The sequence below is a fragment of the Pholis gunnellus genome (assembly GCF_910591455.1).
Source record: "Pholis gunnellus genome assembly, chromosome: 2".
Lineage (NCBI taxonomy): Eukaryota > Metazoa > Chordata > Actinopteri > Perciformes > Pholidae > Pholis > Pholis gunnellus.
In genome coordinates this window covers 11,060,362-11,123,295 of record NC_136536.1, presented here as the reverse complement: position 1 = coordinate 11,123,295, position 62,934 = coordinate 11,060,362, and the positions used below count along the sequence as shown (strand labels likewise).

At 40.0% G+C, this 62,934-nt stretch overlaps 5 protein-coding genes across 6 annotated transcripts; 1 reads left to right on the top strand and 4 right to left on the bottom strand.

The window, feature by feature from the left end:
* Positions 1-3,405: 3,405 nt before the first annotated feature.
* On the bottom strand, positions 3,406-4,916 carry LOC306706315 (tubulin alpha chain-like; the record flags this gene model as incomplete). Its single annotated transcript, XM_079173342.1, has 3 exons — positions 4,781-4,916; positions 4,549-4,697; positions 3,406-4,383 (listed from the first exon to the last, which is right to left on the bottom strand). Exons 1-3 carry the CDS (start codon positions 4,899-4,901, stop codon positions 3,406-3,408), a joined length of 1,248 nt encoding a protein of 415 aa, XP_079029468.1. The 5' UTR covers positions 4,902-4,916.
* A 2,560-nt stretch (positions 4,917-7,476) lies between these two features.
* On the bottom strand, positions 7,477-11,756 carry rps21 (ribosomal protein S21; the record flags this gene model as incomplete). 2 transcript variants are annotated; one of them, XM_079179498.1, is made up of 6 exons in its annotated part: positions 11,724-11,756; positions 11,208-11,290; positions 10,478-10,541; positions 9,149-9,220; positions 8,131-8,186; positions 7,477-7,607 (listed from the first exon to the last, which is right to left on the bottom strand). In XM_079179498.1, exons 2-6 carry the CDS (start codon positions 11,255-11,257, stop codon positions 7,598-7,600), a joined length of 252 nt encoding a protein of 83 aa, XP_079035624.1. In that variant the 5' UTR covers positions 11,258-11,290; positions 11,724-11,756. The 2 variants fall into 2 exon arrangements, with proteins under 2 accessions (XP_079035624.1, XP_079035625.1); XM_079179499.1 differs by lacking the exon at positions 7,477-7,607 and having other exon boundaries at positions 8,127-8,186.
* A 12,811-nt stretch (positions 11,757-24,567) lies between these two features.
* Positions 24,568-37,619, bottom strand: LOC306705030 (cryptochrome-1-like). The gene is made up of 15 exons (XM_079171671.1): positions 37,479-37,619; positions 35,912-36,075; positions 32,099-32,207; positions 31,756-31,898; positions 31,406-31,590; positions 31,044-31,132; positions 30,592-30,732; positions 29,872-30,183; positions 29,152-29,303; positions 28,436-28,638; positions 28,129-28,230; positions 27,867-27,992; positions 27,163-27,243; positions 26,752-26,876; positions 24,568-26,222 (listed from the first exon to the last, which is right to left on the bottom strand). Exons 2-15 carry the CDS (start codon positions 36,067-36,069, stop codon positions 26,214-26,216), a joined length of 1,935 nt encoding a protein of 644 aa, XP_079027797.1. The 5' UTR covers positions 36,070-36,075; positions 37,479-37,619; the 3' UTR covers positions 24,568-26,213.
* Positions 37,620-42,014: 4,395 nt separating this feature from the next.
* Positions 42,015-45,096, bottom strand: LOC306703743 (ras-related protein Rab-7L1-like). The gene is made up of 5 exons (XM_079169806.1): positions 44,976-45,096; positions 44,174-44,245; positions 43,914-44,095; positions 43,191-43,312; positions 42,015-42,311 (listed from the first exon to the last, which is right to left on the bottom strand). Exons 1-5 carry the CDS (start codon positions 45,091-45,093, stop codon positions 42,191-42,193), a joined length of 615 nt encoding a protein of 204 aa, XP_079025932.1. The 5' UTR covers positions 45,094-45,096; the 3' UTR covers positions 42,015-42,190.
* A 3,322-nt stretch (positions 45,097-48,418) lies between these two features.
* On the top strand, positions 48,419-51,193 carry tmem81 (transmembrane protein 81; the record flags this gene model as incomplete). Its single annotated transcript, XM_079176012.1, has 5 exons — positions 48,419-48,640; positions 49,049-49,194; positions 49,737-49,852; positions 50,661-50,854; positions 51,032-51,193. 5 exons carry the CDS (start codon positions 48,419-48,421, stop codon positions 51,191-51,193), a joined length of 840 nt encoding a protein of 279 aa, XP_079032138.1.
* Positions 51,194-62,934: the final 11,741 nt, after the last annotated feature.

Below are 62,934 nucleotides of genomic sequence, written 5' to 3'. Positions count from 1 at the left end.
TTTTAAAACAAAATCTTTCTTCCCCTCCAAACACACACACACACACACACACACACACACACACACACACACACACACACACACACACACACACACACACACACACACACACACACACACACACACACACACACACACACACACACACACACACACACACACACACACACACACACACACACACACACACACACCAGTGCATCTTGTCAAGTGTTCTTCTCAAGCCAGACAGGTTTGAGGCAGCTAACAGTTAGTAATTTGTCCATAACCAGGAAGTGATGCAATTAAAAGGCTAAACTGCAGAGCACACTCACTGTTGTCTGTAATTTCACCCAAGAAAGAAGGGAGAAAGAGAGACTGCTGAGGAAGGGAGAGCTGGTTACCTATTAACTATTGTTGCAAGCATTGCATTGTAGAGACATCAGTTTCTTTCGGCTGGACGTGAAGATTTCTCGGCCACATTTCAGTATACGTGAACTTGAGATGGTAAGAGCACTTCACAACACTGGACCTTTGAGTGGTTTTTAATTGACGCAAATGGGTTGTGAAGCAAATATTCCTCACATGAATTGTTCCACAGTCCAACCAGGCCGTCTGGGGAAAAAAAGAGAGAGAAAGAGAGCGATAGAAGAGGAGAGTTGATGAAGACGATGATGACAAACTCACCTGTGGGAAAAAAGAGAGAGAGAAAATGTGTGGGAACAAAGCAGTAAAGCAGCAGTTGATGATACCTGTCATTGAGGCTGCGTGAGGTTAAAGACGCCCTAAAACCGCTCTCACACACCACTGGACCATCACACTGTATTTAGCCTAAATAACCACTGTAACTTCCCCATGCCTTGCCCTGTTATTCAAACTTTGACCTCTATTTCATCTGCTCACTCATTCCTTGAAAGCCAGATGGTGGAGAGTCAGGCCGGAGGTAACGTGCCCCTCCTGCAAAAACATACTTGCAACAGGTCTAACATCGGTATTGTTGTGATAAAGTTTCCAGCACATCAGTCGCTATGAGGATGCAACATGTTCAATTTTGCAAAGATTGCATTCACTTTTAATGGAAATCAGCAGCATTAAGTCAGATTAAATCAGATTTGTGTTACTGTAGAGATGCCTGACATCCCCTTTCTTCTCTCCTGGCGGATCACCTCCAACATTTTTCTGGAGACGCTCCAGGCTAAAACACTTTAGTCAATTTGAAGAGTTTGTGCTATTCTGCCTCCATGACATGTCTTCTTTCAGACTAGTGGAAAGAAAAGCATCCAAAACATACATTAAGGTGTTTATTTCGCTACACTTTGTCCTTTAGGGCAGAAAAGTGATGAATAACCACTTAAAAATGCATTATTACTATTACATTATTACTATTACAATAGAGAGCTGTATTGATATTTTGGCTAATTAGCAAAGTGTCTCCTGTCTACAAAAGATATCAGTATCTGACACTACATGTCAGCGTCTCAATATAAATCATGTACACTTTTGAGACTCTTGACAGCGACTTCAGATGGGTCAGATTTGAAATGTTTGGATGTATTCTTCCTACTGTAATAGTATGCAATGGCTTCAAATATTTTCATTTGGTCTGAAAAATGAGCAGACATTTGAGACACAGTCACAGAGAAGATCAAGTTAGCATACAACTACGCTAACTAACTTTTGTCAACAAGTAGCAGACTTTTCAAGTCAGTCTGCTGTTAAAACTGCAAACGTGTAATAAATGTAAAACAAATGGCTACCTGTAGACAGTAGTACAAAATACAGCCACACATGTAAATCCTGACACATGCTTTGCAAGAAATGTTGGTAAAAAATATGCACAGCAAAATATATTTTTCAGTATTCAGTTCTTATATTTCATTGTAAGTATTGTATTTTATTATGATCACCTTTTTAGTTTTTTTATGTCTAGGTCTTGGATTCTCACTTTTTCTTTTAATACATTTTGTAGCAGCATTGTTGGAGGGAGCGTGAGAACAAGAATTTCCCTGCAAACTACTGATCCACTGTATCCGTTTTACATTTCCTTGTAACAGAGTATTTCTACACTGTGGCTAGTTTTATTTAAGTTTAAGAGTACTTCTTCCACCCCTGGTACTTTGAGTCTTTATTTACTACAGTGTAAAAAATCCAACAACTAAAAGTCATGGATTCAAAATTCTAACTAAGTACTAACTTACGAATAAAATGAATAAAAGTGCTCCTTCTAGAGAAAAAAATGGCCGATGTGACTGATAAATATACATTACCTAATACTGATACATCTGGTCGCGGTGGAACTAGTTTGTACTCAACACCAATGCTGAAATAGCAACTACCCGACACACACATCTTTGCAGTATACTGAAAGTAAACAAAAACTAACTAATACAAAACAGAAATTTCAAAAATAAAATAAAAACAAATTTAAAAACTACTATAACCGTGCTAGAAAGTTAACGCAATACAAAAACTTCAAATGATGTTTGGTGTTGTAAATGGTGCAAGTCTAGTAAATATATGTATGTCCTATAAGTACATTTACATATCCTGCATTTGTATGGAAAGGTGCTTTGTTGGAAGAGCATATTGATGAGTATTATAATATATAAAATCCCAGATTTGATTTGAGGGGGATATTTTTTTTTACTGATGCTGATTTTACAGAGAAACGACGGATTCATTACTTTAATGTTGAGAACCCCCAAAACAGATGTGTAGCTGGTTTTCCCCATTTAATACAAATCCTCAAACTCCTCTTTCTTTTGCGCCACCATTATGAAACTACTGTATGAAGTAAATTAAAAATATAGCCTCAACAAATGGGGACCTCTGCTGGTGGTAGAGGGCACAACACTTTATAAAGTCAAACCACCAGGTGCTATATTCATTTCTTGGATGTCAAATGTAAGAAACTCTTTAGAGTGGCTAACACAAAGCAATGTTTTTCTATCAAAGTTAAAAGAAATGAGACATGATCTAACAAGAAACAACATTGTCAAAAAACGAACGAGGCATCTTTTCCCCCTAAAATGTACCTCAAGTAGATAAAACATCGGTGACTGCCCCCATATGACTAAAGTGGAGTGGAGCGAGATCATTTCTTGCTTTTCAGTACAATCAATTTAGCTCTTCTAAGTGACATCAAAAAGTTCACTCATGTTAAACGTTTAACTCTGGCTTAGAATATAATGTTAGCAGAGTAACTGTTCCAATAGAAACTGTACAAACCAGTTTAATGCTGCCCAAGACGACAGCATGCTTTAAGGAGACAACTGCAGAAACTAAAAAAAAAGCTGCACTGCTCCATTAAAAAAAACCTGTTCAACCGTTCTTCTGTCTTGTGGACGGGGTGTATCAAAGACATCAAACAATAGTGCAGTTACTGAACAAAATTTATTTTTGAAGTGAATCAGAGTACAGATCAGTTTAAAACTCTCCATCATCATCCTCCTCCTCTCCTACACTATCGGCTCCAACCTCCTCGTAATCCTTCTCCAGAGCCGCCATGTCCTCCCTGGCCTCAGAGAACTCTCCCTCCTCCATACCCTCACCCACATACCAGTGCACAAACGCACGCTTAGCGTACATCAGATCAAACTTGTGGTCGAGCCGAGCCCAGGCCTCTGCAATAGCGGTGGTGTTGCTCAGCATGCACACGGCCCTCTGGACCTTGGCCAGGTCTCCACCGGGAACTACAGTGGGCGGCTGGTAGTTGATGCCGACCTTGAAACCAGTGGGGCACCAGTCCACGAACTGGATGGAGCGCTTGGTTTTGATGGCGGCAATGGCAGCATTCACATCTTTGGGCACCACATCACCACGGTACAAAAGGCAGCAAGCCATGTATTTGCCGCGGCGAGGGTCACATTTCACCAGCTGATTGGCCGGCTCGAAGCAGGAGTTGGTGATTTCGGACACCGTTAGCTGCTCATGGTAAGCCTTCTCAGCGGAGATGACGGGGGCGTAGGTGGCCAGAGGGAAGTGGATGCGGGGATATGGCACCAAGTTGGTCTGGAACTCTGTCAGATCAACGTTGAGGGCGCCATCGAAACGAAGGGACGCAGTGATGGAGGACACAATCTGACTGATCAGCCTGTTCAGGTTGGTGTAGGAGGGACGCTCGATATCGAGGTTCCTGCGGCAGATGTCGTAGATAGCCTCGTTATCCACCATGAAGGCACAGTCGGAGTGCTCCAGGGTGGTGTGAGTGGTGAGGATGGCGTTGTACGGCTCTACCACAGCGGTGGACACCTGGGGAGCTGGGTAGATGGAGAACTCCAGCTTGGACTTCTTGCCGTAGTCGACAGACAGACGTTCCATCAGCAGGGAGGTGAAACCGGAGCCGGTGCCACCTCCGAAGCTGTGGAAAACCAGGAAGCCCTGAAGGCCGGTGCACCTTTCAGACTGAGGGCAGAGGAAGAGACACTGATCACATATAGGAGATGCAGTAAAACAAAATGGAGGTAAATTGTAATTTAGCTGTAATCTTTGAACCAGGGTACAAGTACACGTCGCCAAAGTGTTCCAGCCTGATCAGGAAGGAACTTCTCCTGCTCTGAATTTACCCACCAGTTTGCGGATCCTGTCCAGCACGAGTTCAATGATCTCTTTGCCGACGGTGTAGTGTCCACGGGCGTAGTTGTTGGCAGCATCCTCCTTGCCAGTGATCATCTGCTCAGGGTGGAACAGCTGACGGTAGGCCCCGGAGCGCACCTCATCTGAATAGACCGGTTCAAATAAGAAATCACTTGAGGGTTTGATTTTATGAAATAAAAGAGGGATCTGTATTTAATGAGTTTACCGATGACGGTGGGCTCCAGGTCGACAAAAACCGCTCTGGGGACGTGCTTTCCAGCTCCGGTCTCACTGAAGAAGGTGTTGAAGGAATCGTCTGCTCCTCCCGTGGTCTTGCCACTGGGCATCCGTCCGTCCGGCTGGATGCCGTGCTCCAGGCAGTAGAGCTCCCAGCAGGCATTGCCAATCTGGACACCAGCCTGACCGACGTGCACCGAGATACACTCACGCTGGAGGGGAACGATCAATTTGTAACGTTTTACCATTAAATATTGCCAGACATCTATCTATGTTTTAACCATGATGCACTATGCTTCAGATCATCCCCACATGTTAAAGGCAGCTAAAGTCCAGAGGGGGGAGGGGGGAAGAAATAAAAGGACTCTTTGTAAAGTACCAGATAACACAACATCATGACCAAGTCACCTGACGCATGCTGCCCATCTATTTATAGTCTTAACATGAATCAGCTTATTCAGACGAACAGATAGTTGATTATCCATGAGTAAAATCATATGAAATTACATAGAATATCTCTGGAGGGACCAGACAGAGCTGTGGTCATATATTTCGTACGCACACGGTTTTCAAACCGTGAAAAGATTACAGATTAAGTGTCTGATTTATTAATTATTTTAGGAAAAAAACCTTTCAAATAGGTGGTAAAAATTGAAAAAAAGAGGCTAAAACACTACACACAATAGACAAGAAAACAGTTCTTACAACAGTTAACTTATGCCGATAAATAGTTAGATTAAATTTGTGATAAATGGGCTTTGAGCCTGGTTAAATAATAATAAAGAAAACTTCCCATTGTTCCATACTCACCATGTTTCCTGAAGCTAAAGGCGTGAAACAAGGATGACGAGACTGATTTAACTCTCACAGCTGCGCTTCAAGGAGTGCTGTGTGAGAGGCGAACAGGGAGCCCAGCTAAGTGAAGCTCTTTATAGTGCCCAAGATGGAATAAGCAGCTGAAGCCAATTGGTTGAGTCACAAGAGCTTCTTTCCTATTGGTTAAACGAAAGCACTGATCCTCATCACAAGTGGTAATGGCCATGACAGTGTCAGTTGTTTTCCTTATTGAACTCTCAAGTTTATACAAATAAGAGAAGCAGAACATACCAGAAACATACGACTATCCATTGAATATCTATCATTCTGAAGATGTGGTTTCTATATAATTAAGTCTATATTAACGCTATGCTATTAAAGAAAGTGGGCATTTATCTACATTTAGTCCTACAGTCAAAATGTTACCAAAAGTACAAAATGTAAAAGTACTCATTATTCAGAATGTCATATTAATGAATTAGAATTATTTATAAATTAACATTACTTAAGTGTACTTGGGTAAATGTCCTCATTAACTTTCCACCACACATGTGCTGTTCACTCAATTTCTAAAGAAAGAGAGCATCAGTTGAACAAGTTTCATTTTATGACTATTTACAGGAAACGTGAAGTCCAGAGTTTTCTTTTCGGCTTGCTGTCTTTTTAGAAGTGTAAAACAAGTTTTCTGATTTTGAAGGAAACTTCCATTTCTTGTGACACGCTGCCCATGCTGCAATAAATCACAGTAATGATGGGGTCCTGGTTCATAACTGTATATCATCCTTCAGTACCTGTAAGGAAACATTACCTCAGATCTCACCAGCTAGTCAAAGGATTGAGACTTAAGCCTCCCCAACAAAGGCCAAGTTTCATGCTACCATTCATACCCATTTCTAGTGTGTGATGCCCAACAAATTAATGTGTCACTCATATTCTAACCACTGAGCTGGTTTATCTTCAGTACCTCGTTACAATAAAAGCCTTAAGGAAATAGCTGCGTAACCTCCAGTAATGCTGTTTGGGGTTTGTGCTTTCATGTAATAATGAGCATTACGTTTCAGTCGGCTGTAATGTTTAAAAACGTGCTTAAGTGTTTATTCACAAGACACCTTTGGCTTCATTTCAACTTCCTTTGTCGACTTTTCACTTTTATCATTGGGACAATTTACTACGAGTATGTTTTAGCTCTATTGGTCATTGTGTCGGTCCACAAAGATTTCCAGACCTTTGGTGAACAGTTGTCACCTTAGGAGGCATAGAGCTCGAGTGTGTGGCGGTTAGAGTAGCCTGGAACATAATACGGTTAATTCACATACCATGGCCACACTCCTGAACTGTTAGTAGTGCCAACAAGTTATGTTAATATTGCATACTACTAACTCAACATCTTTAGGCTTACTGGAAACTTAAATTCACTCAACTTAACCAATGAACATGTATCAAGATTAACTCTTTAATAAACCATCGGCCATGTTGCTTTGCGGTCACTACTGACTTCAGACCAGGTGAGACCGCTCCACACCGCGCTGTTAATACATCTGTAAGACAATTAGCTTGAAGTACTATTTTAAAGCCATATATATATATATATATATATATATATATATATAAAAACCTGTAGCATATCTATGGCCATATAGTCAACGTTACAGGCCGATCACATTTGTCGAACAGAAGCACGTGGAAAACGACAGCCATAGTGCTTTCATCCTCCTGCTGTGAAAGTTTTGACTATACATTGTCTATTAGTACTATTATTAAACCAAAACTATTAATCTAAAGAGAAGAGTCCACTGGCTCCACGAGTCAGAACATCCCTTTAAAGATCGATACTAAAACGTAGAAAAAGACAGTTGCCTGACACACATGTAAGGAACACATAACCGGTTTACGGCTTTTATTTCTTGTTGAGAAATTACAACGGCAACAAAAGTTGTTTTTTTCCCCCCATTTTATTTTTTACAAAGTCTCCACTGCTGCAGCGTCACACTTAGAGGATCCTGTGAAACAAAAAGATACAAATATTTGTTAGTTGTTGAATTCAAAATTGCCAAACGATAGATTTTAACACAAACTTCCTGTCTGGATCTGCTTAAGACACGAAGATGCACACTTTTGCAAATAACATCCATTAAATGTTTAAATTCAGAAGCAGTTTGAAATGATCAAATAAAGAGCAATTGCATTTCTTTTGTCTCGGCAGCAGCATTCATGATCTAATCCACGTTTCCAATGTGAAAGTTTATTTTGAGTATTTTCTCCAATCACATGGTGCATTTGTCTCCGACAAAGAGGAACAACTTCTGCTTTGTGAGAGAAACAAGCTTCAAACATAATTCATGTGTGATTATAGTGCAGCATCACAGAAAAGCCTGCAATACACTGGTCAGGTCTATAAAAACACTCAGTTATGAACTATTATACTATACAGATAACCAAAACTATGTCGGTCATCCTGATTCATATCTATATAAAAAAACGGTAACTCTGCCACATTTACGACACGTGAGAACAGGTTCTTACTTTGAGACAATAGAGTCATTCTTTGCCAGCCTCAGGATGGAGTCGTCAGACTCACCCTGCAGGACGAAAGAAAATATGTTCAGACAAAAGATTTCAGCATTTATAAGATTATTTTATGGCAGAGGCAGGTTTCCACAGTCAAAACACATTCAAACACCTTCGTCTCTTGTCTAATTCTTAATAAAGGATGAAAAACTATCCCACAAATAAGTCTGTACTACAAACTACCCAGCAGCTGATTTCTACAAATGTAAATCCGTGTTCAGTGCTTCCTACAGGATTTCTTAAAGACTGCTGGGTGGATCTTTCACCATTTAGGTCGGTCCAGGGTCATGATACCCCGTCAGAACATTCTGTAGATTTTAAAAAAGGTAAATGCTTCAATCTGGTCCACTTTGAGAACAAACCTGAAGCTATAAGAAGAACTCTGTGCTCTCAACAATTTGGTTCTCTTGTTTTATCAGTGGTGGAATGTAACAAAGTACAATTAGGCTACTCAAGGTACAATTTTGAAATACTTGTACTTATATATTTCAATTTTATGTAACTTTATACTTCTACTCCACAGGGAAATATTGTTTTCTACTTCACTACATGTATTAGACAAGCAGTTAGCCTGCTAGCTACTTTGCAGATTGTGAATACAGAATATAAATTAACTAATAAACTATGATGTAATAAATAGAATAAAGTAGTTTAAATGAGCTCCACCGTTACCCGCTGGAACATTAGAGTGATGAACACATTAATGGACTGCCAGTCTAGGTAATTAATGGGAAACACTGGAGTTAAATTTAACACTAATTCAATTTGAATGTCCAGAAAAAAACAGTGCTACGGAAGTAGTAACTGACAAAAAGTAAAGAAACAGAAATGAGTTGAGAGCAAAAACATTGCATTGTACAAAGTGACAAACAGACGAGCTCAATCCTCTCCTAAAACACTTTAACTGAGGACTGACAAGCAAACACGTGACAGCGGAGACAATACAAAGCAGCAGATTGAGCGGAGGACTCACCATTCTGCGGATGGCTCCACAGATCGCGTAGGTCTTGAACTGACCGTTGAAGCGACCGGTCACTTTGTCAACCTGCAGAGGAGACAGAACGGTGGATCAGAACATGTGAAGTCCAAACCAGCCACTGCACTTGACGTAAACATTGTTTTCCTAACTTTGTAAAACAAACGCATACATTTACTGAAATTGTTAATTATTAAAAGAATAAATCAAAAATTGGCTTCACATTTGGTGTGAACACATTAGTCTGGAGCCTTTTTGTCAATCGTAGCTCTTAAAAAGAAAAGTGGAATCAGCCAAAACGAATCAGAGCAGCTCTAGTAAATGCATTTTCTCTTCTTTTTCAGGCATCCACTTTCTTTCTACTCCATCTTATGAAAACCAACTGACCAGGCACTTGCTGTGTAATTCATCACTGAACATAAATTCTGTGTTTTAAGTTATATCATTGCTGCGTGGTATTTTTGTGTACTTCTCAAAACAATTCAAAAAGGTAGACGAACTATGTTACCACCCAACACTAATGTAATGTACGCAAAACTGTATGCAGGCTTGATCTTTATCGCGGTGGATTTCATGTGAAGCAAGTTTCAAGTGTCTGCTAACTGACTTTGATATCACATGAAAATAAAACAAATCCAGTCATCGTCTGTAACGTTAAGCCCCTCTTGCAGTGAGGCAACAGGGCTAGCCGCTGCACAAAGGTGTAGTTGGTAGCAATGTTGTTCCACTAATGTTAAAGTACAACAAGCAACACTGACTGATCGCGACAATAAGAGCATTTAGTCCCGGACAACATTTAAAGTGACAGCCAGAAAGGATAACATTCTATTAATTGATGTCAAAACTGTTCCAGTCGTTCTGTCGTCTCCTCTGTATCGACCCAGTTTGATAAATTAAATTGTCCTGCTTCACGTTATGTTACAGCACCGGTTTCTCCCATAACCATTGAACCTCACTCCCATCATGGCTCTGTGGTTTACTCATGTGGCCAACTTCATGCAAATATTTACCACCGACACTGAGCCTAGTGTTTGAACTTTGTGTATATTTGTAGAACAGACAGTACAGCACGTGTCACAAAGCCTCATTGAGAGTAGCAAGCTGATAAAATTCACAAATACTCCGACCGTATTAGAGTTGAAGCATACAAATGCCATCTATGTAGACAAAGGTATTCTTTGGGTCTTGATACCTCATCTTTAGTATATTATTAAATATAACTGATATTGACCATAAACAGCATGTTTAATAGTGGTTCAACCAGGACACACTAATCTTAGTTTCATGCTTTCTATTACATACGACAGGATGAACTTTAAGACGTACCTCAGCGATGTTGATCTGGACGGAGGCATGGTCCTTCGCTCCGATGATTCTGTTGCTAGCAGAGCTGCAAAACACGCATGAAATATGTAAATGTATTGTTCATCTAAATGAAATCTCATCATTCACGCAGATACTCTGCATAACAAAGCTTTCAGCTGACCATCAATGAAACAATTTATCATGTTCCTAACAAAATATTTTCTACTACAGACCAGTCCCCAGAAATATTGAATCCAGTATTATCTTCCAATTACCCTACGACAGTGGTGACTGTAACTAGGTACACGTACCCAAATACGGCTATTACTAAATTTGCTATTTTCTTAAAATACATGTTATGCTTCTCCTCACAATTTAACAGCTTTTTGGTTATTTTTCAAATTGTTATGTTTTGAATCCCATATTCTATAAGATAATGATTTCATAGAATATGAAGCATTGATGAATATTAAACTACCCAATATTCTATAAAGGAGTAAAACATTGGCACAACCTCAATCTGCAAACGCAACTCACATTAACCCAGAAACACTGAAGGGGAACAGTCAATACTGTACAATCAACACGTTTTAAAGAAAGTACTACTACATGTTATATAATTGTACTGGGGTAAGGTTTGGGACTTTTACTTGTGAGTGGAGTATTTTTACAGTGCAGCATCAGTACTTCCACGTAAATAAAGGAGCTAATACTTATGCTAATACTTAGCACACAGCAACAAGGCACTCACCATTTACGTGGGACGTAGAGGTCCACAAATTCACCAGAGTCGTTCTGCATGTTTACAGGTCGTACAGGTGGTCGCCTAAAAATCTGAGAGAAATGTGATAAAAAAACGAAATCAGAATTAGGCATTATGTTTAGTTCGTGCGCTAACTAGCTAACGTTACAGTCTGCTAACACTCCGAGAGGCTTAATGTTTTACAGGTCGCTTGTTCCCAAAGCTACATAAATATATATATATCACCGTATTAACAAAAACAATGAGTACATTTATTTTAATGCGAGTCTTCAGAGAAACCAGCAATTACAGTTAGCACTGTTAGCATGCGGCCGCGTGTGGCTGCTCACACACTCGGGAAACGTCTGAGATTTACACACAACTTCTGACATAAACACCATCCACGGGTCATCTACCACTACACAGCCACGTTCACTTTGACATATCGCACAGAAAATTGCGGCTATATGGGGATAGAAGACGTATTTTAACCGTTTTGAAGACGACAGCTCAACAGACACTCACCGTATACGATAAATGGCCGACAGGAAAGGAAGAGCTGCCAATCCGGAAGAAGAAATATCTCACTCGAGATGTTGCTGTTGCCACCTGCTGGCTAGATGCTGGTACTACACACAATCTACACCAGATGGCCAAAAGTAGGTAGACACCCTGCTTATATACTTTTAAATAGGGGCTGTTTTATGGTTTGGGTATGTATTTGTGTATATTTCTTTATTTGAACAGGGACAATGTACTCTTTATATTTATATATATATATTTGCAACAATGTCCCTGGGGATATAGTTTTAACATATCTTATATTCAGGTCCCAGTTTTGTGTAGAGGAACCTAAACTGCCACCTGCAATTTCAATAATCAATCAATTATTTGTTGCCGTTAAAGAAACAAATCATAAAATACAAAAAAATACAATGTAATTCAAACATGTGAAAAGGTGATTCAATTCACATGTCCCACTAAATATATTGTGTTCCTTATTTTGTCTTTAAATGAAGAATCATTAAATGGCTGACAGAAAGTATTTTATACAGTATAGGTGAGAGTAACAAAATAAAAGGCAGAGCTCATTTCTCAGGTAGTTTGATTCAGTTATAAATATTGAATTCAATGTTTCAAGCTTGCTTCCTTGTCTGGATGGGTGGAGTAAAACATCACCTCCGTTACCAACATGTGCACGCATATTTTTGATGATCTCGGGTATAAAAGGGTCAATACCAGCCTCCGCTCATCTCGTTTTAGGCTTTCCAACAGATGTTGAACCGGGCAGCAGGGATTTGATCTCATTCAGAGCATTAGTGAGGTCCAACACTGATGTTGAGTGATCACATCTGGCTCCCAGTCGACGTTTCAGTTCATCCCAAAGGCGTTGGATGGTGAGGTCAGATCTCTGTGCAGGCCAGTCAAGTTTTTCCATACGAAACTGGGAAGACCATTTCTTTATGGACCTGGTTTTGTGCATTGAAATATTGAAACAGATGTGGGCCTCCCCAAATGGTTGCTACAAAGCTAGGAACACATTATTGTCTTAAATCATTGTATTCTGTAGCAGGATTTCTCTTCTTTAGAAAGAAAGAGGCAGAGCCCAGACAATGGAAATCAGCCCCAGTACTCAAACAAACGTGACCAGATATGCTTAGCTACTGTATATGGTGTACTTTTAGCACAGATGGTCTAGTGTTTCCAAGTGACTGATACAAAAAGTCCACATTTTGCTTATACTTGAATTTCACAATGTTTATTTAGGGTACAGTCACCTCAACCATGGTAGCATTATATAATGCACATTGTGTAAAAGAATAGTTTTCACATTTGTATTGAACACAAATATTCTGAAAGTACCAAGTTTTTGTTATTGAACATTACATGATACGTAATAAAAGTGTGATAAACGTATGCTGCACACACAGCTGTAAGATGTACCACATCTTACAAAACATGTAGGGTTATTTCTCCACAAAATCGGATTCCCCTGATAACATCTACGACACCGCCAACAACACATCAACTCATGATGTTTCATCTAATACAATTTCAGCAATGACGGTTTCAACAATACAATTTGATTCATCCTATCAGAAAGGATGGACTTTTATATATTATGATATATCTATACCACATTAAATTGTAAGCTATGAATATCTTAAACAATTATACATTAGCACAGCTAATTAAAAAAAATCTGTCTCAAAATATTAATAAATACAAATGTACTTTTGAGAGCTTAACCATAATGGACCAAAGTAGTGTGAGACTGATGCAATCAAATACAGAAAAAACCTAACATCTAGGTTGTTGAAAATAAATTCCACAGTGAAACTTGTTCAAATAATATTACTAAGTACTACAAATGCAACAAGTACAACTACATCCAGGACTAGGACTTGTCCTGATGTCATTGTTTCACACATGTACACCCGACAGCCAGATTGAAGGGACACTGGCACGACCTCTCATTGTCTAGCTTGCGGTAGACGTAAATCTCGAGGAAGATAGGTTTGGCGACCATGTTTGCAATTGTGCAATCCTTGCAATCAGCATAGAGGATGTGTTCGGGCTCTCTGTCTGCTTCGGTATTAGTACTGAAAAAAGGGGAGAAAGTGTCCATGAAAATTGAGGCATACATGGAAGCAGATTGGCAAACAAGGGTGGAAGTGACAAATTATGGAGAACAGAACCATCAAAAATCGAATCAATGAATAAATAAATTACTATATAAATACAATTAATACAAATAAATATATTAAAGAAATTGTATAGAAGAGTGGATAAATTCAAGTTAAATAAATAAAAAAGCAAATTAAAACTGAAATATCAATTTTATGTCACATTTGATAAATTAATTGATACCTACATTTGTATATTTAAATATTTTTTGATACACAATCCCATTGTTGACGCACAACCTCCTTTATCAAATATTATTCATCAAGTCACTTTCTTATTTTTTCTTTTGGCAGGTTCTAACAGGCATAGAAAATTAGGGGCTACTAAGGCTGGTTAATACATGAAAGGTTTACATTTAATACATTTACTTGTTCCAGCACTTCATTCAAGTTCTTTCACAGCTAAAAGAAATTATTAAAATCCAAGTTATTCTTTTTTTATGATCAATTGATTTGATATGTTGGAGGTAAGCAGGGTTTGAACTTCTACTCTAGCTCTTTTTCCATTCTTGACACAATGCCTTTTAGGAATGAGTGAGAAGATGTGTGCCTTTACCACCTTCTTGTTTTGATTTCTGATATGTTTCCGACGACAAAGTGACTCAATTACTTTGACTCAAAATATCTGTTACAGAGCTATTGTTAGTTTATACATCCCTCAATGTACTGTAAGTTAAGAAAAGATTCTCTCCTCTGGCCAACAGAAAGGAAACTTACATTATATTCCAGGGTGCAACTGAAGAGTGAGCGAGCTTCGACACGTGTCTGAACTCCTGATAGGAATCATTGGGAGCAAGTTTACAGCCAGGGTCACATACAGGGTGGCTGTACACCATCCCCATCAGTCCCAATGATAACTGGAAACACAAGTAATATATATGTTAGATTCACATTATCAACATCATTTGCGTTTCCTACCTCTCCTCACTGTACCAAAATAATCATATTCATCGTCATATTGTTGGAAAAATATCTTCTTACACCACCTGCTTCTATGAATGAAATAGCGTTCAAAGCTTTCATACATTTTGCAGTCAAAATTATTCTTGGAAGGTTCTTGCACAATATTATTTTTATGTATCCTGTGGGGCTAAATCCTTCTAACTATCAGCACCTTTCTTTGGTAGCAGAAGGCATACAGTCTAATATTTCTGCACTGCATGTAAAAAGCATTAACATTTTAAGTACATAAATGAATAACCTTGAAAGTTATTAAGTAATTAAGTAATTAAGTTCATTTTATTTTGACTCATCACTCAGATGTATCAATCTATTGATCTGTGATGAGGTCTAAACTGTTACTGTTTTCTCCCAGATCATTGACAGTACTCACCAAAGCAGTGAAGTTCATGGTGAGGCTGATGAACCGACGCAAATTCCTTGAAAACAGAGTGAAAGAAGGTGATCCCTCTCCTGTTGTCTGAGCTCTGGTTTTCTCTTCCACAGATCTCTCTCCTCTCTCTCAGGCGCCTTTTATGCCATTGGTGACGAAAGATCATTTGCATCAACGGGGAATCACCGGAAGCATCATAGATAACTGATAACAGTATGTTGTCATCTCAACTTCATATTCACCTGTGATTCTTGATTTCATTTAAGGTTTTGTTAAAACAAAATACACAACTAGCTTCCAGAAAAAAATACAGAGAGCTGTGGATTTCCTTTTTTGATTTGACTTCAGTATATTTTTGCTACTTAGCATTGACAAGTGTTCATTTTTTGACGTCTTACAAACGTGAACCCCTTTTCTAAATTATTTGTCAGAATCAGCAGAATTATACGTTTTGACTTAAAACCCAAACCTGCGATAACCTCAATGCAGGACCTAAAACACAGAGGTATATAGCTTATATTATCGATGTTAATATATATATATATATATATATATATATATATAAGTCGATATTTTATTTTTTATATGATATAAGTCGATTTTTAGACATATTTATATTTTAATGACATTAAAAGTGACAAAGTAGTATGAGTAGTCTTTGTAAAACACAGAAAATCTGACAAAAAGACCAAACACAATGTTATCAGGATGGATTTGAACATCGTTGCGTCATCCTGATTCTTCTCCTGATACCATGAAACAAACCACAACAACCACAAGGTGACAAGTGAAAGAGACTACCTCCAATACTGATTAACAGGGGATTCCACAACTATTACAGCATACCCAAGGCGAGACATACACTGAATTTGCTTAGAAAAGCCGACAACGCCCACGCAGGAGGCTATCCCCATGACACCATCAACAGGCGTGTGGTAACAAGTATCCCGTGTATACACGTGTCTAGCATACAATCCCTGCTTGCTCCCTTGCTTTCGTTGAACTGTGGAGGTTCAACAGGGACTACTAAACTACTAAATATATATAAGATAAATGAATGGTAATGCATGCAGTGGGAGAGGCTGAACTGTAAGCAAGTGCAGAATTTGGAGCCTAATAGGTTTTGTGTTCACAAGAGAATGTGTGTGTGCCAATTTGAGCAAACTAATGGGCTATGGTCAAAGCTGCTCACTCTCAGTTTTGGCAATTGTTACAAACACATTAACTTCAAGTAACAGCAAAGAAACAATCCATTGTATTTGATCTATATCTGAATTTCCACCAAGTTCCTATGTGGATATGGATATGCCAACACTAGGGCAGGTAAAGTATCTACACATAGAAATTGTTAAGTTTTATTTGCAGGGATTTGAGGGTTCCCTCTTCAAACTAACAATAACAACAGTAGAAAACAGTAGTCCCTGTGAAGTAGTCCCTGTGAAAATGAACGCTCAAACTTCTCTTAGTTACATTTAAAGCACACACATAAATTCAGCATTCAATCAAAGTTGTATTTTTGGTCATCTGAGGAATGTAAATCCAATATTCCCTCTTTTAATTCTGGTTGAGTCTCCTGAGAGACAATATCTGGCTCTTAACACTGTAGATGCTGCACTTTCTTTGCTAAGACTGCACTGAAACTGAACCCTTCAGTAAATGTACTGTAAAACCAAAATGTGCGAAAAGAGGCTAAAAAGTAGTTAGTCCAGTCAGTGTGAGCAGAAAGCTAGCAGTTGCATTTTAGTCTAGATCCACAAATTACTCCATAAATTAACATGCTCAAGTTATCACAATCCAATCAACATTCTATTTTTCATGCAGTTTAAATCAGACATTTCAGCATGGATTGCCGATCGTGAGAATAGTTTTGAGTCATAGGTGTATAAAGAGAACCGGATGCACCGGATGCAGCGCCCCATTCATTCCTCCACGTGCTCAGTGATGCAAGAAACAAAAAAAGTTCAATTCTGGCAATATTCCACATCCTTGGGAGGCATAGCAATCTTTAACTAGCCCTCGTTCTTGGGCTCATTCACATGAACGGAGGAAGAAAATAACTCTGGATTTGGCCGCTTTCTCCTCTGCTGTCATATTGCTGTCAATATGTTTTTTAGACACCAGTGTTTTTTGTTGTCTGATTTATTATTGGGCCACATCTAATCGAACGCTGTGCACTTAACCACCTGGAGGTCAGACTTTGAGCCTGGTGGCAAACCAGACTACTTATTTGTGCAGTGTGTTTCAGGAGCATGCCAGAAGCGGCTTTCCACTCTGCCTGCTAAAAATACATGCCTGGTCTATTTTTGACAGGCCTGGTAGCTAGCAAACATACCCGAACCATCTTATTTTCCTAAACCTAACCAAGTATTTTGGTTTTAATTCACAGCATTAACCATGTGTTTAAAACTGCGACTGTTTCACAACTCGCAGGTAGGTGCAGTTTGACTCATCTGAATCATTATGGTGGTAAAATAAAATAAAATTCCTAGATATCCCATGGAATTATTTTGATTGTTATCAACTTAATAATGAACAAATAAGTATAAAGACCGCAAAAGCACACACAAGACAGGCGGGGGGGGGGGAGGGGGGGGGGGGGGTGTATGGATACAACAAATGACGGAATTTCAACCAGGAGACCGCTTTTGGTTCCCCATGTGAAATAAGGAGTCAACGTCACAAAACGTGCATACTTAAGGCACTTCTGTAGTTATTTTGAACCAAATGGCGATCTTTTCCTAAACCAAACCAAGTACTTTTGTTGCCTCAACCTAACTAAGTTGTTTCTTAGACAGAAGTTTATTTTAAAAAGACCGTATGCATTTAACAAACGGAAATTGACACCTCTCACAGAGAAATCACAAAAAAAAACTTTGTGTTGTTGGCTTTTATAGGAAACACGCGAAAATGAAGCGTAACTTTTTGAAAGATATTATACGATCCATACGTTGCAATGGTAGTGATAACAACTGATGACGACCATTTGTTTTTTGTACTTCTTTTATAACCCTTTTTGCTGTCTTTTATTCAGATTCTGTTGAAGTCAGTTTGCACTGATATGCTTTCATTTTTGGGCACTCCGCTCTCCTTAACGCCATTAGATAGAAATCATTTTATAGGACCATAGTCTATATGGTTGTATACAATTTGTTGTGTAAACTGCTCCATCCAACATAGGGCGTACTTCCTGTGTTGCACTGATCGTTTGCATTGGATGTAAATCTTGAGTCGCAAAATTGTCCAATATGGACGTAATTCTAGAGATACTGGGTTGATCCCAAGCGAGCATATTTGCATCTTTACCGCCAACACATTGACAACCAGGTCAGCCAACAGCAACACAGATTAGTGACAAATCAACAATGATGAAGTCACGTCACACTATTGAGGATACATTTTCATACTCCCTCGCCTCAACCCCATTGTATTGTATTGATGTATAACTTGGCCTCACACTGAAAGTTGATGACATTTCTCAGTGAGCAGTGAGTCACTTTTACTGTCAATCCTTTCTTCTGCTTTTCTCCCTACCCACCTGGCAACAAAAGTCTTTGGCATTGAGCTCAGAGTGTGCTTTGTTGGCCGGTTAAACCAAATTTATGATAACAATAGTGAATGCGGGATATTACCAAACGAATTATTATATTACCAAGACGAAGAGTTGAAATCAGGTGTGGGAGGCTGTCAGGACTTTGCTGCTCTCTCCATAATCACACGTCGGCCATTTAGCTTTTAAGTCACGCTCAGGGTGGGAAGGAATCTCCCGGAAACTACTTAGACTGCTATATCGCTATTGTGAAGTGGTCTAAGCATCTGACTTGTGTACCCTAAGTGTTCAAACAATTGCAACATGAGCAGATAAGTCTGTAAGATCCCCAATTAGAATCCAATCAAAGGGGACAACTGGACTGAGGTGTATCCACAGAGTTGAAGGAAAGACCACGTCACCTGCCTTGTTATTATTTGATATTTAGTTAAGTTGGCAAGTAGCTAACTTACTAGCTAAAATTGTCATGAGGAATCATTGCCTTGGCTTGCAGTGGCGGTGTTACAATAAACTATTTTGTCAGAGGAGACATCACCAGCCTGTAGGCTTATCAGTTGGACATAGTAATATGACAGATAAAATACTGCTGCTGCTTTCCGGTGACCAGACGTCCCGGTTTCAAGGGTGTTCTGAGTCTAGACAAATGATAATAATAATAATAATACTTGTTTACAGCGCTTCCATAGACGTTCATCATGCTCTTTTCCACTCATCATTAGTATTTGTGGGGCAAATGTCACTGACAACCATCTGAAAGTAGCAGCTCAGGAGGGGAAGTTATTTTCATGTTACAGCCTATGAAGTTAATTTATAGACCACAAAGAGATTTGTACCGTTTTGTTTGAAAAAAAAAGAAAAGGTGTTCTATGGTGTTGAAAGGTGCGCTCTGTAAGTCAGGTGTGCAATAATTGTTCCCCATTCTGATGAAAACACCAACGTTCCGTGCAAAACAGTGTGTGCACAAACCTGTGGTACACTTAAGGGTCCCAGTTGACAAACACAAATATCACCTGGCAAACAAACACCTCGTTAACGTTAGCGCTTTGTGTTAGCCAACCTTTTCTCTCTGTCATACTACTAATCAGGCTGGTCATGGCGGTGGTTTTTCCTTTAACATTGTGGGTGTAAACCTGAATCCAGCTGCTCCCTTTGTTTGAATTATTTTGGGGATCTACTTTTCTTTCGATAGTTTCAAAACTCAGCTGGGGTTCACATGGTCGGACCACTTCACCGTAGCTGTATTGCTGTCTTGACTAGTTGCCGTAAGACCAAAATGGCCGTCGTTTAAGTGTTTTTGTTGTTGTAAGACTCTTTCCAAAACCTCGTTATATTCCTGGGGAAGACCTCGGATGCTTTGTTGATTTTGCGTAATAATAGCAAACAGGTTGGTGGATAGAGGAAGTACGAGAAGACAGGAGAGCAGGAACAAAAGATGGCCACACACATTGTTCATGTTGTTGGTGTTGTTGTGGGGTTGTGTTTTCTAGCCATATACTGCAGTATTCCTATTTTCACGTATGCAGGGACTCCCTCCAATACGCACTCCCACACACATGGAAAGCAGGCCACAAAACTTTATTACTGTTTGGTCTGTGAGTCACATCTAATCTTTGACTGCAGGATGTCCCCGACTAAAATGTAATAATTTAAATAATAATACATTTGGACGACATGTCATGACAACATTCATAACGACAAGGAGGTTGACACATGACAACAGAAAGTGTAACAAGATGACAGAAGTGCAGTTTAAAGTTGAATTGACACGGACAAATGTTTTGTCAGGTGATCAATCGCTACAGACAATCAGATTGTCAAAAATAGATTTGTCACAACTAAAGTACAATCTAAGTTTACTGTAAAGTATGGGGAGAAACACTTGTATTTAGATGATTTTCTGAAAATAAATATGGTTTGAGTTTTTTAAAATGATTTATTAATCCGCAATTAGTGGTAAACTAGATGGATGCTTCCCAATCTCAACTCTGATAACCTTTAGTTTATAACTATTTGCTACGGTGCGTGCTGGCTGGGTAAAATAACATGCTGAAGCCTTGCTGGTACAAGCCGCTACATGCTTTGCATCTGCTGACTCACAAACAAAAATCTATTGTGGTTAAGCTACCGTTTCGACAGGGGTGGTGTGAGTGGTTTGTGTGTTTGTGTGTGTGTGTGTGTGTGTGTGTATTGCTATCTTTGTGAGACAATTTAAGTTTTTAACCATTTTAGGGAGGACAATTCTGCACTGTGAGGATATTTTGACTGGTCTTCACTACTTTAAAGGACTACGGTTAAAAACTCTTGCTTTTATGGGTTAAGGTTAGAATCGGGTTGAGGTTTAGGTGAAGGTAAACGGCTAGGCGATGTATCCTGTATCCTAAGGGTCATAAAGTATAGAGAGACCGTGTGAGAATGTGTGTGTGTTTGTTTGAGAAAGAGAGAGACATGGGTAACCTAAACCTGTGCTGAAAGCACTTACAGCCTTTGGAAAAAAAACAATCACAAAGAAGAGGTAAGTGGAGCCGTTAATGCACAGAATTGAATATAATGGCACAAACATAAAGAAAAAGCCTTGCACGAGCAACTAGTCTTCTGCATTGAGTGTCTCTCCTCCTTTCTTTGGTGTGTTATTTCTGACCAGTTTGGGAAGTCTCGTTTTTCTTTTTGGATGAGTAGAAATAAGAAAAAGAATAATATACCAGTCAACCTTCCAACAAAGCAGGAAAAAGAAAAGAAAATAACAGTCTACACTTGCAATATGCGGTTCATGCACATACAACATAATTTGAGTGTCCAGTGTATGAATATAAAGAAACAAATTTAATCAAAATTATTTGATCAAAGATGATTTCTCAGCGGAAGATTTCATTCATTTCATTGCATTTATTTCATTAATTGTTTTGTTTTGTTTTGTTATATTATATTATCACTTTAATAAAGTTCTCATAGTCTTGTCGTCAGCTTGACAGACGACCAGCGGCCTCCAGGAAGTCACTGCAGCGAACACACTGGTGATAAACATGACACCAGACAAACGAGAAGACAAGTGAGGAGCATGCTTTCGTTTGCAAGTGCACATACATGTTCATACAAGTTCACTTTCATTCACTTTTCAAGTTTTACAATTTGCACAATTTCCAATAGTATAAAATAGTATTAGTGTTATTAGTGTATTAAACTAAACTTAATCAAACTATTAAATGTCACAATCTTATTTTACAGTTTAATTAAAAAATGTTACAAATATGGGTTTACATTAACAAAAAACACGTATTTGGTTCTGTACCTGCATTTTAGTATTTGGTATGTCTAGGCCAACCTGATCATGGTTAATTCGTGAAATAACCATGACCTCTTATCAGTGCATTACATGTCAGCACCACAGAAACATGCCATTGGGAATGTAATTAGGAACCTTTTTCAATTCCTATGACATTGTCAAGGAAACACGACATACCGTCACGAAGTACACACACCCTGTAAAACGTTCCCTTTAATTTACATTTTGTCCAAGGGAGAGGTGTTCACACATCATGCATTTCTGTGTCATTTGTATTTCAAATCAATATAAGTTCAATATTACACTACAAAGAATGTCCAAAAATCTGCCACAGGCACAAAGGAAATATAAGACAAACTGCACCTAATAGGCAACTTCTTATATAATAAAAATAATGACAGATCTATAATTACATTTTTGCATGCTCCTTTATGTGTAATTTTCCCAATTTTTGCAAGGGACAACTTTTTACAGAAAGAATGTTTGATTGTGAACGAGAAAGCTGAAACTGACAGTTTGCAAACCTGAATAGTCTGGGGGAGAGGTTTCGGTTAATTCTGGTGAGTGGGTGTTGCTATTATATCACATTGCCGTAATGATCCATCACAAGTAACAGCATGTAACCGAAACCACCTTCACCTACAAATCTACTCAAGGTTGTGCGTATCCCAACATGCCCAGTTGATCAGGCTTTTACTTTCTAAATATATCCAATTCTATAATCATTTTCTTATTCTGACCTCATTTAAAAATGTCGTAAAATTAACATGGACATTGACAAGAGAAAAAAAGGCCCTTTGGAAGGAAAGCAATGCTCAGATGAATCAAGACTAAACGTATCATTTTCCCACCAGAATTAGCAGCTATATGCTGTTTTTTAGACACAAGAAAACCGGCTTCAAATATGTGAAAAACGCCTTTCCTATTGCCATTTTTTTGTAGTGTGGCATGTTCAATGTCACAAACATGCCAGAAAACAGAGTTAATAAACAGTAAAAAAATGCAGTCTCTCTTTCTAAATCTCAATCCAGAGTCAGTGATTTTTGGAAGTTTTGAAAAGTTTCATTTTTGATTGAAGTGTGTTTTACAATGATCAGCGCGGTAGAATTATTGTTTTAGTCAATGGAGTCCATAACGGCTGTTTATTTTCACATCCAAGTCATTTGTCCCGGGACTGAATGCAGATTCTAACCTTTCCAACTAAACCAGATGTTAGTGGTTTTTTCGTCCAGTGGGAAAGGTGCTTTAACTGAGATTTTTCTTTATTTTTTATTTTTTGTTTGTTTTGTTCTCCCTTCTGTGACATGAAGGGTGAAAACAGATGCCATCCATCGTCTTTGTAATATTATGCTCTTTTTCTGTCTCTCCTTGTGTTGAAAAAGCTTTTCTTGTGCTTGACCAATTTTCATGACAAGAAATAATTTTCTTTACAACTTGAAAACATTTTCACCTTTTTGTCTTCTTCATTAGCATTGACGCATCTATCGACCATCACACCACACCCAGACGGATACTGGATGTTTTTCTGGTAGAGCGTGAGCTGATTGTTCATCTTTAAACACACCGTCTAGTTTAAACTCGTTTTATCATCGTGATAAAAGCTACAAAAAGTGAACAATGGTCAAATTCTCTTGAAACAATACAGAACTATGATACAGAGACACTAAAATACTCTTATCTCTCCCTCCTTCCCCCTTAATCCCCACCCTGTTAGTTACTCCTAAAGAGGGCAGTATGGTCACAGATGAACAAATGTTGAGTACTGTACGTGGACACGACTCATCACAGCCCCACTGACCTTTCTCAAGAGTGGCAGCAAGACGGACAGGGATGTAAACTCTTAACTGACTGCCGTCTTTTTTTGGCGCATATTGCGAGTGTGCTGGCACATTCGATTCAATGTCATTGCATTGAGTTATAAACTTTTGCGTGCGCTTCTGTGATTTTTCAGGAGAATGCCAATAAGGAGAAATTAATTTAGACAAATTATTTCTTCTTTGACATTTTTACTGAGAGAAGAAAAAAAAAAGAAAAAGAAAGAAAACTTTTAATAGGGCAGTTAATTAAACTGCTTGTTGAGGCTTGAAGCAGACGTCACTTAGTTCTCTGCTGTCTGACTATTTAAAAGGCGGTGTGTGTGTGTGTGTGTGTGTGTGTGTGTGTGTGTGTGTGTGTGTGTGTGTGTGTGTGTGTGTGTGTGCAGTGTGTTTTATGTGTGCACGCGTGGCAGATTTGTAGAGAGGGAAACAGAAAGGTGAAAATGTGACAGACTTTTAAAGGGCGAAGTCAATTCAAAGATACTGTCGAAAGATCGCCCGGGCTCTGATGGTCAACAGCTGGGAGCACAACATACTCTCTATGGTTTCACAATGATTTTTGATCATCTGTACATGATTAACAATGTAACAATGCCAAGATGACAAAGCAACACTTGAGGTGAAGTGAAGCTATAATTCTCAATAACCCTACAGAACAGAGCCTGCTCCTGTTTCACTGATGTCAATGGAAATTGTGAAACATTGTGTTATTTATGTTTGATGTAGCAAAGGCTCTAAATGGTTTTCCCAAAAAAAAACAAATCCCGGAAAAAATGACAAACTCTAAACAGGAACAGTGACAATTGACGGTTACGTCAATTAATCAATTATTTCACTTCTCTAAGCTACATGTCCGCCTCTGATGGGCTCACAGACTTCAGGCCATGGCACTTCCCACAAAGAAAGCTACACAAGAACTCCGTTATCCATAACGCCACACTCTGAAGGCAGTTTTACAGCTAGAGTGACACGACAAAACGTTCCCCAACTCATCTAAAGCAACACACTGTAAACATGTTTTTCAAGACCAACAATAGAAAGCGGTTTGTTACCGTTGATATCTTTGAGATACCGTACGTCTTAAATACGGTCTGGAAAACTAAACAAATATCTGCTTTTAGCTGCCGATACAAATCAAGTGATCACATGTGCAAACCAGGCAGCGGTAGATGTTCCCATTAATTCAACTGTGAATGGTGGTAAGAAGAAAATCATGCTCACTCACTGGGGTTGTGCGATTGGACAAACATAACAACTGTCGGTGATTGGCTGAGTACATCGCCCGGTGTTTCCAGGTGGAACACAAACACACCTGTGCAAATATATTGGCAATCGCTCGTTGCTGGTGGCCAGTTGGAAAATGTTAACATATCGCTCAACCCTATGTCTCATCAACTGGACCTCCAGTGCCTGAAGAACCTTACACTTAAATGCAAACTAGTGAGAGAGGCTGAGAAATTACTCTGCAAATTACAAATTTCTTAACTACCAATACTCTAAATAACGTCCCTGAAACAACCTTCCAGGCTGTAACTGTGACTGCACATGTGCTCTTAGTGAAGTCAGTATTAGAGTTCAAACATATTGATGATTGTTTGATTTTTCTGTATATGGCCAACATTCAAAAAAAGTTTTGCTATCCGTGGTTTAAAGATTATTATAAAAGCATTCTTCATTTTCGGATGAACACATTTTATCTGGAAAAACAATCTTGATAAAAGTCTATTTTGCATATTTACAAACATTTCATCTCGACAACACAAGAAACAGAAACATTAAATATCAGTATAAACTGTTTTTTCTCAATGTAAAGAGATGCATTATGTTGTGACAACAACACATTCCAGGAGTGAGACTGACCAGTCAGCATGTGTGGCGGTGAGCACTATGAGATGCAGCACATTAAGGACCAACATAATACAAAGCAGTAGTACAAATATTTCCATAAACCCTGACTAAATTAGCCTGGTTTTAGAGCAGACAAGGTGATTGATGAAGTTGTATTTGCAGCTTTAAAACAATATTACATATTCCATTACTTACATTTATAGCTGCTTTAGAGTTCACATAGTATACACTGGCTTTTGTTTTTAACAAATATTTTGTCTAGCTGTAAGTTCGAGGCGTTTTCTTTCTTCGCACATTCCGCTGTGTCAAAAATCACATTTTCATCTTTGTGTTCACTCCATTGGGAATTTTCTGACTGTAAAGACAGAGAGCAGTTCAAGATGTTTGAAGAGGAGGCAGTCATGTCTGCGTGTGTTTGGAAAACAGGTGGCAAAGTTGGGATTTCCTCTCTCTGCTGGCTGGATGGTGACTCCAATGTGGATTCAGTCTCACCACCGCCTGCTCTAGGTAGTCTGCAAGGAAGGGGAAGCACACAGAGGATTTCCTGTAAATTTCCCCACTTATCTTATCTTACATTTTTTTAGCAGGAAGTTATTTTTTTTCTCCAAACAATCTAAGCAGCTGAACGGTTGTGACTCCTTGTTTTCCCAACTATTCTTTTTACAGTTTCGGTCGCCCACACAGACTCAAATAGCAACTTCATGACAGGCTGAAATTTACATAGATGACTCTGTCAGTCCATTTATTGTGTGGTTGCTTGGTCACTATTATTTGTTTGTATATTTTGGGGATAGATTTACTGTACTGTGTGGAGATTTAAACCTTGCTTACCTCGAAAAATAACAATTACAATTCATTATAAATGTATAAAGGGCAACACACAACAGCGGCATTAAAGCACCGACACCTGAATTGTTTTCTTTGTAAAAACACACACACACACAGGAAATGGCCAAATTGAGTACAATAAAGTAATGTCGTCAATAGTGACATTAAAGTGCCATAAAAGACATTGGGTACTATAATGAGCAGTAGTCTGACCTCTGCACTCTGCCGCTGCATCTTGTGCGCAGAGCAGGACGACGGGTTTTTCTCGCCCGACCCTTCTCGTTCCGACTCGCGCTCCCGCTTTCCTGCGATACTTCCTCTGCTGTGCAGGAGGAGTCCTGAATGTCCGAATAGACAAGAAGAAAAAACGTCAGCATTATCAGAAACACTCTACGAGGTGGATGCGCGAGTAAAATGTGAGGTCTAGTTCGGGGAATCTTCTATGATCTCCCTCCACTGAGAAGAACCTGATGTTGGTGATGGGGAGGAATAGAGTCGCCCCCTGTGTGGTAGCATTCGCACCCAGTAGATGAGGTGGGCTACGTATCATTTCTATCAAATACAGGTCTTGAGCATCTAGTAGCACAAGAGAGATAGTGGCACCAGATACTTTGGGTTTCCTACCTGGGTGTTGAGGCACAGCAAACTCGTGGTAGACTTGGCTGCTGGTGATGGTCTGGGTGGCTTCTGGCACTGAGTGGTATCCTGCAACAGACACGTCAAACTTTAAACTTGGTGGTTTTGAGATGGTGCAAAAGTTGAGTGTCATATACTGATACAATAACAATTTCACCAGCAGCTTTCTTTTTTTTTTTTAAATAGTATGTATATGGTTTATTTTAAAGCAGATGTCATAAATGTGCCAGTGTTAGCCAAATGGCTATTTTCAATGCTTTCAATGTTGGCCATGGCAGTAAATGAAAATAATGGACATTAACTCTTGCATTGCTCTTGGCCAGTAGAAAGTGATCATTAGTTATACACCTTCACTCTGTACTGTTACAGGCCCGCGACCTTTTCCGTAGAAATCAGTCCACAGACTGTTATAGGCATCCGAGAAAGTCGGGGAAGTTCTCAGTTTTCACAAGTAAATTGTAACATATAGCAACTTTAGGTTTGGAACATTTAATCCCATTTTTAAATGTGCTTTTAGAGCTGAGCTACTGTAAAGGCCAAAGTCATTTTAATCTAAAGTGTTCATTCCCGATGTCAATCTGTCCCTTATTCATTCTAAAATGTTAAAATGGTGGTGATATGCATAAAAGCCAGACTGAATGTAAAAAGCTAGAAATGCAGACAGAAAACACTCGTGTCAGGGGATGCCCTACCATGCTGTTGCGAGTGCGGTTGTAGTCGTCTGTTGCTAGGCTCCATGGGTTCTTCGTTGTGAAAATTGAGTAGAATGTTTCCGTTGTATTTACCTGTTGCAATGGAGCTCCCCGACACTCCAGGCACTGGAAAAAGAATAACACAAATAGAAACATGTGACCGATTTCCATAAGTGGATTTACCACACTGTTTCTATGAAGGCACCAACCATAATGGCAAGAAAATGTGTGACACATCTTTATTTTTTGGAAATTGACTTACAATGAGAGTTGTTGTTGGTCCTTGGCTGTTGCTCTCCAAGAGAGTAGGCCATCATTCCTCCGTTTCCATTCCCATTGATGGACGGCACTGACGCCAGCAGGCCTGAAAGACACAAACACATTTATTTTACCATCTCGAGCAGAGACGACATAATTCCTCAGAGTTCCATGGGAACATATAAGTCTGTATGTATGTTTGAACATACAAGGAATTTGGCTTAGGGATTGGTGCACGACAATAAACACAGTGCAATAGTATAGGACAACTGGCATGGCTCTGCAGTTTTATTAATTCATTTATCTCTTACCCAGTCCCCTGTATCGGCTGAGTTGCTGGTAGATCTGCTTCATTCTCTCGATGTTAAGTCGGCTCGCCTCTGCGTGGTGCACCATGGGCTTTGGGTAATGGACGCCTATTATGCACTTGGCGGCTGCCTGCACGGACTCCGGAGCGTTCCATGGGTCGTAGATATATTTAGCAGGGAAACCTCGGAGGACGGGTAAGTATCGTCTGGAAGCACAGGGAGACATTAGATTAGCAGGCTTTTGTCAACCTGATGTGGAAGGTTACAGAGCAAATCAGGGGTGATGCAGGGATGCAATAAGTAAATATATTTCTAAAAGGTTAAGAAAAAGTGTCAAATATCTTACCAGCCTACGTATGTACTGTAACTGATAAGAGCACGATGGTCTTCAGCACTTCATGCTTACAAGTATTATAGAAAATAGCTGCTACAAAATGAAAGCTACAAACAACCACAACACTGCACAGTACGGCAAGTAGATGAGAATATAGAGTACAAAGTCCCTCTACAAAACTCTTGTATGGAAGGACGGAGATTCTGGCATCACATTGCACAAAGAAGACTACAGATCACAACGTGATAGAAAAACGCCTGGGTTTCTTTCTGCTCTCTCAGTGCCCTGTAAGCATGTAGTCCAGAGAGACAGAGGGAGGAAGGGTGCCTTCCAGATGGGAGGTCAGCAGTTAGCACCAAGGGGCGATGCCAGGAAAGGTACCCACCTAATGAAGTCCCCGTTGGGGTCGGTGCGTCGGCCGAAGCCCACGGGGCAGTAGCAGTGGAAGAACTGCTGGAAAAAAGAACTGCAGGAGAGCCACATCCAGCTGCCTGCGTTCACGCTCCAGTCTGCATCCAGAAGCAACTCCTCAAAGATCTGCCACACAAAAACACCAGATGTTTGTTTTACACTTGATGCAGAGGTTTCTTTAAGTGTCATGGAGAACTCTCAGGGGACATAACACAAACTTTGATATACGGTCATTTAAAAATGAAACGGACGGGCCTAAATGTGCGAAAGCATATTAGGGCTATTGTAGGTAAAAATAAATAAATAAATAAATAAATAAATAAATAAATAAATAAATAAATAAATAAATAAATAAGGAGCCTGGGGAGAAGGGCAATATTCAAAGAAAAAAAAACTACATTTGGGTACATTTCAATTCCCGCCTCAACACATCGTCAGCGATGTACAACACATCTGTAACACCCCTATGTGAGCAGTGCAGAACAGCGGCTGGGAGTTTACCAGTGTGGTACACTCACATGCACAAAAAGCACTCACGGCTATGTAAACAAGCTCGGTTAACAAAACACACAGAGGGAGAGCTGCTAGTGTTTGTTTGGAAATAGGGCCAAAAGTGGGATTATGAATGCAGTTTAGGTCTAGTCTCATATCCTCTGTTGTTCCTCCCCTGTACTGAACATTCCTGCATTCTCACCTTCATCCCTTCCTCCCAACTGATCCACAGGTCCCCCCTGGTGAGGAAGCAAGCCACCGCATGCCTGGCCAGGTGATGGATCCAGCCCTCCTGCCTCAGCTGAGTCATGATGGCGTCTATCCAGGGAAAACCTGTTTTAGCCTCGGCCCACTTGGCAAGTGCTTCAGGATTTTTGTCCCAGGGAATGCGGACGCAGATGGGGTTCCCTTCCATCTTGTCAAAGCGTGGGTTGTTGGTTGCTGTGGTGTAGAAGAACTCCCGCCACAGCAACTGGCCATACAGGGAGAGTGGAGGGGAGCTGTTCTTTTTCACCTGGGTTAAAATAAAACACAGTTAGGGTGGTAAAATGATCTAATAATTCAAGTACAAATTTGGTTAACAAGCTTGCTGGCTGAGCTGTAATGAAGCAGCACACAAGTGTTCATTTTCAAGCCACAAGAGGCTGAAGTGCACCACTAAGTGCACCGTGTTCTAAGTAGGACTAAAATAATTCATGTTTTCTTTCTTCCAGGTGAGTTTCAATTTCTACATGCACGCAACGCTGAAAGTATATATATTAAGTGTTAGCAAGTTTTGTAAAATAATGTAATATTAAAGTATAATCACCTGGAAGACCTGTGAGTTCCCAATTTTCACAAAGGACTTTCCACACTGCTATAGGAGCCGATAGAAAACAGCTTTCTCTCAAAGTGAGCTACACTGGAGGGGTTGTGAACTGACCTTGCGGTAGAGCTCAGTGAGCTTGAAGTAGAAAAGGCGACAGGAGAGGCAGCCGAAGCGCAGGTAAGGGCTGAGGCCTGTTGGGCTGGCCAGCAATGAGTTGGCATTCATTCTGGGACGCTCGAAATTAGCCACCCAGGCCTGGAAAAAGACAAGAAACACAGAGGGACAGGAAGGGATGAAATGATGGATGATAGATCCAGGGCACCATTATAAAAAAAACAGGTTATCATTTTAAAGAATATGATACAAAAAAAAAGAAAAGTATGTCAGTTAGGGGTGTTGTGATATACCAGTATTGATGATAACCGTGATATTAAACATTGAAATATTGATATCATGATCATAATAATATACATATGATTATATTGGGTAAATGATATTTGAACGTGTGTTTCAATTGTTAACTATCAAGCATGCAGAAGCCTAAAATCAGGAGGTGCAGTACTGACTTTTCTCTCTAGATGGCGCTCTATCCTGGTCAGAGCCTCAGTCTCTCCTCCCGGCCACACGGCTGTAGGCAGGCCCTCGGTGTCGAAGCCTAAAAACAATCATCTGAATCAGCTTCCTGGTTCACAACATTCGTTTTCCCATGAACTGACATGACAATAATTCTGGAGGTTATGTAGTAGTGCATTGCTTTGCTCTCTTGCAGGTACTCCCGTCTGTTTATCCAAACTCTTTAATCTACTGAAGGGTAATACACTGACTACAATCCCACTTCAAAAAACCCGAACTATCCCTTTAATGATGCAAAGCTTCTTCTAATGTTTTATAACTGTGTTTATAAATGTTTCTGCGTTTGTTTTCTCACCCAGCTCCTCCAGGGAGGGGACCCCGTACTTGTCTCCGTGGTCCTCAGAGATGGGGGTGACGCAGCGGCCCATCACAGTTTCTGACAGTGTCTCCACAGGCATCTCAGGAGGATCCAGGCGACTGATCAGAGTCTGGAAACGCTTGTAGGTGAGAGGAGGCTGCCCGCCATTCAGCTCTATGATCCTGGGGAAGAAAGGAGACAGGGACTGGTCAAATTTCTGAATCTTAAATCAAATTTAGTATTCATACCTTTAGATAAGATGTGCACTCATCTGGCTGCACGACAATTAACCAACTAAAATTATCCAACATAGTGTATGTTTTTAAAACGGTCTGTATTTTGCTTACTTGTCCAGGTCGTAGAGGGTGTGTGATGTCTTGACGATGACCTCCACCCCTGCCTCCATGGCCAGCTTCTTGATGGCAGCGTCTCTCTCCTTCCCAAAAGGCTCCGAGTCATACTCAAAGGTCAGGCGAGAGATCTTCCACTCCTGAGACAGAGAGAGAGAGAGAGAGAGATAGCTGACTGTCAGATAAACCAGCCTTTGAAGACGTCAAGACTGACAGTCCAAAACCAAACGATGCTATAAAAATAGCAAAAAACGCTTGAGAAGCTGGAAAGAGTTTGATAAAAAGGACTTTGCTCAAGTGAGATTATCAGAGCTGGTGCCAATTTTCCGTAGATGCTGACCTTAAAGAGCCGCGGGAACACGTTGGCTGGTTGGCCCCTGATGACAAAAAGGCGAGAGTTGAGCTTCCGAAGGTTTGCGTCCAGATCCTCCAAACACTGGAGGAGAAACCTGGAGAGGGAAGACAAATATTCATTACTGATCTACTGATTATATTCTAGAGTCACGAGGCAAACATGTCAAATTATACATTATTATAAAATGTGTCCGACTAACTTTTTGGTCCTGCCCGTGTTACACTTTTACTTTTCTTCATGCTGCTACATGTTTCTTCTGTTGCTGTTTGACTTTTTTTGGCCCAACAAACGAACATCAACTTGTTTTGTATGGTAACGGTGTTAAAGATTATTATGTTATTGCAGGTTTGAGCATAGTTATACATTCAGAAATAACTTAATGTGGTAAAGATAATTAAACATTTTGTTCTTCCATCACTGTCACAATACTTAAAAGAAAAAAACACATAAAAGGGTAAAGGCTGATTTGACAATTGAAGACTGGAATAATTTATCAAGCCAATAATTACTTCTTTCTATCACTATAACACCTCTGCTTCCACAAGCTGCACATTCGGCCTGCTAACAGGCATCGTTCATTACCAGAGGCCAAACTACTGAGTACCGCCCATCTAGGGTGTGTTGTGTCTGACCCGCCGTCCCAATCATTAGCAGAATCTGGCAGGATAACTGACAAAGCAGACAGACGACAAGCACAGCGGACAGCCAGACGATGTTCTGCTTGGTTTTGTTTGCTCCCGTCTGACCCCGTTAGCCTGGTCATTAAACCAGAGGGCGGCTCGTTAACAAGCAAAGCTCCGTTTGCTTCCAATCTGCAAAGACGGGCAGAGCTGGGCTGCAAGGTCACACACACATAAGGCACGTGCCTGCTTACGAGCTAGAAACCGCTATGAAGGCAGCGTAGGAGCGTCCAAAACTGACCGTCTGAGTTGGTCTTTTTGTAGACCAGCTCATACTGCAGTCCCCCTTTGGGTTTGCTCTGCACCTTTCAAATGGTATTCCGATTTAGGCTTTTTATTTAAAGAAATAAGGTTATGATACTTGTGATATGCATACTGTTAGACAACAGGACAAACTAAAATAATGAATTCTTAAACCACAATTTAAATATAATAAAAGGATTAAGATTTGCAATCTGTGGTGAATACAAACTTTGAACAATTCTTTTTGAGACATGTTGCAACATTATTAATACCTGTTGATGCTCATTTGAGTCATTTCATGCAGAGGTGGGCATGAGTTACACTGAGATCAGATTAGACAAAGATCGTTTTGTCTGTACACCACCAGGATTCTTTTGAAATACATGGTTAGAAGTCTAAAATCACTGAGTGCTACCAAACAGAACTTTCAACTAGCCAACACATACACATAAAACCTTTTATATTTAATTTATATACAAACACTGAATAAAAAAAACTCCCCAGGCAATTGAAACCCTGAAATTCCCCAAAACATTATTGAAAGAATACTGAAAGGTGATCATGCAAACAGTCAATATGTTTTACCACAAAAGTCATCCAATAACGTGGAAACTTTTGAAACAATGAGCAGGTTTTGCATTTCTACGCTTTTAGTTGTATGTCTCGACTAACTGTGTATCTGTTTTCATCAGATTGTTTGGCTGCCATCCTATCTGAGTGGACAAAAAAACATTAAAATATCATGTTCAGATGCTCCATAAATCATTCTGGGTTACATATTGTCAGTTATGCGTGTGCGCAGTGAATCGACGTGTATGCCCACATGCATTCGTCGAAACCTTTTGTATGCATGTGTGTGTATGTGCACGAGCATGAGCCCAAACATGAATGACTCGTGTGTGCTCATGTGTGAGCATTAATACAAGCTTTCACTTTGGTGAGCCTCTGATAGTTCACCTGTGTGCGTTGCTGGGTTCGCCACTTCCTCTTGGTGTTCCCGGCTGCTTCCTGCTTATTTGTGCGTGTGTGTATTTGGTATCAGTCCTTATAAAACTGCTCTGGCCTACATCTGGTAGAACGCACACACTCAGCATGGACTGCTGCACCACAAAACAATCACTTAGCTGGGTAACCTCATTTCTGGTTGTGGAGGGCACACATAATCTCTCTCAGCAGGGGCACAGAGAGACCAGTAACTGAACCGCTGGGTGTTATAACTGAACCGCTGGGTGTTAATGAAAAGCAGTAAACCCTAAGAAAAAGCAAATAAGTTTTTACGACTGTGTTTGAAAATTCTCTTAGGTCAACGTAGGTGGTCCTAAGTGTCATTCCTGCATAGGGAATGGTCAGGTGAAGAGTTAAATGATCGCTACATCAACACCTACTCTGCAAAGGTGTTTCCATAATCCATTCAGCTCATCAACTCGAACCCAGACTGGCCAATCATAATGTGGAATCCGTCAGCGACAATTATCCGGCTCTGCTGCATACACTCTCATGCAGTCGTTTCACATTTTCTTCCTTTTTTTAGCTGGTTCTGTGGATTTCGAGCTGTCACGGTTAAACGTGTAATAGTGGTACTCGTACCCGGAGAGGTTGGAAGGAGATATGCGTTTCTACGTAAAAACCTGTGGAGCTAACATTAGCAGAGTATGTTATTGTAGACCTTTCTGTCTGCTTCTCTCTGAAAGTCCTTCTCTGTTTTTCCATGAAACATGTGACTTGTATTGAGGGAGTGCAGTAAATGACAGTATGGTAACTCTGACAGCAGGGGGCGGGCTTTGCAAAGGGTAAATTGAGGATTTTTCCGTTTTCATACAGCTTTTCGAATGCAATACTTCAAAGTGCGCATGGACATATGTGAACGGAAGCACAGCTAATAACCCTGCTTTAATGACCACACATCCTCCACTTAGGCCTCTCTCAAGTGGAACACTCCTATTCTACATCAAATAGCAGAGGCCATGTGGTCATCCACACTGTTTAAAGAGCCCATTCACACAGTGATGAGTAAATTAAATGTTTCTGTCCTTAGTAACAAATTAAATGGACCTCAGGAAGAGTAGCTGTTACCCTGGTTGTACACTGCGGAATCAAATAGACAGTATATTAAGCACCATAGTATTTGTAAAACATGGGTTTAACTTTGCTAAATAAATTAGGTTAAAATCTAATTCAATTTGACTTTGTAAACCCATTTTTTTATAAGTTTTAGCAGTTGAAGTATTCAATGAAATCTAATTATAATAGGTCAATGCCAAACATACTCCTTTCCTTTAGAGCATATGCAAACACATTTATTTCACACATGGACACTAGAGTAGTTTTAGGTCTTCAGATTTGTGTTGCAGAAATAAAGAGTAAAATCTGTTGCCAAGCCTGAATTCACTGATGTGCAGAGTAATCATTAAGATCATTAAAAGATAACTAGAACAACAAACGGGTCGAATGAACACATAGTTTCGAGATGAAGAGAGATTAAGTATTTGGTAACCTTGTCGCTTGTAGAGAAAAAGCTGATGACATGTGTAAACCTCACATCTTTTAGAAGATAAAGAATCACAACTGGTTTTCTTTTCAAGCTAATGTATGTAACTAACAAGAACGCAAGAAAGCCTCCCTTTAAGTAGGTCACGATCACATAACCACTCACAAGTTGTATGTACTGACCTACTTCTCTTGTACAGACTATTCTCACATTTTCCCCTGGATGGAAAAACAAGTGATTATCCTCACATTTATTGGCTTTTGCCTTCGCTCTCTTTACCAAACACTTCTATGTTATACATCACAGAGTACTTGTTAGTCTGTTGACTGTTCCCTTTGGCACAGGTTCTTTGTCATTTAATGCTACATTCAATGAGAATCATCTTACCTCCACCTGTTGACCCCGACGTTGGACGAGCCCGCAAACCAAGGGTCCAGGAAGTAAACACAGCGGACTGTGCCCGCCCCTTTGACCGCCTGCAGTATCGCTGGGTTATCATGGAGACGGAGGCCCTTCCGGAACCAGTGGATGGAATTTGGGGCCATTTTATTCTGAGAGAAGAAGAAGAAGAAGAAGAAGAATCACGTCACAGCTGGTCGTAGCAAACTGTGAAGAGATGCCTGAATGGTGATTGTTTTGTGGAGCTGAATGTACAGAACAGAGCGTAATGATGCTTTTTTTCAGTACAAAACTCAATGTCTCCCTGCAGGAGAGATCATTAAAAGCATTCAAGTTGTAACAGTTGCCAACAGCGTGGGATGTGCCAAAAATAGAACAATATTGATCACTATCACATCGCTATGGCCACATTGTAGGCAGAGACATTTTTTAGGCATTTGGAGCTTGTTGAAATAGACCCAACAGTAAAATAAAACTTGTCAACACAAGCAGACAAAGGTAAGAAAACTCAAAGAACAGAGAGATGCCGATTCTTTAGCCTTTGGAATCATATATACAAATGTTTTGTTTTAGATCGATAAGTTAATTTGTACAATATCAATATTTCCTCTGAGCAATAATGTGAATTCAACCTTTCAGTTTGCCTACTTATAATATTTAGCTTTTTAGCGTTTACATATTTATAGGGCTGGGTAACATCTACAAAAATTGCAATGCCAGTACCGATACCTGCACCCTTAAAGTGACAACCACCAGACGCTCCTGAACCGGAAGCTCCATGCGTAAATACGCACAAGCAGCAGCAGTAACAAAGCGGCACAAAGCAGTACTTTATGTAACTGACGTGGGAAGCAGAAGGGACAGGGGTCGGGTGCGACACAGTTTTGATAAACTGACTTGAGCCTTACAAGTATTGCATTGTAATGAGGAGGAAATGTATTGCCAATCCACAGTTAATTAGATTAATGATAAACAATTTACAAATATATACATATCTTAATAATAGAATAGAATTTGGGAATGTTTTTTGAAAACCCAAGAAATGTTGTACTAAATGAAATGTACGCAGATCAACTCCACTGTAAACATAAGCATTTTGTGTAAAAGCTCATGATTCTGATTTTTACATCAGTAATTCATCGGTTCACTTGACAATAAAGTATCATACTACTTAAAAATCAATCAATTAAAAAGCAGGAATGCTTTAAAAATGTAGTTTGATGGATCCTACTGACAGACTGGAAATTTAGGTCACACCGTTTATTCTGAATGGAGGCAGACATATTACATCCACTTCATGAACTTCACCTGGAATAAATAACAGAATATCGGTCAAAAATAAAAATCTGCTGAACATGTCAGAGGGGAATTTGGGAGTTTATACAAGCGTTGAAAAATATACTTGAAGTTGAAATATTTGGCAAAGAAACATCTCTGTAGACCAAAATGGGGTCACCAGAGCAATTCTTATGTAAGCGGTGGCGCTGTTTAAACAGTGTAGCTGGTTTCTCCCTAAAACTAAACCCTTCAAGATGCCAAAAGGAACCCCTCTTACCTCGTGCAGGCTACTCAAGTGTGATGTTTATGTCCAGCCAAAGAAAGACACTTCTCCTTCCTTTTTGGTGTACGAAGTAAGTGCTGTGTGCCGGTAGAGCGTCTCTAGTTACAGCCTGAGTGTCAACAACAAACCTGCGCTCTGCTGCTGTACTACTTTGCTTCATAGGAGTAAAGCTCACTGCGCATGCGCCATGTACTGCTCCCACTCTAATGCTGCCTTCATGGCACACCGGTTTAAACAAACGAGTACCAACTTGCGGACAGCGCCCACCCCGCATGGCAATCGTACAGTATAATTGACGTTATCAGTTGACGATAACAGCAAACACAATAACATACCTACGTGTGAAATATTTGTAGGATGATATATTATGAAAAAACATTTTTACGTGTGAACTATTTCGTTTTTATACAAGGTAATACGGCATTTTGTGTGCTTTTTTCGCATAAACATTTACGGTGACACTGATAACAGAATCAGAGGCTCAAGAGAGGATCAGACGAAGCTGGGTTTCCCGCCTGAAAGCCTATCTGAACCGTGAAATATGTTAGAGAAATCTGATCGACTTATTTACCGCAGTACCAGAACGCTGCACTAGACTTGTCAAACGTGACCAGTGACGTGCATCCAATACGACGTTCCCATTGGCCAGTTTGCCATGTAGGCGACGGTGCCAGGTCACGTTTGACAGGCATGGGAATCAAGGAAGAGTCCGTGTACGTTTTGATAGTCTGTTTTACCGTTTAATCGAAAAAACGAAAAAACAGAAATACCATGACGCTATAAAAGATGTTCATATATATTCCTTGATGGAAATACTGAAGTCCACCCTCACAGCAGCAAGTAGCAGCCGCGGGTGTGATGAACAATCAGCGAAAGATGATTTCATTAAAAAACGAGTATTTTCTGAATAATGGCGCTAATGCAATTTATGCTTATTTGAATGAAGAACTGGCCTGAACAAATTAGAAGTTACTCATGTTCTTAGATATTACAGATGTCAAAAGTAGGTCTATATTCTCTTTATACCTCCAAATTGAACACCACCAGACAATGTTTATAAAGATCTAGATCTAGATCTACACCAGAACCTTTTCCTCTACTTGCAGTGATATGATATTATATGGCTCAAGATAAAATGATTTTCACTAATTATTACAATACTCATCCTGTTGACCAGAATAAGATCTGAAATTTTGAATAGACATCAATAAACCCGATACAATTGACTGTTTATGCTTTTTTCATTTTTCCATGGCAAAATGAAAAGAATATCAGTGTTTAGACTGTTCATTTTGTGTTAAAATACAGTACACATTTTTCATCTTTGGTATTCTAAGATTGTTCATTAAGCAACAGACCACACAGACCATTTTTAACTGTTATTTATTTAGGGAGGTTTCATCAGCAGCATCAAGCAAATGTGTAACTGGCGGCCCCGAACGGCAAGGTCTTTAACATTAACATTAACAGAAAAGCATAGTTTACATTTTTTCTCCTTATTGTTTAATGATGATAAGTGATGAAGAGTAAGAAGTAAGTCAAATGTATCTTTATAGCACTTTTCAAGATCAAACATCTCAGGTAAAGTGCATAGAAATAGCAAGACATAAAAACATAGACAAACTGAACAAATGCCCATACCAGCAGGTCTTGAGATGCTTTTTCAAGCTCCATGGTGTCCTAAATTAGATTACATTTCAGTGTCTTGGACCAATGAGCCAAAAGCGTGATTGTTTAAAGTCTTATTTTTATCACAACACGGGACAAACAATGTGTCCCTTTTCTGGCGACTTGAAATTAAGCATCAGCACATTACAAAATCTGGTGAATCAGTGTTAATGACTGATTGACTGGCGATAGCGCTGTGCTATCCTACGCTGTAACAAGAGTGTGTGGATGGAGCAATAAGTACTTGTTAAATTCCTCTAATTTAGAGGCTGGTTAGTTGCTAATGTCACCATGCTTTCATGCTACAATCACGGAACATCAAATGCACAACATGAACTACTGGGCTTGATTTATGTTACTTTAACATTACACAGACTTTTTGAATTACTGTTCATGATAGCCTTTATCCTTTTAATTATCTTATGCTATTCGAATTTAAAATGTATTATGGTTGGCTGATTGAAAGATTAATGGCTCCTCTTCTCTAATACTAAAGTGTATAGAAGCAAAGAGGCAAACCGCCACTAGATATGGGCTGCGATGGAGCAGCCATGGATGTATAAAGAGACATCAGAGACCAGAGGATAATGAAGTACATCAATTTCCCAGTACGAACACTTAAATAGCCCTCATTTAAATCATTCTGTCCTAAAAGTTGTAAAATGCACTAACAGCAGTCCACTCAGGGCTAATGAGTCCTGCTGAAGATCAAAATGGTACGAATAGAAAGGAACATGACGAGTGGGGCATGATGACATACTTATTGTGCAACGACAAATAGCCACTTTCATTAAAAGTCCATCTGTGCAACATCCGTCCATTTTGTTGAAGGTTCTCCAGGATTATAGCATGTGTGGATGACTGAGTCACAGCAGAGAGCTCCTGCCTTCCTGATAAGAATAGAAGCCAACTCACAGAGGCAGAAAACCCACACAGATGTGCAAACACCAGAGAAACTCACATACACGTAGGCTGCAAATCGCCAGCATTTATTTCTGCTTGTGTGTGTGTGGGATAGGGGTTGAACTTGTTTTGGGCTGTGTCCATCTGTCAGACATCTGCTATACTACATTAACTGTACAAACCTGATGTTAATTGTTCATTTAAACTCGATGAATCCCACACAGGTTTGGGCCACTTGTAAAATTACAGTATCTGACATTGCTTGAGGAGCCACTTGAGAACAAAATGTAGTCACCACTAGTTTTCTCATGAGGCCCGATATTAGGCATTGACTTGTCTGGTTGAATCAACTGCTGTGAATGACTGCTTCTCCATGGACACGTTGGCTGGGGCTCGTGGTCATTGCAGTATTTGGAGCAGGGCTCTTGAGTTTTGTAATCTAAGGCCTACACAAAAAACATGTTTGTGACTAAAATCAATATTTTGCTTACCCTCACCCATCACAGACTACCTTTATAAATCCAAATTTAATTTATTCAAGGTCAAATTTCTTCACCTCACGCTTTGGAGCTTTTACCAGCGCGTCACATTTTCCTTTCGAAAACCGATCCTAGTTCTTTAAACTGGCTTCCGAACAATCAAACTCTCGGCAACTGTCACCTATTTTAAATCAAGGCAGAAGACTTTTCTGATTGCCGCTGCCTTTAATTTAATCATTTCTTACACTGCATTACAACTTTTGTTCTTGTATTTTATAGCTGTCTTATTGTATTTTAACTTGTTTTCTATTTGCTATCCTCTTGTATTGTCAGGCTGGGGCAAGGCGCCTGTGTATGTGCTTTCTCCCCTACGGCCTTTCTTTCTCTCTTCCTCCCTTGTTTCCTCTTCAGGTGCCAATAAGGTGATTGGTTTCCAGCTGTGCAGGCCAGTCATTCTGCTCCTTGGGTTCAACAGATTTGATGCTGGCCGATCAGCAGAGTGGGGCCCAGCATAAAAGGAGGAAGCCTGAGGAGTTCACTCTCTTCGTTTTGTCACATGCCTGTTTATAGTGACACGGATGTGGTTGAACCTTTTGTTTGAATATACCTTTAGTAGTTTAGAGTTTAAATAAATATTGTTACTCCTACTTTTGACTTTTTCACATTCTTTGGTTGACGTGTGTTCGTACTTATCCACTAGACTAATAGAAAAGGGACGTAACATATTTTTTACGTTTTAAAATTGTATATAAATATCCTTTTATGATGCGTTTCTCTTGCACTTTGTCTTCTGATGTTTTATGTAAAGCGTTTTGAATGTGCTCTAAACTTGTCTTGCTTTAAAAACAGTGGGGATTTACCCACAAGTCTCTGCAATCACGGGGTCATGTTGACAAATGAAAAGCAGAATGTCGACAGCATGTGTGTGAGCTTTTGACGCCCCCAAGGCACATGCACATCCATGTGACTTTGTATGACACACACTAACACAGCAGCACCTGCACACCATTTGCCTTACACCATATATGCACACACACACACACACACACACACACACACACACACACACACACACACACCCCTTGTTAGCATGGGAACACCACAGCTGTGTTCAAAATTGCATACTAAATAGTATGTTAGTGTTGGTATTGGAACACAACGCACACCACGTGTCTCAGCCTAATGGAGGGTGTGACCTGGCGGCTGTACGGAACACGCTGCACACCTTGTTCTCACACTTTCCCTCTGCACCTTCTGTTTCTTCATCGCTCTCTCCCCTAGTTGTCCTTCCCTCATAGTGGCGATCACTGTGTTTTCTGGAGTAATACTAACCAAAATGAACTTGAATTGAAAGAATTATGAAAATTACAATAAGTTTGGAAATATCTTTCTAGATTTATGTGTTGATTCAGTACTTGTTGAGCCATTTTGGATCCATGAAGACCCACACGTGAACACCATGGATCTGCTCAGCAGCGTAACCAATCTACAACTCCCTACATCAACATCTAGGATGCCTCCACTGGAAACCTCCTTGATTCTTCTGTCCCCTATAGAAGCACTTTAGGGTAAAGTGCTGTGCTCAGTGGCGCCTCCAACAACTTGAGGATCTAAAATAATGAGCAGGTCCTGACTGTGTTTGCCTGTCGCTGTGATTCAGCAGCAGCCTGCTCCTCTGTTGCACTCTGAGTCCAGTTGAGGGTAAACGATGTCTTGAGGTCCGGGTTGGAGCGGGTCCAGACTGGACTGAACCGACAAAATCTCCTTCACCAATCTCCTAAATCACAACAGATATAGTGACTTAAATTCAACGAATCATCAAAATATATTTCACATTGAGGAATCTATTTATCCAGCCACTTAAATTACAGGCGTTTGTCTCAGTGGCATTAGGATGAGATACTCTGACAAACATGTCAACTACAATACTTACTGACATACAGTGGAGACAGAAGCCTTAGCATCCTCTTGTTTCCATGCTGCAATCCACTGACAAATCACTCGAGATTAAACCAAAATGTCCCCATAAAGCCAAATCCGATAATTTCCTGATTATTTTCAGGCTTTCAACATTTTAATGCAGCTAAATTCCACTGCAGCCTAAATCTAGCACATCTAATATATAGGACTTTAAACTCACAAAGCATTTAAAGAAGACACATCATGCCCATTTTCGGGCTCATACTTTGCGTTCCTCTTAGAACAAGTTATCATGCTTTAAAGTTCAACGTGTCTGTTTAAATATACCTGTATTCACCTTATGTCTGAAACACACCTTTTAGTGCCTGTCTCTTTAAGCTCCCCTTCCTTTAAGCCTATGTTTGCATTCATTTGGTGGACCTGTAAGGCTCCCAGTGAGTGATGCCACTATGTTGCCTCTTTATGGAGGACTTCCAGGCGGGAGCAGCTGGGAGGAGACCATGCAGGACAAGGCGCTGGGTAAAGGGACTCTCAGCTCTCATTATTACTTCTGTGATCCCGACCAAGATGAATGAATGGGTGCGTGGTTTTTTATTAATCATTCACAAAAGACTCCATATTTATTAATAGGATTTCTTGTTGGTTAATAAGGATAACAGGCCTTATATTGTTTTGGCACAACAAGTATCTTAAAATGTACCCTTTAGTCACACTGCATCATCTGATTTGGAGTTACCTCATAGCCTCCCCAATGTTCTTGTTCTCTTTGACCGAAACCTCCATCCAGGCAACAAAGCCGTTGGCCTTACTGAACCTGTCGATGCTGTCTGCGGACACAACCCGCTGAGCTAGGTCACACTGCAGAGAGAAAGAGAGGCAGGAATACATGTTGTTGTTATGAGGTGAGGGGTTCAGAATCTTTGCATAGAAATGAGTCATCCATTATTTGCAGATTCAAATATTTTTCATTCACTGTGACATTTCAGTCTGTAACCAAATTGGAAATAGGACTATTATCTCTGTGAGTTTAATGAAACATCAATTTTATGCATAACACAGACGCACACAGGCACACACACACACACACACACGCACAAGCACACGCACACACACACAAAGTCAGACTTACAGTTGCATTTGTGTTGGCCTTGTGTAAACCAAAATAGAATAGATGACCTGAGACATTGTTCGATTTTGAATTGATTTGATTGAATTTTCACTTATCTCGTTTCTCTGGAGAACAATAATAAAAGGTTACGTTTTATGAAATGTCTGTCAATGAATATAGTTGATTTAATTAAGTTAATTCATAGAAACACTGAGTGACACAGATATCAGCTTTTAACACCGAACTAATACATCTTGTTTATAATGTTGTTATAATACAAAACTAATTTATGAATCCTGAGCCATAAGGGGCTCATGATACATTATTCATTATCCAAATGCATTAAATCACCTTGTTGGCCAGCAGGATGCAGGGGATGGAGTCTCCGTTGGGCAGCATGGCTTTGTTGTCAAGGTCTCGTTTCCAATGGCAACAGCTAAGGAAGCTGGCCGAGCTGGTGACGTCAAACATCACAACACAGCCCACTGCGCCTTTATAATAAATCCTGTTCATGGATATGAAACGTTCCTGGCCTGGAGGGAAGACACATAGTTCCATTTATCTGCATCCATCCATCCATCCATCCATTCAACCAACCAACCATTTTGTACCTGCGATGTCCCATAGTTGGAGTCTGACTTTTTCTTTATCCGACCAGAGCAGCAGCTTCACAGAATAATCCACTAGAGAAATAAAGAAAATACATATAAGAGAAATAGAAGAAGTGAAGGGAAATAAGCGAGAAGTGAGACAAATGAAACGGAAGTGAAGACTTATATGGAATTACATATATTGCTCAAAATAGAAAATTCCTTCTGAATTTCGGACTTTCCTTCTAAAGGCCTTTACACACAGGGGGGGGGGGGGGGGGGGGGGCGACGACAAATAAACAACACAAACATGCTAAATACTCGCCTGTGAATATTTCACATTAAAACTATCCATACCAGCAGCGATGTAAATTTACAACAACTTTAAAGATAGAAAGATGTTAGAAAGATGCATGTTGCAGCATGCTATCATGTTCACATTGACAATGCTAACATGCTGATGTTTGGCTTACTCTGAGGCTAGAAATAATTTAGAGAAGGTCTAACACTATGTTTGTTTTAGTCTTTTCATGAGACTTGATGCTAATAACACGTTTATGTCGGCTATATTCTTTGGCAACGTGCTGTTTTTGATCCAAATACGATGCTAATAAAGCCTCAGGGAACAAGGAAACGTTAATTAAGGGTTTGATGAAAATTGTAAACCTTTCATTGATCTGACAAAGCTGTAGCAATAGTTAAATATTCACACACAAACCCACACACACACACACACACACACACACACCCATTCCAAACCAAGATTAAGGTACTGTACAGTCACATTCTACTACAGAACACAGAAAAACCAAAGCAACCGCACCTCCCATTGTCATCTTGTACGTCTTGATGAATTGTCCGCTGACGTAGCGGTGCACAAAGGAGGATTTCCCAACATTTCCTTCGCCAATGATCAGTATTTTCAGCAGGTGCTCGTTCATCGCTCTCTGTCAGACAACATCATGTGCCAACAGCTCAAAGTTCAAACATCGTGTCAGGAAATGAGATTCACTTGAGTTATTTTTCTGTAACTAAACAAACCCACCTGGACTTTGCTTTACCTGAGCCTTTTTTTGCAGTGGTTGACCGTAAACATTCTGATTCCCTTTAGTCCTTTTAAACTCAATGTATCCACTAAAAATAAAAACTTCCTTGCCTCTAAACCCCCAAATTTGTATTACAATAAATCCATTTCTCTTTCCCGTGCCAACTCTATACCTAGAATATGTTTTCCTAACCGTAAACAGTGCTGACGGTCCTTTTCTCTGTGTAGCACAGCCCTCAGGTCTGCTAGTTTTGCTTTCAGGAAGCAAGTTGCCAAAGGGTGGAAGTATCATTAAACACGCCTTCATGGAACAGGGAACTAGACCAGTTGAAGTTGCTCTCTCACATTTTTCTCTTGCACCTCATTGTATGAAATATGACATTACATTATTGGAAACTGTCTCCAACAGTGGAGTCATGCAATGATTGGTAGTTGTCTTTTTAACTTTTTATCCATCACACACAGTGTCTTCTGTGCTTCTAAGAGATTTTTTTGTTTTTTTGCTCTGCCTAAGACTTGAGTAGTTTGTATGGAATTTTGTAATGTTATTATTTTCCCTTTTATGCTACACTGACGGAAATATGATCATTAATAAAGTCATGGGTTGCTTTGGCATTGCCTTGAATAGACGCCTCTTGGATTTTGGGCTGCAATTCAAACACTGGAACTGGAACTAAACACAGTTTACCACAATGTGTCTTCCCTTCAGTGACATTAACAATAGAAATATCTTCATGCCACTTCCTCCACCTGCACCAGCTGCAGTTAGGCAAAGACGGTGGACACAATTAAGGCAAGGCAAGGCCAACATTAACTGAATGTGAACTCCGGATACCCGGCATGATAGTCAGATCCAAAACCTTGACCTCCACACGCTTACTTACACCGTTGCTGCAGAAATGACAGACTTCTTCCTGCATTGGCACTGAACGTTGGACATTGGACGTAAATCGTGTCCAATATGGATGTAGTTCCTAGTGAGCTGACCTGCCGCTCCTCATCCTCCTCTTTATTCTTGTTCTCATATGACATCTCTTCTTCTGTGGTCTTCCTCCATCACACCTATTCATCCTCCTCCGCTTCACCCTCTTCTTCTGTCCCATCCCGCCTCCACTGTACCATCTACATTTCTGTCTTCTTTTTGCATCTATATTTTTGCTCAGACACACACACACACACACACACACACACACACACACACACACACACACACACACACACCGAGACATGTGGTGTTGACCACATGTCTCATGAGTTGTACTGCTCTGCCCACTAGGCCACTGTAACTGGCCACTGAACATGTTTCAGTTCGCCATTGACGCTGAGTCATCTTCGTGATGCTGTTTGAGTGCTTTCTTCCCGTTTGTGTGTTTTCGTGTCTTGGTCCTTTTTCCAGTATCAGTAGCAGTACCACTCAGGGTTTAAAAATAACTCTTATTGACAGACCCAACCCATTTATAATGTGCCAAACTGTAATATAATCTTTGCTTGAAACAGAAAAATTTGACAGGTTTGGAAGTTTTCCGGAAGGGGAGCCATGGACAATAACTAGTGATGCAAGTGTGTTTGCCAACTGTCCAACAAACACATTAATAACACCAACATTTCGCCAATATAAGATTCCTGATTCTGTCTCTATGTGCTAGCCCTGCGATGGTCTGGCGACCTGTCCAGGGGGAACCCTGCTTTCGCCCAATGTCAGCTGGGATCAGCTCCAGCCCCCCTGCAACCGGTTCAAGATAGCGGTTAAAGATAATAGATGGATGGATAGTCATAGTCTGTATTATTAAACAATGAATTTACAAACTGAATTTCAATAAATGCAGTCGCAAATAATTTTATAAAAATGTGCATAACATTGTATAATGTGTTGAATAAATAATGTGAATTTGTAGATGGTTTACCATCAAAATAAAATCTGATTTATTTATTTTTTGAACTTACAAATGAATCAATGAACTGAAGGCTACAATGAATTTACAGTACAGTACAGTATGTGGTGCTGGGGCTCTGTGGTTTCTCACTGGGGGTCATGTTACAAACTGCAACATCATCCACATGCAACACGGCAGCTTTCGCTGGTTCGGTCTACGGGAGAAATTCTATGTCAAAAATCAAATAGCCATGACTCCAACAATGAGTTTAGTGTAAATTTAAATATGGCTACTTAGTACTGTTGTATTTTATTTTCAAGACCACGAACAGAGCTCCAAATAGGAGATGATGCTGTCTACAGTACGATCAATTCAAAATTCTATTTTTTATTTTATTCTGTCATTTCATTTCTTTGTTTATACATTACAAAAAATGTAATCACTTAAATTCTTAAACTTAATCTAAACATGTTTCCATTACATGAACAATACATAAAGAATAAGAAAACAAGGAGCAAATAAATGAATGCAAAAGACTTTAGCCCTTTTCCAGCACTTTGTAACTGAACATCGTTGAAAAAGCTTCTCCCTAAATTAATAGATTATCTAAATACAGTTTTTAATCCTGCTAATTTTGACAAAGAATTACAAGATATAGTTAAACTTTACAGATTTTTATATTTCAACATTTTGACCCACAGAACCTGCAGCCTGGAACTTTGGTTGTCACGACACAATGTTCAGATCAAAAATAAATTGTATAATGAGACCCAGCAGATGCAGCAGTTTGGACCAATCAGTAATCCGTCATCCTTTTCACTCTTTCACTTCAACTTTACAAATGTGAGCTAACTTTGTCTACACCACCAACTGGACCTTTAAACACAGAGGCAGCAAGAATCATACAAGGTACAGTATGTTGTGCGGAGTAGCACAGTTATGGATTGATTCAACAAGTTCTCTCAGCTGTCACCTCCAGCTTGAACACATCACACAAATAACCCTGGAAGACTTAAGTTTAACTGAGTCTTCCAGGGTTAAAGTCATCTAATTGTAGATACATCATATGTTGGAGAGCAATTATACTTTGACACATGACATTGATTTATATTTCTGTGATAAAATCATATAAGCCTAAAAACAAACACACAGCATGTTGCCTAGTGATACAAACTAGAACAAACAAAAAAAAATCAACAAACTTGTCGATTGCAATGACGAAAGTGATTAAATACAAAACGTCTTCTTCTTCTTCGTCTTCTCCTTTTTGTTCTTCTTCTTTATGACACATTGAGTGGACAACTAAATGTCTTTTTATTTCCTGCAGATTTACCATCAAACAACAAAATGCAGCATGTGACTGTCAGGATTTACCTCCTCCTCCACCTGTTCCTCCATTGTCTGACTTCAGCTGACGTGGAGGAGGTGGAGAGAGTGCTGATGAAGGTCATTGTAGACAGCTCTCCCTGCAGCACCACCTGCGGACTGGGCGTTAAAACTCAAACCCTTTGTTTACTGGAAGATGGCGAGAGAGCCACTGAAGAAGTGACAAGTAAAAATAGAACAGAGGTACTACAGAGATGTCTTGAACATCGAACACTAAGGCTGGGTTGCACTAACAAGGATTCATTTTTAAACCCGATTCAATTATGTTGCTACAAAAGTCAAAACTTGCTAAAAATCAAGATAGCTTAAATTGAAACCTCTCTTTATAGTTTTATATAACGCGCAAAATGAGACAACATCAGGCAGGTTCAACAGAAGCTCCTTTAACTCAGGCAATGACCAGCCCACCGCAGACAGACTGTTGGATTTAATAAACGGAGATTTGTTTTTAATTGTGGAGAGCCCTGCCTAAATTCTTTAAATCTGGATTTACTCATTTTAAACCTAGTTTTGCTTAACTCTGATTTGAACTAATTTTAGATTTCATGCTCCAATTGTTGTCATCTGCATGTGGGAATGGCTTAATAGAAGGTGTCGGAGGATTGCCGTGTTCGTAAGGTAAAGTGTCTGGAGTCGTGGCAGTGTGGACTCAGGACCATGACTGTGACTTCAGGAGAGAGAGTGGAGATCGACTGTCTGGGAGAAGTCATGGAGGCAATGGGCAGGTTCTCCTGGAGGTAAGGATGGAGGAGATTTTGTAGTGATTTGTGCCCTTTTTGATTACAAACAAATACCTACAAACCCATTTCAGAATAGAATAAAATTGCTCTTTGGTTGCTTTTTGTTAAAGTGTGTTAGCTTAGTTTCCTCAGCCCAGGGCTGGATAAACCCGGCAGGGTGCCCCAAGGCAAAACATGACGGTCTCGGGCACCGATACAGTAGCGTACTTTGGCCAGTTTGTAATCCAACATTGCCTCAATCTCAGTGTGTACAATTTCCATCCACTACCTGGAATAACAGAGCTAATTATTATATACATATTCAAGTGAAATGCATACTTAAGTTGTCCAACAAGCCAAGGAAACACAAACTGAGGACACAACTGTTATTTACAATTGTTAAAAAGTTGCATTCTGCCATTTAAAGCTGGCGCGTAAATGAAATGATCCATTGTTTTTCTTTTCTCAAGGTAAAGTTTCATCTCTAAGAGGAACAACCTGTAATTGCAGCGCTTTGATGGAGGGCAGTGCTTACTGTGATGTTTTCCTTCATGGCTCAGGGTGGCGTGGCGTTACGCTCGAGGAATAATCACCTCTGATGACTCTCTGTTTGTTCGCCGGTCTGCTCCTCTGCTGGATCGAGTGATTCTGGACCCCGTCAGGGAGGAGGACGCAGGTAAACACAACTATACATGTGCTCACACAAACTGGATTCTGGCTTGATTTCAGAACTCCATTTCCTGGTGAGCTCAGGGTTGGGCCAGTAGGTATCGTGAGAAATTAAGTTAGGAAGTATTGATATGTACGTCAAGACAGTCAGACTCTACAGTTTAAGTATAAGTAAAGTTACTGTGAACTCAACTGTTACTCAAAAGTATTTGACAAGCAATGGGAGCCAGACCTCCTTGTGGCCATTTTGTGCTTCACACGTGACACTGCTCGGCACTCATGGCTGAAAGGTATAGTGACAAATAGCCGGTTTATCTGAGGGCACTGTACTGGCAGAAAACATATTTTGCAACTCTGGAAGTCTGATGCTGTGCCTTCATTTGAGATGTGGCTGAGAGAGGTCTGAGGGAGGGTGAAGGTGTGGTCAAACATTCAACAATAATAACCATGTAATAGTGCTAGATGTATATATGTCAACTTATTTCTCTGTTTATTGTGTCTCTTATTGCTGTCCTGGCTAGTGAGCTTGTCTCTTAAGCCTTTTGAACTATACTCGCGGGTTGATTTGTGCAACATTTCCCACATCATTTTAATACCCCATTTTTTCACGACGCCATTAAGTTATTGTAAAAAAATGGGAAAATAATATTGCTTTTATGTGCCATAAAAGCAATATTATTAGCTTTTATGTCTACTATGACATCGTAGAAGCGGTGCTGAAATTTCCACACAGGCAAACACACACAAATCCATGGGAGCACTCTCATACAAAAACACTATATCAAATAAAGTGCTGCTAATCATGTCATTTTCAGGTACTTATCGCTGTATCGTGCAGGATGTCAACTCACGCAGGGTGAAGAGGGCTTACTGGGGGATCCGGGTCTTACCTGTCGGAATTCTCAATCTGGACTACAAAAGCGCTCTGGCCCAGTGGGACTCCACTGGAAATCAGCAGAATGAGACCGCGTCAGACCAGCATGACCAAAAGAAGGCTCTTCTTTACCCAGTACTGTTTGGTTTAGGAAGTCATTGGTTAACAGTTTAGTCTATGAAATGTAAATAGTGACATATTGCTGTGTAAATGGCCATTATAAAAAGCATTTTATGTAGCCACCAGATTAAAAACAAAAATCATTGATTAAAATGACATTTATTAAACGTTAATATTGACCCCTCTCATCAGATGCTGATCAGTTTGAGCCTGTCGGGCGTCGGCGCTGGATTGACGCTGCTGGGACTCTACTGGATAGTGAAGAAGAGAGAGCTCATGCATTTGGACAGATGTTGCTGCTTTTCCATCGCTCAGCGCACACACAATTCGATTTCTGCTCCCCATGGATTATAGAACGATCCCCTCAAACACCAAATAAACAAACATCTGAGATAGAATGAAGGCTTGATTTCAGCTTGCAACTGGAAAGGGAAAATATAATAAAGCCACTTTTTAAAGCAGCAAAGCTATAAGTATAAAGCTATAATCAATATTTTTTGATAATAATATATCAAATAACACTCGTAATGATAAACCTCCAGAGGATTATTGACTGAATCTGCAGCTCCATGAGTTTCAGCTCATTATTTAGCTGTCATCTTTACTGTTTGGTTTTCTTTCTCCGCTCTCATAGTGTCATTTCTCGGCTGCAGCAGGCAGCTGTTTTCAACAAAAAGCTCTAAAATGCCACAATGCGCTACCTACTCAGCAGCAAACAGCAGAAAACAGTTAGGCCCCGATCCCAAAACCTGTTAAACCTACGGCCTTTTTTGTTGAAGCCTACTAAAGAGCAGCTTGCTCAGTCTTTTTTTTAAAGTGCTCTGTCCGATCTGGGCCTTAGAGACAAGCTGGTGAACACAATGCAGCATTTAGCAGCGAAAGAACCAGATAATTGAGACCAAAAATGAGCTAAAAGATAGTGAATACTGCTAATGAAATGCTTTTCAAATGTAATTTGAAGGGGGTGCATTGGATATGTTTGTTAGACGTTCTTTGGAGAGTAACACTGAATGGACACTCTACAGTTTATCTTTAAGGAAGGGCACACCCAGGCTTAGTTTCCAGTTATTCTGGCTGATAAGACTCTGCAGGGCCAAGCTATGCTGGAAGTATGTAAGGTCCATCTCTGTCCTTTAAACATCATTTCAAGTGTCTTACCTAAAAACTCAGAGGGAAGTTTGGTATCTATAGAAACAAATAAAGTTTTTCTTTTGGCGCAAGGAAAAAAAAAATTCAAGCAACGCTTTTATTAGCAATTGATAATGGTGATATTTTATATATGCATGCAAGTTCACCTTCCTTGTAAATGTTATATTCAGTATATCGTTCTGCCTTAGGATTTGTCTCTGATTCAGGTTTCCGCACACATCATTGCAGTTTGTATGAGATGGTAGGTTTGTCCTCCTTATACAACTGTAGAATGGAACAATAGTACATTCTTCTAAAAGCCGATATTACACGCACTGCCTCATCATCTATGCTTTCTACTGACTAAAACTATCAGAAGCTTAAACCTGCACTGCCTTTGGTGAAAGTGTTTTTAAAGCTTTTGCACCCTCATCTAGATTATTTCATGCACATTGGGAGATTATAAAAACAGGAGTAAGGACTATTTGACTGCTGAATATCCTGTTACTGAACAGTGCTCATGACATTAGTTGATGTAATTTGATGTTAGTGTTAAATCAGTTCATTCTGCTTTTCATGTGAAACTTTTTATGCTGCCATGCGGCCAAGACCCCCATGAAAAAGAGATTTTGAATCTCAACGTCAATCTCAAGTATTCCTGGTTAGATAAAAATAAAAAAAAGGACTAATATGAAGGATATATTGGAAGTTACCTGACTCTAACTGGTGCACCAAAGCTGAGAGGAGAGATTAAGACCCACAGAGTCCTGGGGAGACGTTAAATCAAGCTAAATGAAAGCTCCTGTGGACCAAAGCTGATTAAGGGTATTAACCATAAAACAAATGAGTCAGACAAAATGAAAACATTTAAACTCTGGGCGTGACAGGAGTCAAGAGTGTGTTAGACGGTTGTCTAACTCTGTGCCAGCAGATGGCAGTGTTGGTTCATTAAAAAGGTTCTGACTAGACAGTATGACGTTAAGCATGAGCATATTCATTCTATTTCTCCACCGTGACCACGCTGCATGATGGGACTGAGCAGCCACAGTGGAACAAATGTGATGAAGAGGGAGGAAGACAAAAGGATCCTCTCAAAAACAAGATGATGCAGCACACATTATTGATGCTCATTGCACGTCACAAACAAAACTTTTGGATGGAGGAAAAATGTTAAAGCGACTTTGTTATTTTAAGATCCTTAGCACTCAAACCATCGACAAGATGCAATGTTTGAGCTGTGGGCTTGTGAAAAATCCCTGTGGCTGATATTTGTGGGTTTTACACTTACTAACAAGATTAAATATAAATATTAGAAACCCATCAAGTCTTTGAGTCATAAAAGACAATAATTTGTTAATGATCAGACTCTGGTCAAGATACTCTGCAGGTCTTTCCAGAGGGCAAGTGGTCCATGTCCACCTGATGAACTACAATTTAAAAAAATATAGTGAATTGTCCTTCTGGTGGAGCATGAACACCAAATACAGAGATTTTTCACAACCTGGCAACCCAAAAGCTATTATATGTGTGATTTACTAGAAAGTGGTGCCAAATACTACCAAAGTGGTAATATTTAGCTGAATCAAAATGGTTTTCATACTCAAAACTGTTAAAAGAGCAAACTTTTGCAACCAGTAGGTTGACAAGTGCGTAGGAGAATACCTAGAGTAGACAATATAGAACAAAAACACTCCTGCACACTGTCTTCTTCACATACATTGAATGCAGTGCAGTGTGCAGGAGTTTTTTTGTTCTATACTCAAAACTGTAGCCTACACGTTACCTATCATCTTCACACAAACATAACAGCCTTCAGAATATTTTTAAGGTTGAAAAGTTAAAAGTACAGATGCAGTTGAGAGGTTGGAAAAAAGGCTTATAAGTGGACCATAAGTTAAGAATATCACTGTTTCTAAAGGTCAACTTGACAGAAATGAAATAAAACTGATCAAAATGGTCTTGGTTAGTCTTTCCACTGTTCTAACAATTATCAACTCTGGCGAGTGTTTGAAGAGAGACTGAATAAGTAACACGTACAAAAGTAATGAGGTCACCAACATCACATCTTCACTGTTTATAAACCCTGTTTTCTGGTGTGCTTGTGATGCTGAATGTGACACACCAGGAGAAAAAACCCCATTAAGGCTACTCATCTACTGGCGATAGGAAAGGAGTCTATTGCAAATGTGTTTAGCAGGTTTTCAGTGCATATACCTGCTAATTTTGGTGGAAAAAGGTAACAGAGACATATTTTGGGGATTTAATAAGAGCTTGAAGTACTGCACCACCACTGTCCTGTTTATGATCGACTTATAAAACTACCCAACGGTGAATACAATTAACTGCACCTCGTGCATCAGTATTACCACTACAGTAACACTGTTCTGCATAATAGGCGGGGTATTTCTGCTGATACTTCTGAGTATTTTGCTGATAGTGCATCTGTGCTTATTTGAATACCACCTTTGAGTGCAATATACATCTGAGTATATTCACACTGTAGTGTTGCTGACATTGAAAGAATCTGAATATCTAGGCCAGTTTTAGGACACAATAATAACAGATGTTGACGTCATCAAAGTGCTGGCACTGAGGCAGAGAGAGAGGAAGGCGATGAGGACAGATGTCTTTGCTTGTCTGTGATGAGCGTCTTTATTTGTGCAGTTTTGAAAGGAGCAGAGGCAAACGAGGGGCTCAGGGGAAATCACACAAATGCAATTATGATGATATGCTTAGTGTAATTCATTCATTTCCTCGTGGTACTTGCCCCATTGAAACTCGAAGAACGTCATTTCCCTCCATGTGCTTCTTTACAACATCGGTCTACAAGATGTAACTGTTTTCCCAGCGCTCGCTGCGCACACAATTTAATTACTGCTCCACTGAACCATCATAGAACACATAATAGTCGGACATTGAATCAATACATGGAGGATCTCTCCTCGACGAACGCCTCCAAAAAAAGATTCTGAATGAAAATGAGAGAAAACAAATCAGATGTTAGATGCTTAATATAACCACGTTGAACAATGGAGCGATGAGAACAACAAACTCCCCTGTTGTTCTCAGTCTTCTGAAATGAAAAAATGAAGTAAACTAAATGTCAGAGTGAGTTATGAGTGACCTTTAAATGTTTCCCATCTTCGAAAAGGTCTTCTTAGTTTTTGAACTTGTATTTTTGCTGCCCCTCTTGAGCCATATTCTAAAAAGCAGTGGTGGAAAAATTGTACTTAAGTACATTTACTGTACTTATGTACAATTTTAAGGTACTTGTATTTCCACCTTATACTACTGTATTCCCTGATCAGACAGCGTGTTTTGGTGCAAATTGATGAACAAATAAGAAAATTAGACTCTTGGAGCTGCAATCTCATTAGCATATATTCTTTTGGGCCCTTCAGGTGGTGCAGCTAGTGGTTGCAAATGATGCACAATTCATGGGGCTATCAAGAGCGACTTCACCCTTCAGTGTGTTTACACAGGACAAGTGGCAAAATGAAGTATACTCAAACCACAAAGAATGCATACTAATTATGGTCGTTTGTGCATTGTGGGGGGACACAGCTGGAAGCAAATATAAATATATTGTAAGTGCTGGTGAATCAGCTCCAGAAATATCTTAAGAAAGAAATGTAGCTTTCTGATTGTGAAGTTTAACAAGCAGTGAGGTTCCAAAGTCGCAGTTTGATGGACGTCTGAGTTTAACATATTGTATAACTTCCTGTAAGTGCAAAGCCATTATGTATGTTGACTTTGTGAAGAGGTCTTACGAGGAAACTCAAAAGCCCCTTTGAGAAACCAACCAACATCTTGCTTTTGTCTTAAGTGGTAAAGGTTAGAATAGGCATTTATTCCTGGGACAAATGGCTCAGCAGTCGTCACATGTATTTATGTGCTCTAGCTCTGATTGGCAATGATGGAAATATAATACCCGGGTGGACACACAGATTTCCTCCCCTTTTGTGGAGCTTTCTATGTCATCTCAGCTACAAATTCCACCTGTCTTCGTCCGAGCAGCCCCCAAACATCATTTCGGATTTGTCGGTATCGAGTTTGAAGATTGTGTAAAATATATAAAAAATAATTAACCACCATAACATTTTCACTGTTTACTAAAAGTGTTTTCCTTGTTCTCCACTATGATTGCAGTAAACACAAGGTTAATGTTGTGAATTCAAACAAAAACACTCCCTTAGGTTCAGGCAAGAAAACCTCATATAGGCTTCGGAAAAACGTCATGGTTGGGCCTAAAATAACTACGCAAACTAAGCAAAACATGAACAACCGCTGCTACAAAACATACTTAACTTTTAAATAACTTAATAACACTTTGAGACACAAAAACTGGTCTCCTGGTGGAAATCCTGACATAGTTTGACCCGCCCACCCTGTTAGGGTGTTTTCTGTCTTTACACTACTTCATCACACTCCCGGAGCGCTTTCTGTTAACGTCTTACAGCCAATGACACCGAGGGGTTTACATTGGAGCTAGTCATACAGATGCTGAAGGGTGACTTTTGCGTCAGTATCGGGCGCAGAGGAGCGTGACAAAGAGTCAGTATTTGACGCCTTGGGAATGAGAGCGAGCTGGAATATGGAATACATCCATTACGTCTCCAGATTCAATCGTCTACACGATGGTACAGTTGATTAATATTGCAAAAATATAGTTGCAGCCTGACTTGGTGATACTGTTCCAGACTATTAAAGCAAACATTTTATTTTCTCTCAATTGCAAATCAATATGGATATTATAGTCTAATATCAAGCACGGGGACTGCAGTTTGAACAGGATGTCGCAGAACAAAGCCGCCAGCATGTTCTGAAAGTCCTGCAGATTTTATTATAAGGGTCTCATTTATGGACGTTAAATGGTTTGAGTTAAGAACCTGAGAGGAAAGAGTGGAATAAAAAAATCAACTGCAGATGGCTTTAATCAGGTTCCGCCGCTTAAATGATAATGTCTCAAGCCCGGGGCAAAGAGTAGTTTGCACAAAGCGATTTTTCGATCTCTCTTTCTGTCCTCTGTGAACTCCAGTCAAACGGTGCAACAAATGATGTTCTGACGACTGCTAGACTATACAATCAGCTCACGGTTTGCATGTGCACAATACAGTGCACACAAAGATGTGGCATGGCAAGTGAACAACCACCGCTTTCTTCATATCTCTAACGTTACTGCGGACCTTATAGCATGAGCCCAGCTGTAAGACGGCAGTTAGGTGAAGTACGAGGGCATTGATTTTGCATCAAAGCCAAAAGTCAATGTCTCCTTTCTCCTGTTTTCTGTCACTTAACCTTTATTCTTCTGTTTGTCACAAACAAATGTCAAAAACTCTGAAAAACTTTCGGAGTTTTGAACAGGCGGCAACCTGCGGTTTTGAAAAGTGCAGGGTATGGTTTAGGGCGTGGCTACTTTGTGATTGAGTTGGAATGGAGACGTCCGTGTTTTCGTATTAGAACTTGAACCTTTTCACAGTGTGTTTTAGTTCATAAAAGTTTATTAAAATTCTGGTCACATAAAAAATGTCTCATTCAGTGTTCGGTTGTAGTTAGCTCCACCTTCTCATGTCAATCTGGTTCCAAATAACCCAGATGGCAACGGCCAAGAACTAAGCTGGTGACAGCCAAAATGCCATTGTCCACAAACCATCCGATGACGTCACGTTGACTACATCCATTTCTTTCCATTTATATATATATACAGCTAAGGGTCAAACAACGCCTCTGAGCTGTGATATAATCACAACATAACACAGCCTGTTGTGACCTACTGCTTATATATACTGTATTTCTGACAATGGAGCTACTTTCCAGTTGTGTACTTTGTGGCTTCTGAAATGTCCAACCATCAGCAAATATTATCTGAATATTCTTTGGAACTGCACATAAGAGATAACTATTTAACTGGAGAGTCTCCAGAACAATTTTATTCATACACAGTGAATACAAATTCTCAAAGAAATACACCAAATATATTCTATAAGCCCACAAGTTTCAACAAAATACATATAAATGTCATTTATTACTTTTTAAAAGAAAAGAAATCCATCACATATTTGCATATTTGTTGGTAGTCTCTCAACCTTTTCCGCTGCATCCATTGTTTGTTTTGCTGCTGTCCTCTTCTCTCCAGTTCCCAATGCCAAAGTAGCATTGACCTTTCTGTGAAACACTCTTGCTCTTTTGTGTGTGAGTGCACCATCTTTTTTAATGTCACTGTGGTGTCCAAATGTGCTCTCCACCAGAACAGAAAACTAAGAGAGGATGACAAGCTTTGATCCAGAGCTGATTGCAGGACATACTTTAAACTGGCATTTGTGTGGAGCTCGCAGGTATCAGGGGAGGGGATTTTAATAAAATAATGTCTACAGAGGAGATGAGGGAGGAGATGAACGCAGCGGTTTCACAGCACCTACAGCTGACAAAACTATCCACAACAACTTCTCGTTGAAATTCGAACTGCTACAATAATGGAGCTATTGGTTTTAAGACGTCTGTGTATTGTGTTGCATAAATATCTGCTGAAATGAGCACGTTAACAAGCTAGCACCAGCCTGTCCTGTCATGTAGTAGCACTTGTACCTCGAGAGACATTCGTGAGTCACTTTAGTGTCCAGTCTACCCTAAGTCCAACATGAGCGGACGACGAAGTAGAGTGCCACAAGGCGCTGTGGATTGAGCTGCTGCATGCTCTTTTTCCTCAAAGTGGTCTCCTGGTGGCGGGAAAGACCAAACAAAAATATGAGTAGTTTTCTCGTTTCTGCCACTTTGATTTAATCCGATAAACAAACTAATAAAAGGTTCATGGACCACACAGCCTCCTTTAGTGGCATAGTAGACACAGGATGGCTGAGGCTCATGGCAAGAAACCTTTATCTCCATCCCAACCATTTATTCTTGCCCTGATGTTAGTTAGTCAATAGTTGGCTTTTTCAATAACTCATGACTGTAAATTTAGATTGCATGGACAGAGTAGTAGCAGTGAAATGCTGCCCTATTTCTGTTGTATGGGGTTTTCTCTCACACAACCAAAACATCCTCAGTACTGCTTCTTATGTCTGATTTATACCTCTGTGGCTGTTTGCCTATGCGTTCTGTGTGGGCACCTCTCCTGTGTGCCAGGCATACATATACTGCAGCGGATGGCGGATGTAATTTATTTTTAATTTGGAGCATCCCTTTACAGATCCTTTGTCAGGCGGTCCTTGATTAATTTGACAAGTGTGATTCAATATTTTCATAAGTTTGGCCCAACAAAATTAATGGAAAAGTGGGATGATGAGGAGGAGCTCCCGTGCCTAGAATTAATAAGGAGAAAAAGAGAGAACCTATGAAGAGGCGATATGTGCAGCCTCTAAATACAACCATGCACCTGGAGGGAGAATACAGCCTGCTTGTGCAGCAAATGAGGGCAATGGATGAGGAGATGACCGTCAGGTATTTCAGGACACCTGCTAGCCGGTTTGAGGATTTGGTGCATCACTCGCATTCCATTTCTGAATCAACAAGCCATCAACAGTGCTCCAGTGGGGGTTGCTGAAAGGTTGGCTGTCACACTCTGAGTCCTCGCCTCAGGTGCTTCCCAACGATGCGTTGCAGCTAGCTAAAGACTTGGGTCTATCACTGTGTCCTGCATCGTCTTTGAAGTCTGTCATGCATTGTGGTTGGCCCCGGAGAATGATTTTATCTCTCCCTCAACATCATCAAAGTGGGCTGACATTGCCCAAGACTTCTAAAAGATTCAGAACTTTGTTTTGTGAGAAGCGTAGATGGAAAGCATGTAGCTATGAAACCTCTTTCAAGATCCGGCTATAAGACTGTAAGAGCAACTATTATTCATCCAGGTCGTCCAATGCTAAGGCTTCAAGGGTTGCCATAGGCATTCACATTGATCTCTGCACTTTCTTCCAGTCCCCACAAGAGAGTGTACCGTGGCAGGAGCAGAACGTCAGAAGAGGAAAACTCAACTGAAACAGCCTCAACACGGGTAACAGCAGTCCAAGTTTTTGTACTGTTCTAGCTTTTAGCTTTTTCTTTCTCTCTAACTACAAGTATTTTCAACAGATTAGTTAAACGCGTCTTGTTATAAATAACAAAAGATATCACAAGACTTGCCATCCAAGAGTCAAAAACGATACATTTGTCAACCAGATTAATTTATCAACTATTGTGTCAGCAAAACTATAATTCATACAGTGTTACATATTTAAAAAATGTATTTTGAAACAGAATGGTGTAGTTTTAAGAAAAATTAACATTCTGAACAGCATCTATTTTTTACAGGTTTGAAGCTTGTAGATTTAACAAAATCTGTCTGCAACTGATGGAGAATTGTTAACATACATAAAAAAAATAAGTTTGTTATAACTTGTATAACATGCATGTATATTCAAACTACACAAACCGTGAGCATGTACGTGTATGTGCGTTTGTGTGTATACATAAGGGTGAATGAGTGAAACTACTCAGTGCCCGTTACAACATTCGTCTGTCCTTCTGGCTCTCTCTGCTGCTTTGCAAGGCTCTGCTCAATCTGAAAGAGGATGGATTTTAAATTTGGCCACAGATTTTTCCTGTCTGGGAAACTTGTTCAAGGTGTCAGCGACAATCTGTTCCTATCTTGTGTCCTCATCGTCATCACCAAGCTGAGCAGCTCTCTAGCAATGCCCTCAAGACGAAGAAGTATTTCACTCGTTTCCATCTTCTGGATGGTGGTAACAGAGAGGCCCTGATGCTTGAAGAGGCAGATGATGGAGCGGGTGCGCATGGGTGTTATGTTAGCCCGATGGAGGGGGTGTAACGTTGGTCTGCTCTTCATCCAATGTATTGATTAGGTAATCTTTGCAGAGAATTGCTAGGCAACTGGAATGATCCAGCTAACTCAGTGGGCCGGAGAGATCCTCTCCGTCAAGCTGAAATGACATTGCGACATAGAGTAAAGGAAGATAATATTTTTCTGCATCATATTAAAGTTACTGTAAGGAACTTTTAACAGGTTATGAAATAGTCTCAATTTAATAATGATGCCTCTGTATGACCTACATAGGTCAACAAGACCTTCATCGAGAAGATTGGCTATTTCTATATAGTTATACTCAATGCTTGTCATCGGTGCCACCGGGTCAGATTCCTTGCGAAATCAGATGAAATCATGTAGGTTCACCAGAAAGTCCTTCAGGTCAGACTCCAGCGGGTCACCAAACCCGCTGCACACAGATCCAGATCCGCTTTGCTGCCGCCTTCGACCTGCAGTCAGAAGGACTGACCAGCACAGACTGTTTGTTTTCTAAAGGGACTCTGGTGCTGGAAACACCATTTTGACCACAAAGTTCCTTGTAGTAGCTTTAAAATGTTGTAACCCCCTTGACTGTTATAACTTTGTGTGAACATAGTATTTTGTCAGTGTTCTTCACAAAACGTATTCAATAAAGCTGAATTCACACGATTTGAAAATTGAGCAGATGCCATTATATTTTCCCTCTCTGAAAGGATACAGTAAAAACTCACCTCACTCCATCACAGTGACAGGAAAAAAAGAGGCTGGAAATAGATCTACTATAACTGAGGGTTATTTAAGAGCATGGTATTCCTCCAAAGAGCTTTGACAGGCATCTGTGGTGAATGTGATGGACAAAATCTGCTATTGGAGTTTTGCACAACGTGTAGACTTCTTTTTTTTTTCATTTTTACAAAATGTGTCTATCAGAAGCTTCCTTTTTTACACCCTCCGACATCACTCTCAAGCTCTTCAACAATATCCTTCTAGGAATTATGTCTCACATTAGTAGTTGCATGCGTCATTAGAAGACGCATCAGTGGTGTCCATTTCTTCCGACTTGCTCAGCAAACCTTTCTTCAAACGGGTCCAATGTGCTTCTTGTTGTTGTGTCGGATGTGAGGTACGCGTCCGGATATCCCACCTCCCGAATCAACTTCCCAAATCCTGTGGTGTCCGTGGTGCCTGCCTCATAGTCACATTTGTCCGGCTCTCTACAGGCTCTGCGAAGTGTGAATTAGGCATAAATTATGCATTCATTTCCGCATTTTACCATGATGACAGACAAGGTGACAACAATATGAGTGTTGTTGTCACTGCTGGTAAAATATACAAAGCAGCTCAAAGAGTTCTCACACATTTCTTGTTTGTAATGGCTAAGTCCAGCTTGAGGTTGCCATTCGCTTTGGTCCTTCAATGACTTTTCTCAGTTTCTTCCATTTTTTTGCCCCCTCCTTCTTTTCCTCTTCCTGTCCTTCCTTAAATCCATCTCGCTGTTTCAGCCTGACTCTCTGCTCTGTCATGCTGCTTGTGTGTTTTGTGGGATGGCTTTGTATTCAGGTCTGTGAGATCAGGTCAGCTTGTTTTCCGTGCGCAGACAAAGCTATTCACCTTGATTTTCAGAAAACGTCAAAACACCTGACTAAAGGGATTTCAAAATAAATCCTCTAACACATTTCTCACGATGTTTGCAAAACAGAGTGTATTACTGATCTTTCAGACATCTAGACAGTTATCGTTTTTTCTTTCTAAAAGAACAAAACGCATTCTTGTACTGACGTGACATCTTTAAATGATCTGCCAGAGTGAGATCCTGACCATCACTGGTGATCTGACTCACTGCAATGATCTTACAAATGTTTGATAATCATGACTCAACAACTGCACAGTTACTGGAAAAACACTGTGAGATCATGCATTTATTTCAAGTGCCAGGCCACCAATTGACAGCGAAAACAGATGAATGTTGACTTGGTTGTTTGGGACTCTTATCATGTGGGCTGTGTGTGAGACCAGAGACTCCTAATGATCTATCCAAAGTCTAAAGTCAGTGATGTGTCAAGAGTCAGCAGGATGATGTAAGTCATACTGTCAGTGTGCAATGTGCCCTCTTTGCCAGATTGTGTGAAGTGGGAAAATATACAAAGCAAAAAGCAGTAGGTGTTTAAAACAGCTTTACATCATCTGG

Coding starts and splice junctions, on each gene's coding strand:
- LOC306705030 (XM_079171671.1), bottom strand. CDS start 36,069: ATGGCCCCAAATTCCATCCACTGGTTCCGGAAGGGCCTCCGTCTCCAT. Junction 30,733..31,043: donor AGCGCCATCTAGAGAGAAAA/GTCAGTACTGCA, acceptor GTCTTTTTCCAG/GCCTGGGTGGCTAATTTCGA. Junction 27,993..28,128: donor GACCAACAACAACTCTCATT/GTAAGTCAATTT, acceptor TTCTTTTTCCAG/TGCCTGGAGTGTCGGGGAGC.
- LOC306703743 (XM_079169806.1), bottom strand. CDS start 45,093: ATGAACGAGCACCTGCTGAAAATACTGATCATTGGCGAAGGAAATGTT. Junction 44,246..44,975: donor GTACAAGATGACAATGGGAG/GTGCGGTTGCTT, acceptor TTATTTCTCTAG/TGGATTATTCTGTGAAGCTG. Junction 44,096..44,173: donor CCAACTATGGGACATCGCAG/GTACAAAATGGT, acceptor TCTTCCCTCCAG/GCCAGGAACGTTTCATATCC.